Below are 72,089 nucleotides of genomic sequence, written 5' to 3'. Positions count from 1 at the left end.
TCCATCTTCCTGTGCCGAATCTTGCTGTAGGGGGTGTTCTTCGGCGCTATTCGGGGTAGTATTGTCTCCTGTGCCGGAATCACCGTTTTTGCTTTGGCGGGATTTAGAGCGGCGCCGCTGACGCCGGCGCTTTGGCTGTTTCTTGGAGGTGTCATCCTCCGCTGTTCCATTGCCATCTCCATCTTTTGGAGTATCCACCATGTATATATCATATGATGAGGTGGCCTTCTAGCGCCCTATAGGTGCTGGTTCCTGTTCGTCTCCTGCATCGACGTCCATACCGTCGATGTCTTCGGAGTCGAAGTCAAGCATGTCGGTTAAATCGTCGACAGTGGCTACAAAATGGGTGGTGGGTGGGCTTCGAATTTCCTCGTCGTCCGCATCCCATCCTTGCTGACCGTAGTCCGGCAATGCCTCTCCTAATAAAGAGAGAGACTTTAGTGAGTTCAGGATGTCGCCGAAGGGCGAGTGCTGAAAGATGTCTGCTACGGTGAACTCCATTATCGGCGCCCAATCGGATTCGATCGATAGGGGCGCGGGGGGTTCGGAGTCCAGAGAAGAATCCGGATCCTCGGAGTCAAGGGTCACGCAAAACGCGGGGCTGACGTTCGGCTCGATCTCCTTTGAGATCGTAGCCCCTGAGGTGACGTCCAGCCGCTCATCCTCGATTGGCGCAATAGGCTCCGGATTAAGGGTAGGAACCGGTGCGCGTGCAGCCTCCAGGGCACTGTTCGGCGGCAGAGCAAGATCATGCCTCTCAAAACAGTGCGGCGCTCTTGGCTGTGGCTCGAATCTGTCGAAGATCAAATCCCCGTGGATGTCTGCCGTGTAGTTTAAGCTTCCAAACCTGACCTGATCGCCAGGGGCATAGCTTTCGATCTACTCCAGGTGGCCAAGCGAGTTGGCCCGCAGTGCGAAGCCGCCGAAGACGAAGATCTGTCCGGGGAGAAAAGTCTCACTCTGGACCGCATCGTCGTTGATGATCAAAGGAGCCATCGGGCCTAAAAGTGACGACACAGAGGAACTCTCAATGAAAGCACCAATGTCGGTGTCAAAACCGGTGGATCTCGGGTAGGGGGTCCCGAACTGTGCGTCTAGGCGGATGGTAACAGGAGACAAGGGACACGATGTTTTTACCCAGGTTCGGGCCCTCTCGATGGAGGTAAAACCCTACTCCTGCTTGATTAATATTGATGATATGGGTAGTACAAGAGTAGATCTACCACGAGATCAAGGAGGCTAAACCCTAGAAGCTAGCCTATGGTATGATTGTTGTATGATGAAGTTGTCCTACGGACTAGAACCCTCCGGTTTATATAGGCACCGGATAGGGTTAGGGTTACACAGAGTCGGTTACAATGGTAGGAGATCTTGAATATCCGCATCGCCAAGCTTGCCTTCCACGCCAAGGAAAATCCCATCCGGATACGGGACGAAGTCTTCAATCTTGTATCTTCATAGTCCTGGAGTCCGGCTGAAGATATAGTCCGGCTACCCAAACACCCCCTAATCTAGGACTCCCTCAAACCCAAAGAAAGAGGTGAAGGAAAGAAGAGGAAAGAAAGGGTCAAGAAGACCATTGCCAGAGTTATTGGCAAGCCATCAATGATGAGAGATGATGAAGCAGAGGAAGAGGATGCTGCTCCAGCACCCAAAGCTCAGAAGCTTATAGGAGATGCAATCAGATCAGGGGCTGCTCCATCTAAGCCCAAGTCTGCTCCCAAAGCTCCAGCTCAAAATTCTACACCCAAGAGAAGCACCAGGAACATTCCAGCTGCAGAAAATAAGAAGGCCCCAGTGCCTGAGACTCTTGATGAAGAAGATGATAAAGCCCAAGTGCTAAGGAAGCTCAAGCCCAAGATCCCTGACCACAATGATGCACATCCTGTTGTAGAAAATATGAAGACCAGGAAGGATTCAAGACTGAGATTGTGGAGACAGTCTGATCCATATGCTGTCAGGAGGAGAACTGTTGTGGACTACAGGTTCCACACAAAGGAACACCAAGACTTTTATGAGACTGTCCTGCTTGACAAGAAGCCCATTTTCTGTGACATGAGATGGGTTGACAGGGAGTACATCAAGGAGAATGAAGATCACTATCCAGGAGTATATGACAGCTTCAAAGCATGTGGAGTTGATACATTTTTTGCCCAGAAGCTCACCAAGTGGAATGATGAGCTCATCATGCAGTTTTACTCCACAGCTCACTTCTATCCAGATGGAAGGATAGTTTGGATGTCTGAAGGTACTAGGTACCAATCCACTGTTGAAGAATGGGCCAAGCTGATCAATGCCCCCGAGGAACATGAAGATGACTTGGATGTTTATGCTGAGAAGAAGAAAGACCACAACACTATGGCACACATGTACAGAGAGATCCCAGATGATGCTTTAGAGACTCATAAGTTTGGATCTGTCCACTTCTTGTTGTCTGGTCTGCCTACCATCAACTGGATCCTAAGGCACACATTGCTACCCAAGTCAGGTGATCACAAGATGATCAGAGGACATGCTATCAATTTGCTACATTTGTTTGATGTGCCTCAAAAGTTCAAAGTCATGAGTCTGATTGTAGAGACAATCAAAAGGACATCAGCTGATCAGAAGAGAAGCTGTGGGTATGCCCCACAAATTCAGGAGATCATCAACTCCAAGATGGGCACATGCAAATATCTATTGGATAAGGAGCACCTGGCCATATACCCTGAATTTGAAGACAACACAGTTGTGATGGATGAAAATGAACCAGCATAAGTTCGAGCACAGGAGAAGAAAGCCAAAGCTAAAGCTGAGAAAGCTGCAAGAATGCCAACTATTGAAGAGGCATCTCAAGTGTTCTTGAAATCCAAGCAAGATCAACTTGGGTATCTGATACAATCCACCTTGAGGATTGAGAAGGGCTTGGCCACCCTGACTCAAAACCAGGAGAGCTTGGAGAGGATCATTGAGCATAAATTCTATTATCTTGATGTCAAAGTAACTGAGATTCAGTCAGCAGTTGAGCGACTTTAGGAGGAAGTGGAGGATAAGAAGCGCAAGTCAACTACAGATGCTTTTGCTAGAGTGCCCCGAAGCCAGAGGTCTGCTACAGTGCCAGTCACAGACACTAGAGCTACAACATCAGCTCCAGCAACTACAACTCCAGTGCCACCTCCAGCAGCCACTCCACCAGCTCCAGTTACATCAACTGATGCCTTCATCCTTGGAGTTCTCTCTACACCACCTCCCGAAGATCAAGCCTAAGAGATGTTTAGCACTCTGCATTTTTGAACTTTTTGGTGACTTGTTGCCAAAGGGGGAGAAAAATGTATAGATCATAGGCTTCGAGAGAGAGTGTTGCTTTTTATCTCTCTTGTTTTTGGTTTGGTTGAACTTCTTGATTGTGTGCTTGTCTGAGATACTTTATGTTCTTGTGAAATACTTGTTTGATCATATGCTACCCTTAATGCTTGTTGGATGATATTATCTCTTATATCCTTATATGATCATTCACTTGCTTGGTGATGAGTGCATGCTTTTAATTTCTATCATTTTGAACGCTCCACCAAGATGTATGTGACATGGAAGAGTAACCCGTGATCCTAATCGATTGTGCATTTGCATTCAAAAGCAAAATTTAAATAATGCACAAATTTAGGGGGAGCTCTTTCTTATCACATACTTCTCAAAGCGACGATGTTTTTCAATCTTATTATCATTTGTCAAGGCTTTGATCTATATGTTGTCATCAATTACCAAAAAGGGGGAGATTGAAAGTGCAACTATCCCTGGGTGGTTTTGGTAATTCCTAACAACATATAGCTCATTGAGCTAATGCTGTTTCAAGATAAATATTTCAGGAAAGATGAATGATTGGCATGGCATGGATTAGAAAAGTGGACCCCTCAAAATTCGAAGGACAAAAGGATTGGCTCAAGCTCAAAGCACAAGACTCTACATTTTTAATTTTAGTGATCCAAGATCACATTGAGTCCATAGGAAAAGCCAATACTATTAAGAGGGGGTGAGGTGCTGCTTAATGAGGTTCTTGCTCAAAATGCTTAGTGATATGCTCCAAAGCCCTCAACCACTTTCTCACATCCACATATGTCCCAAACCAAAAGGTCAAACTCGGCCCCACCGAAACTTTCTATCCGGCGCCACCGAGTTCTCTTGACATAGCCACTGCCAGAAACCCTAGTCTTTTCGGTGTCACCGATAGGGATCTCTGTCTCACCGAGATGGCATTGTAATCTCTCTATTTCCCTTCGTAACGTTTTGGTCCAACCGAGATGAGCGATCGGTCCCACCGAGATTGCAATGCAAACTCTCTGTTTCCCTTTGTAACGTTTAGGTCCAACCGAGATGAGCGAATCGGTCCCACCGAGTTCGCCTGAACAACTCTCTGGTTAGTCTATTACCAAAATCGGTCCCACCGAGTTTGCGTAATCGGTCTCACCGAGATTATGTTATGCCCTAACCCTAACGAAATCGGTCCCACCGAGTTGACATGTCGGTCCCACCCAAAACCCTAACGGTCACATTATGAACTAAATCGGTCCGACCGAGTTCTCTGAATCGGTCCCACCGAGTTTGGTAAATTGTGTGTAACGGTTAGATTTTGTGGAGGCTATATATACCCCTCCACCCACTCTTCATTCGTGGAGAGAGCCATCAGAACATGCCTACACTTCCAACATACATTTTCTGAGAGAGAACCACCTACACTTGTGTTGAGGTCAAGATATTCCATTCCTGCCACATAAATCTTGATCTCTAGCCTTCCCCAAGTTGCTTTCCACTCAAATCTTCTTTCCACCAAATCCAATCCTATGAGAGAGAGTTGAGTGTTGGGGAGACTATCATTTGAAGCACAAGATCAAGGAGTTCATCATCAACACACCATTTGTTACCTCTTGGAGAGTGGTGTCTCCTAGATTGGCTAGGTGTCACTTGGGAGCCTCCGTCAAGATTGTGGAGTTGAACCAAGGAGTTTGTAAGGGCAAGGAGATCGCCTACTTCATGAAGATCTACCCGAGTGAGGCAAGTACTTCGTGGGCGATGGCCATGGTGGGATAGACAAGGTTGCTTCTTCGTGGGTGGAGCCCTCCGTGGACTCGTGCAACCGTTACCCTTCGTGGGTTGAAGTCTCCATCAACGTGGATGTACGATAGCACCACCTATCGAAACCACACCAAAAATCTCCGTGTCTACATTGTGTTTGCTCCCTCAAAACTCCTCCCTTTACCTTCATATGCAATTGTTTTACATTCCGCTGCTATACTCTTAGAATTGCATGTGTAGGTTGATTGCTTGACTTGTGCAAAGTTGCTAAAATCTGCCAAGAACTAAAATTGGGAAAAGGCTAGATTTTTATTTGGTCAAGTAGTCTAATCACCCCCCTCTAGACATACTTTCGATCCTACAAAAACCAATACTCCCTTGCTAGCGCGCGCTTCCCGCGTGAAACGGTCAGCGTCGCCCTGGAGCGTCAATTCTGCATTAATGCCTGGCCAAAGCGGAGGCGACCTCTCACTGGCGCCGGCTTTGAAGCAGCACGACGGCCGAGAGAGCGCCGCTTCCCGATGCACGTGACTGCTCCGCATCGAGGCTAGCCATAGTTTGGATGAGTCTCCATCGTGGGGAGCCACACTAACCGCGATGATATGGATCGTTCCATCGATGAAGAACATTTGGGACTGGAACTACGAGACGGACATGTACCCAGGAGTAGACGTACGAACCTGAGTAATGTAGCGCAGTAAGTGAAGTAGAAAGGCACAAATAGTATGAACATGCGTGGCATATAGGCATTTGTCTACTACGTACCACTAAATGTTGTACGTGCAATGCACGGTGATGTTATGGAGTACGTGCCTGAGTACTCTACTACTACTATATTAATTGGAGGCACATATTGGGTTTTATATTTGTTTACGTGTATGCCCCGAGACCTTCCAACTAGACGTGTCTTTCTCTTCGGGTCGCACTTTGTATCGTTCATACCACTAGTACTACTACGTGTGGTCTCCGAACCAGATGTGGAAGAAGTGGAGATGCTCTACCACACTATTCATGTCCCACTCCTTTCGCTGACATGTGGGACATCCAGCACGTGCCGTGTTAGGCACTCCTTCGTCGTAAGAGTTGAAACACTAGCATTCATCAGAAAGAAAATAAAATCAACACTGATACTATACCATGCGATTTCCTTGCTCCTCGATATCGAAAAGAATAGTACTTCCGTTCGCCAACATGTGGGACGTTGACCACATCCTGGTCCACTTGCCATGCACGCAGAACTCCAAGGGAGAGTCACCCCGGTCGTCGCACCACAATAACAATGACTAATGATCCATCGAATCACAGGCCCAACCTTTCCCACTATGAAGTTGCTCGGACGAAGGAACCATCATGACTTCATTGAATTCCGCTTCTTGAAGAAAACTACTGTACCAGCAGTACTGCTAGCTATAGTAGTTACTCCAGCAGAGGCCTCCTTTCGTTCATAGGATAGGAATTTTATAGGAATATGAAAATCATAGGAAGTGAGATGACATGCATCTCAATTCCTATAGAGAAAGAGATGCCATTTGATGCATAGGATAGGAATTTTCTATTGAGTCTAGGCTAATGTACTGGTAAATTTCTATAAAAACTACAGTGGTAAATAGTAGTACCGGTACATGCTCGTACTCAGACACAGACACACACACTAACTACTACTAGTCCTACTACTTCTCACATGCTGGCGAGACGTCGTCGTTCCCCTTCCCGGCTTTGTCGGCGACACCCCACCGTGCTTGGATCTATGCCGACCTCTCCGCAGCAGCGCATGCGTCCTCTTCTTTCTTGCGGCGGCGAACCTCTCTTTTCTTGAGTGCTTTCTGACTTCTCCGCTCCCTCTGTGCGGCTTTGGCCGCCTCTTGCTCTACCACCCATTCGGCCTTGGAAGCTTCAAATTCCGCCCACGTAGGTGTGAGGTCATGAGCGACAATGAACTCGGCACAACAGGATGCCATCGCTTCCCTACCATTTTGTGTGCGGTCGTGGGCGGCGAGGAACTCGGCGCGGCGGGATGCCATCACTTCCTTGTCAGTTAGTGTGCAGAGCGGTGGCATGAACGCCGCTTGGTGAGAGCTCTGGGTTGGAGTGGCCGGACAACCGTATAGTGCATTGGTTTGTCAAGAGCTCAAGGACAGAAGACAAAGGAATTTTGGATTCCCCTTCAATCCTGGTCATTTATTACCGAGCAAAATGCATTGGAGGTCATCGAACTTGTGTTGATAGCTCACTTTGATCATTATATTATACGTGATGCACACATTAGCGCACATCGTCCATAGAGGCAAGTAGCATGTACGCGTGCAGACACTCACGCTCACACTGTCAAACCATGCTAATGCATGCACATCGCCCTCTCAATCAAAGTCCTGCTCATGGCGCAACGCAAACGGCGAGCCCATCACCTGCGCACCCCGGTGGTGCCTGACATTACTATTTAGACGTTTGATGCAGGCCTCCGCGAACGCCGAGCATGTATTCACCTGGCTCAACACCAACGTTCATACTCGGGACTCAGCGCCTTGCTCATGTATATCGTCCATCACAATGACAATATATAAAATAGCCTAGCTAGAGAGGGTACTATGGTACGGAGTATGTACTATCGTGAGCGACCGATCATAGTGCCACAGCACACGAGTGTGTGTCTAATCGATTCGTCCATTATTCGTAAGTTATGCATGGTTGTGTGATGTCGTGGTCACCGAAGGCTAGCTGTCGACAAGACCGGTTGCATGGACGCCTGGTTGTCAATACGTGCCGCATACACTTCAAAGGCTCGTCATGCATGAGTTAAAATTTTACCACCACGCCAGCGTATGACCGCCCTGGCCTACCGAAACCCCTTCCATCGCTAGCGCGCGCTTCCTTCTTGAAACTATCACCGTCTCTCTAGAACGTCAATGCCGCATTCACCGGACTTAACTGCAGGTGCAGTTGGTGTGTCACTGACATGCGGGCCAGATGCCCATTGGGACCGCATTTCAGTGACCCAACGCACCTGCAGTTAAGTCACTGAAGCAGCGTCCGCATTCACACCCGACGAACCTACTTCGGCGCCAACCGTCCATCCATCTGCCGCGGCTCATTGCCATTCACCCGCTATCTCTACTCCTATAAAAGACTCAGTTGGTGATGATGGTGTGTCTGCCATCCGCCATCTCTGACCATTAGATCTACATCTAATGGCTGCGAGGTAAGTTGTGGCATTTTTGCAACAATAGCCCACTTCTCTGCTCCAATTTGAAGAAAACCCCTTATTATCTTGAAAGCAACCACATCCCTCCCTCGCCTCATCAAAACAACCTGAGAAATATATTTTGAGTGAAACGTAATATATTTTTAGTGGTATATATGTATATCAAAACAAGAGTGTTTTCTTTCAAGTTTGTGAACAAGTACTATTCTACTTTGGATCCATTGCAACGCACGGGCACATTGCTAGTATTAACGTGAGCCCCAGCTCCCAGCCATAGCCAAAGACCCACACTCATTCTCCTCCGGTCCCTTCCTTCTGTTGGCACCACTCCAACCATGGCCTCCTGGCGCTCCAAAGCTCTCTTGGATGTACTATCGCAGGAGCAGAAGAAGGACATCAGCAGCTCCGCTCCGGGCGTGCTCCAAAGCTCTCTTGGACATACTGTCGCAGGAGCAGACGAAGGAGATCGCCGGCTCCCCCCCGACCGCCCTCCGCCGCCCCTACCACGAAGCCGTCGCGCGTGCGCGGGCGCAGCCAACAATGAGGAAGAGTAGTACATGGCAGGTCACCGCCGGTCTGGTCCCAGGAAGGCCACCGCTCCTCCACTCAGTCAACGCCAAGCTTGGTGGGATAAACATCGGTGGCCGATTAGCCGCTTGATGGCGACGTGGAGGCGGAAATCTTCAGAACCTTGTGCTCCGGAGGAGGAGGTTATCGAGGCGGATGAGGAGGAGGCAAAGGCAATGGCCGGCTTTCTTGGGTTCATGGCCGGACATGGTGGCCGGGCGCCAATGATCGTTTAGATTAGGTTTACAGTAGGTTTTAGTATGGTTTGTGCAAAATATGTAATGAATTTTGTCCAGTTTGTAGGAAGAGCTTCACAACAAGTCAAGTGGTGCTTACAAAGCCTCATGTAATGCCCCCACATCATCAAATGAGAAGCAAACCTTCAATGAAGAATTGAGCCTAATGGTGAAGAACTTCAACAAGTTCTACAAGAGTAGAAGCAAGGAAAGAAGTTCCAAGTCAAGGTCCTACAATGACAGAAGATCTTCTACTCATGAGCGTAACTGCTACAATTGTGGAAGACCCGGACACTATTCCAATGAGTGTATGACTCCCTACAAAAGAAGAGAAGATTCTCCCAAGAGAACAAGTAGGAGAGAAGAATCACCATCATGAGAGAGGAGGAGTAGAGATGCTCATTATGAAAGAAGACCCTCTCGGAGAAGCAAAGATTCAGAGAGGAAGGACAAGTCATCAATGAGCTACACAAAACGAAGACATCAAGCTCATGTTGGTGAATGCGTATCCGGCTCTGACTCCGACCATCACTCCGAAAGAAGTTATCACTCCGACTCCGAATATACTCAAGATGAAGGTGTTGCCAGTCTAGCACTTGTGTCAACCAACTCCTACGACATATTTGAGTCACCAAATGAAGGAATTGGAAGATGCTTCATGGCTAAAGGCCCAAAGTTATCACACCCCGAGTATGTTGATTTCAATAGTGATGAAGATGACTTGCTAGGTGATGATGATATACTTGTTCACAATTCTAGTGATGAAAACTATGATGAACTTGCTATTAAGCATGCTAATCAAGATAAAACGAATGACGATGATAAGAAGGAGATTGAGCGTCTAATTAAAGAACTAAACACTCTTAAGTTAGCTCATGAAACTACCTTGGAAAATCATCAAGAGCTTTTAAAGACTCATGAGAAGTTAGGCTTCGAAATGCTCAACCTTGAGCAAGAGCATGGGTTCTTAAAAGCGATCAATGATGATCTTCGCAAGAAGAGTTCTTCTTACATTGCCAAGCGTTTACTCTTGTCTACTTACATGCCACAAGTTAAATCTAGAAACAAGAGTAAGAAATATTCCTCTTCTAGTAGTAACAGTAATCATGCTAAACCCAATGATGTTGCTTCTAGTAGTTGTCTTGATTCCACTAATGATTCTCTTAGCCAAGTTACACTTAAGTAAGGAAATAGCTTATTGAAGGGAATTATAGAGAAAGGTGTTTACAATAGCCTTGCTGGAAGTAAGAAATTTGAGGAAATTGTACGCAAGCAAGGAAGACAACGGAAGAATCAAGGTGTTGGTTTTGAACGAAAGTTCAATGCCAATGGAGTTGAGTGGGAAGAATATCAATACCCCAAGACGAAATTTGTTCCTCAAGAAGAGAAGTATGATACTACTTCTTTCCAACGAACACAAGCTCAAGATGATCTTGCACCACAAGACCACAAGCAAAAAGGCTAGGACAAGCTTCAAGAGGAGATTGATGCATTTGAGGAAGCTCCCAAAGCCTTGGTCAAGTGGGTTCCCAAAACTACATCAAGTCCTACTTCATCAAGTACGACTACAACCTCAAGGATTCCCATCAAGATGGTGTGGATCCCGAAGAAGAAGAACTAGAGAGTTTTTGAGGGTGACTCCACCAACATACTTCACTCATATCATTTTGGCGAGGACAAGTGCAAACAACTTCCACATCTTGCACTAGTTCAAGGAGTCACAAACCCTCTTGTTGGTAAGACAAGGGACAAGGTGACCTAATGCTTTCATGGACATCATCCTATGTGAACATCACTCTATGTCTATGGATATCCTTGTTTGTTCCTTGTGGGACTAACCCGTGTAGGTATTGAAAGTGCAACTCACTCTAATGGATTGCTCCAAATGATCTACATCAACATTGAGCATCTACATCTTCAACACCTACATGAAGTCATCATCGACAAAACCCAAGGTTAGTTCATCCCTCTTAGGGGGTATATCACATATAGGGGAGCTTTACTCTAATCAATTGAGCTAAAGCAACTCTAATGGTGTGAACACAACAATGCTTTATGTAAAAGTGGCAACCCCACTTGTGCTTAAACGATGAGTATGACCTACGATCAAATGTTCTCATTTGACTCCTCAGTCAATATACTCATATATAGATGACCTAGTCATCGCAAATTGCTTGATAGATGCTAGAGTGATTGTCCATGCTTTGTCACATATTTCATTTGCCATCTTATTGTGTGAGCATGTTGGTTGCATATTTTACACATTCGAGGACATCCATTTGTTGCTTTGATCGTTTGGCTTTTTCTCTTTTGCCAAATGGATGGACAAGAATGCCTAAGAACCTCCTTTAGCTATCTATGCTTTTCTCGTCTCAAACTCTATTCATGCTACATCACAAAGTTTGATCAAGTCAGATTCGAACCACTCTGTGTGAGGAGCACTCGGAGTCCCCGATTCGTCATAGACTTAAACTTCCAAAACCTCTTTGTGCATTTCGGTATGACCGAGTCATCCACTTCGGTCACACCGAGTTCACTAAGTTGATCTAGGTTTTCAATCTCGGTGCAACCGATTTGAACTTTTTGGTCACACCGAGTTGCAGTAACCGCTCGTGATTCTGCATCTCGGTGCCACCGAGTTGTTCCACCCGGTCACACCGACAGGGTCAGGATATATATACTCACGGGTTGAACTGGAAATTTCTCCAAAAATCTCCACCCCACGCGTGTCCTGCTCTGCCTCCTCGGGTCTCCTGATCGTGTCCTCACCGCCAGCGACCTCCTGCCGCTGGTCTCCGTCGCCGTCAATGGAAATCTGCCCCACCGTTGTCGCCGTAGCGAACTCCCACCGAACTAGGGTATGGGTTCGACCTTTTGTGCTATTCTTTTACCTCTGATTCATAGCACATTGTTTTGCCATGATCCTTAACACGTATGCAAACACTCTATCCACTGAAAACATCCTTTAGGTTAAATTCGATTTGAAAATTTAGGGTTAGGTCTTTGCCGAACTCATCTCGTACCTACCGAGTTGTAGAAATCGGTCACACCGATTTGGCTTAGGCCATAGCACATGCATTTTCGGTCTGACCAAAAATTGCAAATCGGTGTGACCGAGTTCGATTCTTTGTGAAACCCTAGCAGTCTCGGTGCCACCGAACTATGACTCGGTCTAACCGAGTTCACTAGTTTAGGTTCCAAAAGCTGCTTCGGTATCACCGAGTTTACAAATCGGTAGCTCCGAAATGCTTTCTGTGGAGAACTAAAACTAAGTTTGTAGTCATCTGTTTTGCAAAATCTCTGCAATTTGTGATGCTCATCCACTCTACCTCTCTAGATCTATTCACAGGGTCTGCTGTCAGTAAGTTTGCAAAGATGTCTGATCAGGGTGACAGTCACAACAGGTCTGAGGAACATGTGCAGCTGAGTGAGGGTTCAGATCCCTCAAGCACTTCTGATGATGGCAGTAGGAGCACTCCAAGTAACTTGCCAAAGGTAGCCACCAGATATAGGAAGAAGAGAACCTCAGATTCATAGGATGAGGACTATGTGGCTACTGAGGAGGAAGTAAGCTCCAAGAAGAAGGTGCTAAAAAAGGAGTATGGCACAGCTGCTACAGTTAAGCCAGGGATGAATAAGAAGGCTCCAACAAGAAGGATTCCTATGTCTAAGGCCAAAGCCTCCACTCAAGAGACAATGGAGTTCACTCTTGAACCCAAAGAAGGTGGAGAAGGCAAGAAGAGGAAGGAGAGGGTCAAGAAGACCACTGCCAGAGTTCTAGGGAGATCATCCATGTTCAAGGAACCCACAGAAGAAGATAAAGAGGAAGAGGATGCTCCAGCACCCAAAGCTCAGAAGCTTATGGGAGATGCCATAAAGTCAGGGGCTGCAACATCAAAGCCCAAAGCTGCTCCAAAAGCTCAAGCTCAGAAGCCTCCTAAGCCCAAGAGGAACACCAGAAGTATTCCTGCTGAAGAGAACAACAAGGCTCCAGTGCCTGAAGTTGAAGAAGAGGATGATGAGTCTCTTGTTTTGAGAAAGTTTAAACCCAAGATCCCAGACCACAATGATACTCATCCAGTGGCTGAAGACATGCACATCAGAAAAGATGCTGGACTGAGATTGTGGAGACAGTCTGATCCCTATGCTGTGAGGAGAAGGATTGCAGTTGACTACAGGTTCCGCACAAAAGAACAGCAAGACTTCTACGAAACTATTTTGCTTGACAAGAAGCCCATGTTTGTGACATGAGATGGGTTGATTGGGAATTCATCAAGGAGAATGAAGATCACTTCCCAGGAGTTTATGATAGCTTCAAATCATGTGGAGTAGATGAGTTTGTTGGACAGAAGCTCACAAAATGGACTGATGAGCTAATCATGCAGTTTTACTCCACTGCTCACTTTTACCTAGATGGGAAGATTGTTTGGATGTCAGAAGGTACTAGGTACCAGTCCACTGTTGAAGAATGGGCCAAGCTGATAAATGCCCCAGAGGAACATGAGGATGACTTGGATGTGTATGCCAAGAAGAAGAAGAAATACCACAACACTATGGCAAACATGTAGAAGGAGATCCCAGATAAAGCTTTGGAGACTCACAAGCTTGGATCAGTACATTACTTGTTGTCTGGTCTGCCTACCATCAACTGGATCCTTAGGCACACATTGCTACGCAAGTCAGGAGATCACAAGATGATCATGGGGCATTCTATCAACCTGCTACAGCTTTTTGATGTCCCTCAGAAGTTCAAGGTCATGAGTCTGATTGTAGAGACAATCAAGAGGACTGCCGCTGACCAGAAGAGAAGCTGTGGGTATGCTCCACACATTCAGGAGCTCATCAACTCCAAGATGGGCACAGGAACATATTCGTTGGATAAGGAGCATCTACCCTAATATCCTGATTTTGAAGACAACACTATAGTGATGAATGAGGAGGAACCATCATCATCTCAAGCACAGGAGAAGAGAGCCAAAGCAAAGGCTGAGAAAGCTGCCAAGATGCCAAGTATTGAAGAGGCATCTCAAGTTTTCCTGAAGAGCAAGCAAGATCAACTTGCATATCTGATCCAGTATACACTGAGGATTGAGAAGGGCTTGGCCACCCTGACTCAAAACCAGGAGAGCTTGGAGAGGATCGTAAAAACCAAATTTTATGATCTTGATCTGAAGGTAACTGAGATTCAAACAGCAGTTGAGCAGCTCCAGGAGGAAGCAGAAGAGAAGAGAGGGAAGGCAACTACTGATGCATTTCAGCGAGTGCCTAGAGGAAAGAGGTCTGCTGCAGTGCATGTACCTGATACAAGAGCAACAACATCAGCACCAGCAGCCACAGCCTCAGTACCACCTACAGCAGCCACTCCACCAGCTCCAACTACATCAACAGATGCCTTCGTCCTTGGAGTTCTCTCTACACCGCATCTCGAAGACCAAGCCTGAGAGACGCATAGCACTATGCATATTTGAACTTTTTCATAACTTGTTGCCAAAGGGGGACAAATATGTATAGATCATAGACTTCGAGAGAGTGTTTTGATTCTTTGCCTTTTGGTTGAACTTTTTATTGTATGCCTATGTGAGATACTGTATGTCCTTGTGTGAGATACTTGTGTGATCATGTGATTGATCATATGCTACTTTAATGCTTGCTTGGATGATACTATCTTTTATATATCTATATGAGCATTCACTTTGCTTGGTGATGAGTGCATGCTTTTAAGTTATATCATTTTGAGCGCTCCACCAAGAATATGTGACATGTAAGAGTAACCCATGATCCTAATCGATTGTGCATTTGCATTCAAAAGCAAACTTTAAATAATGCACAAATTTAGGGGGAGCTCTTACTTATCACATACTTCTCAAGGCGACGATATATTTCAATCTTATTATCATTTGTCGAAGCTTTGATCTATATGTTGTCATCAATTACCAAAAAGGGGGAGATTGAAAGTGCAACTATCCCTGGGTGGTTTTGGTAATTCCTAACAACATATAGCTCATTAAGCTAATACTATCTCAAGATAAATATTTCAGGAAGGCTCAATGATCGGCATGGCATGGATTAGAAATGTGGACCCCTCAAAATGCTAAGGACAAAAGATTGGCTCAAGCTCTAAAGCTCAAGACTCTACATTTTTACCTTTTAGTGATCTAAGATCACATTGAGTCCATAGGAAAAGCCAATACTATTAAAAGGGGATGAGGTGTTGCTTAATGGGTTACTTGCTCAAAATGCTTAGTGATATGCTCCAAAATCCTCAACTACTTTCTCATATCCATAGATGTCCCAAACCAAAAGTCAAACTTGGCCCCACCGAAACTTTCCATCCGGCGCCACCGAGTTCTCTTGACATAGCCACTGCCACAAAACCCTAGTCACTTCGGTCCCACCGATAGGGATCTTGGTCTCACCGAGATGGGATTGCAAACTCTCTATTTCCTTTCGTAACGTTTCAGTCTAACCGAGATGAGCGATCGGTCCCACCGAGTTTGCAATGCAAACTCTCTATTTCCCCTTCGTAACGTTTCGGTCCAACCGAGATGAGCAAATCGGTCCCACCGAGTTTGCCAGACCAACTCGTTGTTTCCTTATTACCAAAATTGGTCCCACCGAGTTTGTGTAATCGGTCTCACCGACATTATGTTATGCCCTAACCCTAATGAAATCGGTCCCACCGAGTTGACGTGTCGGTCCCACCGAAAATCCTAACATTCATATTTTGAACTGAATCGGTCTGACCAAGTTTTCTGATTCGGTCCCACCGAGTTTGGTAAATTGTGTGTAACGGTTAGATTTTGTGTGGAGGCTATATATACCCCTCCACCCACTCTTCATTCGTGGAGAGAGCCATTAGAACATGCCTACACTTCCATCATACATTTTCTAAGAGAGAACCACCTACACTTGTGTTGAGGTCAAGATATTCCATTCCAACCACATAAATCTTGATCTCTAGCCTTCCCCAAGTTGCTTTCCACTCAAATCATCTTTCCACCAAATCCAATCCTATGAGAGAGACTTGAGTGTTGGGGAGACTATCATTGAAGCACAAGAGCAAGGAGTTCATCATCAACACACTGTCTATTATCTTTTGGAGAGTGGTGTCTCCTAGATTGGTTAGGTGTCACTTGGGAGCCTCCGTCAAGATTGTGGAGTTGAACCAAGGAGTTTGTACGGGCAAGGAGATCGCCTACTTCATAAAGATCTACCCTAGTGAGGCAAGTCCTTCGTGGGAGATGGCCATGGTGGGATAGACAAGGTTGCTTCTTCGTGGACCCTTCGTGGGTGGAGCCCTTCGTGGACTCGCGCAACCGTTACCCTTCGTGGGTTGAAGTCTCCATCAACGTGGATGTACGATAGCACCACCTATCGGAACCACGCCAAAAATCTCCGTGTCTACATTGCGTTTGCTCCCTCCAAACTCCTCCCTTTACCTTCATGTGCAATGTTTTACATTTCGCTGCTATACTCTTAGACTTGCATGTGTAGGTTGTTTACTTGACTAGTGCTAAGTTGCTAAAATCTGCCAAGACATAAAATTGGGAAAAGGCTAGATTTTTATTTGGTCAAGTAGTATAATCACCCTCCCCCCCTCTAGACATACTTTCGATCCTACAAACCTTCAACAAGGACCAGCCGCAATCAAATTCGATTCAACTAAAGTTGGAGGAACAGACACCCGCCAGCCACCTTTATGCAAAACTAGTGGTATGTCTGTCAGTGGAACCGGTCTCATGAACGTGGTCATGTAAGGTTGGTCTAGGTCGCTTCATCCAAAAATACCGCCGAATCAAAATAAGACATTGGTGGTAAGCCATATGACGATCACCGCCCACAACTCTTTGTGTTCTACTCGTGCATATCATCTACGCATAGACCTGGCTCGGATGCCACTGTTGGGGAACGTAGCATGTAATTTCAAAAAAAATCCTACACTCATGCAAGATCTATCTAGGAGATGCATAGAAACGAGAGGGGGGAGTGTGTCTACGTACCCTCGTAGACCTAAAGTGGAAGCGTTTGACAACGCGGTTGATGTAGTCGAACTTCTTCTCATTCCGACCGATCAAGCACTGAACGTACGACACCTCCGAGTTCTGCACACGTTCAGCTCAATGATGTCCCTCGAACTCTTGATCCAGCAAAGTGTCAAGGAAGTAGATGGTTTCTGTCAGCACGACGGTGTGGTGATGGTGATAGTGATGTGATCCGCGCAGGGCTTCGCCTAAGCACTATGAGAATATGACCGAGGGTGTAATCTATGGAGGGAGGCACCGCACACGGCTAACAGATGTTGGTGTGTGTTCTAGCGGTGCCCCCCTCATATAAATAGGTTGGAGGGGAGGGGAGGCAGCCAAGGGGGCGCCCCAAGTAGGAGGAATCCTACTTGGGTTCCTCCCAATTCGGCCTCCCCCCTTTCCTTTTTACTAGAGGGGGGAAGGAAAGAGAGGGGGAGGGAAGGAAGGGGGAGGCCGAATCCTCCCCTTTCCTTCTCCCTTCCCCTCTTTCCTTCTCCTCCTATTTCGGCCTATATGGGGGCGCATCAGCCCCTTGTGGGCTGGTCTGTCCCTCTCTTGGCCCATAAGGCCCATATCTTGTCGGGGGTGCCCAGAACCCCTTCCGGTGATCCGATATGTACCTGATACCCTCCGAAACACTTCCGATGTCTAAATACTATTGTCCTATATATCAATCTTTACCTCTCGACCATTTAGAGACTCCTCGTCATGTCCGTGATCTCATCCAGGACTCCAAACAACATTCGATCACCAAATCACATAACTCATATAATACAAAATCTTCATCGAACGTTAAGCGTGTGAACCCCTATGGGTTCGAGAACTATGTAGACATGACCGACACACCTCTCCGGTCAATAACCAACAGCGGAACCTGGATGCTCATATTGTCTCCTACATATTCTACGAAGATCTTTATCAGTCAAACCATTATGACAACATATGTTATTCCCTTTGTCATCGATATGTTACTTGCCCGAGATTCGATCGTAGATATCTTCATACCTAGTTCAACCTCGTTACCGGCAAGTCTCTTTACTCATTCTATAATACATCATCCCGCAACTAACTCATTAGTCACTTTGCTTGCAAGGCTTCTTATGATGTGTATTACCGAGAGGGCCCAGAGATACCTCTCTGATACTCGGAGTGAAAAATCCTAATCTCGATCTATGCCAACCCAACAAACACCTTCGGAGATACCTGTAGAGCATCTTTATAATCACCCAGTTATGTTGTGACGTTTGATAGCACACAATGCATTCCTACGGTATCCGGGAGTTGCATAATCTCATAGTCGAAGGAATGTGTATTTGACATGAAGAAAGCAATAGCAATAAAACTAAACGATCAATATGCTAAGCTAACGGATGGGTCATGTCCATCACATCATTCTCCTAATTATGTGATCCCGCTATCAAATGAAAACTCATGTCCATGGTTAGGAAACCTTAACCATCTTTGATCAATGAGCTAGTCAAGTAGAGGCTCACTAGGGACTCAGTGTTTTGTCTATGTATTTACACATGTATTAAGGTTTCCGGTCAGTATAATTCTAGCATGAATAATAAACATTTATCATGATATAAGGAAATATAAAATAACAACTTTATTATTGCCTCTAGGGCATATTTCCTTCACTCCTAACATATGTTTTTATGGCTATGTCAAAGAAAAACTCTTCCTTGCATTCCCAGCAAGCAAGTTTTACCTAGAGGAAATAGAACTAACTGTTGCAAAGTTGTTTTATCTAGTAGAGCAAAAACATTGAGTTGATTATCTTTGCTTCACTAACACTTGCATAATAACCATGCCACCCCTACAGCTATACTAAGTTCTCAGGTCAAGAAGCGGAGGGCTATCTAGGTGTACCGATCGCAAGTAACCAAGACCTTCTCATTATTTCGGTTTAAACTACTGAGTTCCTTATGATTCGGATTTCTCTCTATGTTGCTCGAGGATGATCAAGTTTAAACTTGAGGGAGTTGATGAGTCATTTTTTACACTCATTTACTTAAACCGAGATATTTAAATTAAAATGAGATATTGCTACTATGACTAACGAATGCAAAGGATTCCACAAGTCCTCTCTTTCATGTCTTCCACGGGAAATGGGCTAAATATGGACGAAATCAAGTGAGAACATGGAAAGAAGTGAAGGAGGAGATAGAAGAAATATGGACGAGGCGCACCAGAAGAAATAGCACAAAAGACGGTGTTTCATGAGATCGAGGCCACTCGCATGAGAGGTCGTATGGCATGGAAACCGAGGCCTCTCGTCCACCTGAACAACTTTTATAAAGGGTTCGAGGCCGAAATGTCAACAAAACGTTCGTGAGCGAAGCCAAAATAGAGTCATCTTCATATATCTCCGTCAACCCTAGCCACTTCCATTTCCATCTCCATAGCCACCATCACCACCATATTTCATCTTCCTCTAGATCAAACTTGTAATCGTGCATCGCACATGACATTCATTGTAAGACATATTACCAATCAACCAATCTCCAAGATGTGTTCTTTGTGTGATCTGATCTCCATGTGTGAGTAGTTCGATAAGGTATGGGTTGAGGCAAGGTCCTTGCAACCCTTAGTATTTATTATGGGTACCAATGGAAGTGCTTTGAATTAATGTCCCTTATGTGTGGAAAAAAATGTTCCGTAGATGTCTCTTGTCTCATTTGCGTTATTCATCCCTTCACGTACATAGGATTGTGGATAGCGATCCTCAGAGAGGCTAAGGGCAGGGAGACCATGAAGTGTTATTCTGAACACCAATGACAGAAAGGTTTAGTACGGTAACACGGATCCAATCTCTAGGGATTCATGAGGTAGTAGTCATGAAACACCCAAAGCTCCTGACTGATTATTATATTCTTAAATATCAAGGCAACCCCGCATGACGGATAGGGCGTTCGGTTGGACAACTGATTCTTGATGCAGGACTCGTGTCGGTCAAGATGTAATTTGGACACATCCCCCACTTCAGTTCCTAACAAGCACATCTCGATGGTGACTTCCAGCGCACAAATTAAGATCATATCTGGTTCCAACAAAAATGCATGGTTGTAAGCATTAAGACCTCATACCCATAGCACTTCTTATTATAAATGTTTTATTCCAGGTTGCTTGATTTTGATCCAGTCAAAAGCTGGAATTGTTCTTTAACAAAAACTTGCTAGAGACCCTAGCTTGAAGGGACCTTCCTCTTGCGAGTTTGATAACCCAGGGTCACTTCTGGGGAAATAGGTGGGGGTACTTTCTATTCCATTTTCGGATCACTAAAAGGAGGTAACAACGTCCCGTACCACACCAGCCTCAGAAAGCCGTCACCACCTCGAGATCCAGACTTCGCGTCGCCCGCACGACCATGGAGTCCGCCACCACCTTGATTCCGGGTGCTACAGGGAAGAACCCACCACCGCATTGGCAGTTTTCGTCGCCCATGCAATGGCAACCATCGTCACGACGTCAAATCCGAGCGCTAGGTCCAGAATCCCTCACATGCCGCCCCATAGTCAGGCGTGCTTGACCTCCCATCACTGTGATGAGAAGGCCACCACTAGATCCGATGCCCAAGGCCGCCACCCCGACATCCACCGTCGCATTGTCAAAAGGCCACGCCAGGCAGGGAGACACCGCCACGATGAGCAGCCTCCATGACCATGATGTAGTCAACCAACCGCAACTCGTTCCTCCCATGGGTCAGATCTAGCCACCACGAAGCCGCCTCCGCTGATCCAGAGCACGCTTCACCACACGTCGTCCGATGCGCATTTGCCACACCACTGGCGCCGCACTCTGGCCTAGTTGCCCTAGCCCGTGCCGAGTCCACCACACGAGAGGACGATAGATTCCTGCTACCGCCAGCAGTCGGACTTCGCTTAGTTGTCCCATCTAGCAATGGCGAGGGAGGAGAATGAAGCAGGGGAGACCCCGACGGCGGCTAGGTTTTCCCTCCTGTCGATCGCGGGAGCGACGGGATGGGCTGGAGGAGCAGGAGATTCCTTGCAGAAATTTATAAGACATGACATCTAATTCCGGTATTTTTTCCTATCTTGTGTTCCAAATAGGGTCGCACGCACATCAAGATTTGTAGTTTCATACATGGTTCACTGAATATGAGATCAAAAATAATTGCACGCTGACTTTGGGCTTGTGTATGATGTTAGTGGGCAATAGTATTTCTCGACCAAAATGCTTTGTACAAATTAATGTTATTAACAACTATCTACCTCTCATGAAAAGAGATTCTTTTAGGTCCAAAAAGTATATCCAAGACCTCCAAAATCTTCATTTCTAATTTTCCTTTTTCTTAAACATACATCCAAATATGCGTCGTTATGTAATAGAATAAGTCAGCAAGACGATGCAAAGTACAAGGCAAACAAAACAGAAAGCAAACAGACTAGCTAGGGAAAGAAAGAGCAACAACAGACATCAAAAGCAAAACAACAAGATCCTAACTCGTCATATCTAGTGTCATCTTTAGCATCCTACCTCTCGTGAAAAACTATAAAAGACCAAATTTGCAACGGTTTGAAATAATTGTAAAGTTTTTCCATCGCAAAGGAAAAACATCAATCTTCCAGTAACCAAAAGAAGTGTTCCTACAAAAGTCGATAATCTATAAGCCGACAAACATATCACGTTGATGGAATCACTGTGTGTATGGTGTTTTGTGTCTGACTTTCGTACAATGATTGCATGGATGGCCACAAGCCCACACACCGATCTGATGGACGGATCAGATTATTTGTCATATGGAACTCATATTTGTTGATATATATTGTATGCCTATCTTCACCAGTTCGTACTTCTGAAAGAATTGGCTGGAGCATAAATTCAATATGTTATCAAAGTCAGGAGGTCTTCGGTTCAAGATTCTATCAATGTAGTAGTAGAAAAATATTTTGCGGCCTACATTTATCCCACGCGTAAGGACTAAAAAAGACTGGACGTGAGGAGGAGTGTTGAAATATATTACCCGCTTCTTTTTTGTTGACTATATATACACAGTAGAGCAATGCCCTATTGCAACTTTTTAAATAATTAAATAAAATGTCTTATAAGGCTTGAGATAAGCCATTACAAAGTAAAGAGAATAAAAAGGGAAAAATAAAGAAGAAAATAAAAGGAAGAAAAGGAAAAAATAAAGATAGAAAGAAAGAGAAAGAAGAAACAAACAAGACTATAAAACAAAGAAAGAAATTTACAACTAGCTGTCCAGCCAAAATTATACAAAGTGGCATGCTTCCTTTTCATTTTGTGTCTCAGTCATTGCAGTTCCTGAAAATAAGTTTCTTCCATCTTTGAAAAGAGGGGATGATCTGGTGGAAGATTAGATTGTTTCTGGTAATCCAAATTGCTCACGTGGCAAGAATCAAGATCTCCATGGAGAATGGTACATTAAGCTTTGATTTCATATCCTAAAGAGTTTCCAACATGCCCATGGGAGTGTCTTTGTTGGGGAAACGTAGTCCCAGCATCTTACTACAAAAGGGCATTACCAAAAGAGGTGGAATAAAGTTTCCTCCACTTGACAGTCTCTAAGGGCACAATTCTAAGATCAAGGTAAAATGGTTTCCTTCTCACCAAGTTTCCGGTATTCACTCTATCATGTAAGACCATCCAGAAGAAAACTTCCTGTTTTGGTTGACATGAGCTATTCTAGATCCATTGGAAATGAGGTGGCACTATTTTAATTCCAATCATGATGTTATAAGCCCTTGTATAAGATAAGTTGGTAGTTCCCCAAATAAAGCTCCAAGTGTCAGTGCAATCTTTGAATTCAGAACCTTTTAGGTCATCATAGATCATCTCTAGTTGTAGGAATTGCTCATAAGCTTGTACTATAAGAGGTAAGTGAAATAAATCCTCTAAATATTCTCCATGGATAGGAGTATGGATAGTGATGAGAGAATCCCTTGCAAAAGAAAACAGGTGTGGGAAGCAATGTTGGAGGCAGCTTATGTGCCACAAATCAGTCCAAAAATAAGCAGAATTTTCATCCCCAACATTGCATCTAGCCATTGTTTCGTACATGCCAATCAAACCTAAATGGGCCTTCCACCAAAAGGAGTCAATCAATTGTTTCCCGGGTAATTTCCCATAAGAATAGTATGATTCCCACAAGAGATTGATCCATGGTATGTTGTGTCTATTGAAGAATTTATGCATGTTTTTCATCCTCAGTGCTTTGTTTTGGATGCGGATATTTTTTATGCCTAGCCCACCCTGATTCTTTGGCCTGCAAACTAGGTCTATGATCCTCTAAGTCAGACCCTCTCCAAAGACAATGTCCGAGGTATTTAATAATCTACTTTTTAATGGTTTCAGGTAAATCCAGGCAGCACATGAAGAATATGGGCAAGTATGCAAGAATTGATTTTGCCAGAAGTAATCTGCCAACTTGTGTCATAATGTAGATATTCCCATTAATTTTTTGGCAATTCTGTTAACCAGAGGGAGACATTGCTCAACAGTAGGCTTTTGTAGTCCAAGAGGAAGGCCCAAGTATTTGAAGGGAAAAGTACCTCTAGAACAGTTCAATGTCTTGGTGAGTAACTCAATTCTCTCTCCAAACAAGTTAATTGGCATTAAATTTGACTTGTTGTAGGTCACTTTAAGACCTATGGCATCGGCAGAAGTGTTGAGCAGGGCCTTGAGACACAACAGTTATTTGGTGTCGGCCTCTATTAATACCAGGGTGTCATCAGCATATTGCACAATTGGGAAGTCAGTGCATGATGTAAGATGTAGTGGGGAGCTAAATAGACCTTGCAGCATTGCTTTTTTCAAGAGGGATTGTAGTAAATCTACAACAAGCACAAAACGTAGTGGCGAAACAGGATCACCTTGTCTAACACCCTTCTTACAAATAAATTTATTTTCAAGGACACCATTAAGAAACACCTTTGATGAAGCTGAAGTCAATAACATTTTCATCCAAAGAATTCATTTTGGTCCAAAGCCCTTTGCTTGTAAGATCTGAATGATGGCCTTATGCTCAATAATGTCAAAAGCTTTTTCGGAGTCTAATTAAGAACCACCACGGCTGTTCCAGACGTGTGACATTTGTGAAGATATTCATAAGCCCAGCCAGGGCAGTCATGAATAGCTCTATCTTTGAACAAACCATACTAATTGATATGCACTAATTTCAGGATCACCTTTTGCAGCATGTTTGCAAGTAATTTGGTGGTGATTTTAGGGTAACTGCTAATCAGTGAAATTGGCCTAAAATCATTTTGCGTAATTGGGCTTGCCACCTTTGGAATGAGAGTGATGTAAGAGGAATTAATGCTTTCCAGGTTGACATTTCCATGAAAGAAGCCATGTACCGAATTTCTGATGCCAGGCCCAATGATATCCCGTCAAGCTTTAAAGAATTCACTATTGAAACCACATGGGCCAGGAGATTTATCTTTTAGCAGATCCTTTACCACATTATTGATCTCTTCATCAGTAAAAGGTTTTTCAATATCATCAAAGATTGCAGGGTCATGTTGCTCTTCATAAAGTGAAGGTAGATCAAAGTGCATGTTAGTTTCCTCAGAATTCCCTAGTCTTTTTCTGAAAGCATCCCATAGAATGGCTGCTTTGCGTGCATGTTCAGAGATATCAACTTGGTCTTCATTTTTTTAGAATGATAATGTGATTGTGCTTGTGATTAATAGTAGCTCTAGCATGGAAGAATTTAGTATTTTCGTCACCAAATTTGACACCTTTAATTTTTGCCCCTTTATTTCCAGTATATCTTCTGATTTTTGAACAATCGGAGAAGTTCCTCTTTTAGAATATTTTTACAGATCCACTCCATGATACTGAGGTCTCTAAATTCTTCAAAAAGGTCCAGCAAGAAGATGTAGCCATTCAAAGCTTCAAATTGTGCCTTAAGTGAATAGAGACTTTTTGCCCCAATTTTAAGAGCTCTTCTCAAGTTTTTAGACTTTGCATTTACTTTTTTTGCAGAATCGAAAAATCCTACTGGAACGTTCCGACCATTGGGAACCACATCTTCCAAAGAGTTGTGTTGAATCTAGTAATTTTCAAATCAAGAAATTTTGGCCCTAGGGATAGAAGTACCCACTTTTATCATACATGGAAGATGATCTTAAATAGGCCTAGCTAAGGGCAGAGCAAAGGTGTCAGGATATGAGGTCATCCAAGCGGCGGAGGTAAACAACCAATCACGTTTTCAAGTAGAGGGCTTTCTTGCATGTTGCTCCAGCTATATTTTCTACCCTTAAGAGGCGAGTCCACCAGACCCAACTTGTTGATGCTTCATTGAAAATTAACACTGCATTTACTTCTCCTCCATGTTTGTTTCTATCTGATGAATCCCTACTAAAATTGAAGTCTCTCATGACAATCCAATTAATATCAATGGCCATACGGATACCAGAAAACCTGTTAATAAACTCTCATTGTTCTAGAAAAGCACCTCACCCTCAAAGTTACTCCCATTCCAAGAAATTAAAAGACCTCCAGAGGCACCAATAGAAGGTACAAAAGAAAAATCATTAAATTTGGAATGGCAAAAGCTTCTGATCTAGGCCATGTCAAAAAAGTTATTTTTTTGTTTCCTGCAGGCGTATAATATCAACATCACTTTCTTCTATTTTTTTATGTAAGGCCAACCATTTTTTCTGGGCATTCAACCCTCTAATGTTCCAATTCAAAATGTTACATGTTCTTGAACTATTCGTGGGCACATAGCTGAGTACGGTAACTGCAAACAAGCCCCAGCACTTGTCCGATCAACCATTTAGAGAGGCAAAATAAGAAAATAAGGTGCAACAGAGTAACAAAATCATATTACATATCATTGAACAAGTCTTACACCTGATAGGCATTATCCACAAAGTGCTCTTATTACAAAAGTGATGGAAAGTCTGAAAATAACCAGCTTTAGCCCTAGCACTAACTATGCCAAGACCCCTTGAATTTTTAGTAGCCTGTCCATCATTTGGAAACCCTGGGGGAGATTCCTTCTCCTTGGACAAATGCACTTTGGCCAAGATCTCCTTATACTTCTTCTTTTTCAAGTTTCTCCTCCAGTTCTTCCTCAACAACCTTGCAAAAAGATTTTGTAAGAACATTTTTCTAGGCAATAGGAGGTATATTACCGGTTTCACTCCATCAGTTTGGACTTCGAGAAGAATTGTTTGGAGCATCAATTTGATATATAGTATCCAAAACATCGCATGAGTGTAGCGATGCTCTTGCGTCAATAGATGCATTCCTAAAGCACATATGCTCAGATAACATCAAGAAACAAGGGTGGTGGCAGGTAGAATTCTCCATGTTGTTTCAATCTTTGTTGAAAACTACATTTCCAATCACACATATTTTCTATGTTCGGAAAACAAATCATGAGTTACAAACTGGTCGATTATCAAGATGGGCATGTTGTGTCTTTCGTCTAAAAGTCAATACGCCGAGAGAAAAATGCATATCTTACTGAAATGATAAATTTATTTTGATTTATCATGAAATATTTGTACTAAATATGACCGTGAAAATTTACATCTTGAATATTAATGTGTCCTATATGATCTGCACTATCGTATTTATCTCCAACCATGCATGATGAAGAGCCCGCCTCATTGACCTCAGAAAATATTTAGCCATCTTCATTTTGCTATGCTATAGATATATTTAATAAATGTTTTGCGGCTATATTCGTCATTTTCCTATGCTAAATATATTCGCTAAGATATGCATTTCCCATCTTCATATACAATAAATTACACGTATTTTTAGTTCAGTTCTGATATTATTAATAAAAATGTCCATGTTTCAGCAAATCTGATTCATATATATTGCAACAGCAACGCCCGGATATCCTCCCTATAGTACATTTAAACTTTTGGAATAGTAATAACCGGCAGCATTTATCCTCAAAATGGTACTCCATCCATCCATCCATCGCGCAAGTTGTAAGCGTGAGAATGGAATGACGTGTGTTTGGACTTTGGAGCGTGTAGCCAGCCAGCGCAATGGTATTTAATTAGCAGCATTTAGGACGAGACAGGTTACGGATCCCACGAGATTTCCACGGAGATCCTTCCTGCAGGCGGTCCAAAAGGGCATGGTGAAATCAGTGAGCTGAAAAGCTCTGCTGCCACTGCCGGCCGCTACGGATCAACCTTTCCAGTTCTCACTGTCACGGTCCACGGCCGTAGTCCCGAGCGCGCAGGACCAGCTTCGGCTGCTTCCCCCGACCCGTTTCCTCTCCCCTTCCCTTCCACCACGCCAGCGGCAGTGCCAGTGGATCCTCTCGCTCCGCTGCAGACAGAGGTAGCTCGAGCACTTCTCCTGTTCTTCCTTCTCCCTCGGTGACGATTTCGTGCGTCTGGTGGTTGAGCAAATTCCTTCTTATTTTCTGATGAATCCCTCTCCATCTCTCTTTTGATCTGGTATATGCAACAGCAATGCATCTTCTCCTTCTTCTTCTTCTCCTCTTTGGAGGTAAAAAAAAGGGAAGGAATGTGGCTCTTCTTGGCCATTCTTCCCCAAAAAACAAGAGCTGGTGTCCCTTGATCCTTCTTCTCTTCCTGCCCAATTTTTTCACTGTTGCGTGGATGATTTTCACCCCATTCCTTCGGTGATTTGTTTTTCTTGCTCGAAATCCCAGGACGAGGCAAACTTACCCCCAAGGGAAATAATTGCCCGATTATTTCTTTATTTTTCCTTCTTGGTCTCGTCTGTCGCCTCGTTCCCCTGATTTCCGCCGTGATTTGGTGTGCGCAAGCCCACCCACTCCACCAAATCCCCATTTACCACCATTTTTTTAAACTGATTTCTTGCATTGACTTGTCTGCAGGTGACAGGGGATATAATGTGCGGCCCGGCGGTCTGCTTCTAGGACCAATTTGGGAGAAATAGGAAGCCAAACATGTTTGCTTTCTCGCGCCGGCGAATGAAGCTTGGAAGGTACACCTCCCATTTTGGCAATTATTAAGCTCCTGGACCTTATTCGATTCAGTACCAATTGCCCATTTTGGTTGATTTAATAAACACTGGGTTTGCATATGGTACTGGAGTGATGGTTTCTGGTGAGAAGCTTCTTCTTTCTTTCTTTTAATGGACTGTACCATGTTCAGACAAGCAGTGCTGATATAATTTTGTGAAATGTAAATCCAATGGTAACTTTATTGTGCAAACGATGAGAAAATGGTGAAAATCTAATGATTCTTTTGGTGAAATATAATCTAATGACTAAATTTGGTGAAATGTACTCCCTCCGTCCCAAAATATAAGAGCGTTTTTCATACTAGTGTAGTATGAAAAACATTCTTATATTTTGGGACAGAGGGGGTACCTTTTAATCCAAAAACTCCGGATCCCGAGAAGTTTTGAAGATGGTGCTTACTTCGAATGAAATCCTCACTTGACTAAGCATAAGTGAAAACGTGGTTGAAGGGAGTGAGCAATTCCCTTTCATGGTGGTCGAGTCATGATTAGAAATATTGTGAAAGAAAGTGAAATGTCCTATCTCGTACTTAATGATAAAATTTGGTGACATGTGATCTAATGACAAATTTTGGTGAAATTTAATTTCATGATAAAACTTGGAGGATTGCAAATTTAAATTTAAGAAGCCACATATATTTGTAATGTGCGGTTAGCCTATGCACACTGTCTAGTAGTTCCTGAACTTACTGAAATCAAATTTCACATTTGAGGTCTGAATATTCTTGCTATAATTAATCGTATTTAGCTTCTTGTTATTCTTTTGCTCTTTTATCTTTCATGGCTGTACCTTCTTCAAGAATAACTAGAGATGATTCTCTCGCAAAGGAAAGCCGAGAGTGATGATCTCAAGACTTATGCAGGTCCAAGGGCCACAAGAGTGATCCTTTGCACGGCTCTAGGAGCCCTGGGGGGCACGTCAGCCTGTCAAATGTGAGCGCCTCTGTGACTAAAGTACTTATATCTATTGTTAGTTTTGTTATATTTGTGGCACATTTGGATGATAAGCACATTGGTTTGTTTCAGGGCGGTGACCCGATCACAGCATCGGTGAGTGGCCGTGCAGATGACCTTGCTTATCGCTGCTCTTCTGATTCATTTGATCTCGATGCCCGTGCATTGGATAGCTCGGAGAATTGGGCGGTGTTGCCCACAGAGGGCGACAAACCTGCTCCTCGTTTCTCTGTAAGCAACAACCTAAACTATGAACTCTTAACTGTGATCAAGTTCACAGCCCTCATCAGAATGTCGATATGTGTGTGCAACAGCACGCGGCAGCCATTGTAGGCAGCAAGATGGTAGTTTTTGGTGGTGATTCTGGTCACCAGTTGTTGGATGATACAAAGGTAATTGTGGTTTTATGTGTTGTTATGGACTCCCTACTAGGAAATACTCCCTTTGTTCACAAATATAAGATGTTTTAGATATTTCAATATGGACTACATACGGACTGAAATGAGTGAACAAACACACTAAAAGGTGTCTATATACATCTGATTCACACAAAAATTAGAACATCTTATATTTGTAAACGGAGGGAGTATCATGTTATTCGGCAATTGACATTATGATCATACCTTTATGTTCATCAGATATTGAATCTGGAGAAGCTTACATGGGATTCTACCACCCCGAAAGTTCTTCCATCGCCAATTCGATCTACTTCCAAGTTGCCAGCCTGCAAAGGTCATTGTATGGTATACCTCTTGTAGCTCACTATTGTTGCAATTCTCACTATCTAATTCTTAATACAAATTAGCTTTATCAAGTTAATTGGCTACTAGTCATCTTATAATTATTTTTCCGTTGGGCCACTTTTTGCAATGGACCTGACAACTGAAATACACGAATGTGGCTTGATAGAGAAATAGCTAAGCTTGATCCTTTCGATGTACAGGTTTCGTGGGGGAATAGCGTTATTCTTGTTGGAGGCAAAAGTGAGCCTGCTACTGATCGTTTATCAGGTTCTCACACTTCCACAGCCCTTGGATTTATATGATGGTAACCTCCTCTGCCCGATAGATTACACAACCTGTGTTTGCTGCAGTTTGGGCTTTCAATACTGAAACGGAGATTTGGTCACTGATGGAAGCCAAGGGTGATATCCCTGTAAGTTATTAAGTATTGAGTGCTATGCTGCGGTTAAATATCCATTTGACCTGACAGAGTTTGTTTGTGGTTCGGATTTTAGGCAGCTCGAAGTGGCCACACAGTGACCAGGGCAGGCGCTACGTTGATACTTTTTGGTGGTGAGGACGCGAAAGGAAAGAAGCGACATGATCTTCACATGTTCGATCTCAAGTCATCGACATGGCTTCCTTTGAACTATAAGTAAGTCATCCTTCTGAATTCCGAAGAATCCTGTGCAGTAGAATTTCTTATTCAAATTTGCTTCATGGTTACATTTTTAGGATGTAAGTTAGTTATAATCATTGATAATCTTTCACTGCCTAATACTCTTCATCAAGAAGCATTCTAGTTTTAGAATTTTTATTTGAATTTAACATGCATTCTTGTATGCTGCTTGTTGCAGAGGCTCCGGACCTTCTCCTAGATCCAATCATGTTGCTGCATTGTATGATGATAGGATCCTTTTAATATTTGGAGGCCACTCGAAATCCAAGACCTTGAATGATCTATTTTCTTTAGATTTTGAGACAGTAAGTTTCGTGAGGTTACTTGATTACATCACCAATTATGTCACTCGGTATGATGCATGTTAATGGTTCTTTAAGTATCTATCTTCTTGTCAGATGGTATGGTCAAGGGTGAAGACAAATGGTCCTCACCCATCGCCTCGAGCAGGTTGTAGTGGAGCTCTATGTGGAACTAAGTGGTACATTACTGGTGGTGGAAGCAAGAAGAAACGTATGTTTCAAGCTTTCACTTTATGCCTAACATTTGAAAGATGAGTAGATAGATTCTGGTTCATATGTGCACGGCGTGCATTTTTAGAAGAATGCCGTGTCCATGTCATGTGGGAACTTCTAACAAGAAATCAAATTCTCAGGACAAGCGGAAACCTGGGTTTTTGATGTTCTAGAATCGAAGTGGACTGTTCGTGCAGTACCGCCTAGTTCCTCAATTACTACAAAGAAAGTAAGCCACTAGATATATGCTTGCCTCTCTTATGATGGTACTAAAATGCAACTCCGATTGTGTTCTAAGGAAGCAATACTAAAGTACAGAAATGATATTCATGTTTGTGTTCTGGACTTGTCGCTCACAATAGTTGAAATATTTATGTCTAGAGCAAAACTTCTTGCAGAAACAAAACCATGTACAAAGTGCAGTTCTAGTGTATAATACTTCCACAGGCCAACTAGTTATCATATTATCTCATTTTATCACATGAACCGATTTTTGCTTGGTTCATGCAGGGTTTCAGCATGGTTCCTTTGTACCACAGGGACAAGATCGTTCTTGTTGCTTTTGGAGGAAACAAAAAAGATCCATCCGACAAGGTGAAACTTTTACCATCGAGCATTTTCTTGTGTCACTTTGACGAGTTGCATTCTCATTTTGAACAAATATGATGGCAGTGTGTACTTCTCCTCGTGTTCTAAAGGCTTTCAACGAGCAACTTTTTTTTCAACGAGCAACTTTATCAGCGTTGTAGTGCTCACATTTTCTTCATAACATATTTTTTTCTCTCTCAAATCCCTTGAGTATATTTGGCACTTGCTTTCTAATTCTTGAAGTTTGTGTAATTGTCTCATCAACATGTCAATTGCCTGCACCTGAATATACTGAAACATTTGAATGTAAGAGTTTTGATGTCAAATTGAGATGCATCACTGAACATCTCTGTGGTTATCTGTAGGTTGAAGTACTGGTGGTACTGCAAAACGACCATTCTTATAGCTGGCGGTCTGCCCCAGATGTAGACCCATTGCTGTATGAATATTCTCCAAGCACCAAAGAGCTCGCCGGGCATCTCAACAAATGTGCTCCCTTGTACTCTAATAGTTCTGTTGCAAGGCACAGTCTCGCCTCTACAGTCGAGCGTGCGTCTAGAGAGGAGCATGGAGCTCTGGGCACTTCGCTCCACAGGAAGTATGGTCAGGTAGAAGACTGCAGCAGCTTAGCCCAAAAGCTTGAGAAACTGATCGATGATGACAAATACGATGATGTCGATGACTGTTCTTCATGTCCAGCAAGCACCGTAAGTGACGCGCATCCAAGTCAATAGACAAGCACATACTTTGTTGCCATGTATATAGCTTGTTGTTTCTTGCAGCCGAAAGATCACCGGAGCAAGAGGACAGGGGCCGATACTCGGACTGACATGGCCAGAACTGTAGCCGTCAAGGAAGAAAATACTGACAACCAAGGACCAAGTGGAAGGAGGATAGCCAGGAGCTCTTCAGACATCAGCCATCTGTACAACAACAAAATAACAGATTTGATCAGAAGGAACGCGGCGCTTGAGGACCAGCTTGCAGCCGCACTGGCAAGCAAAGAGCAGGCAGAGAAGAACCTGTCCTTGGTCATGAGTAGTAGGGAGCAGCTGGAGAAGAGGCTGGCCAGTAGGGGGAAAGATGCTGAGCTGCTCAAGGAGAAGATAGCAGGCTTGGAGTTGGCACAGGAGGAGTCTAACAGCCTGTCTAATGCCGTGCACGCCGACAATGTGCGCCTCGAGCGGGAAGTGGCGTTCCTCAAGGCCATCGCGGATGAGACCCGAAAGGCAAGGACGATCCCCTAGCGCATGATGATTTTGGCTGCCTTTATTTTTTTCTGTTCTGAGTTTGTTTTGCTGCTCCTGCAGGAGATGCATTCCACCCGCAGAGTTTTGGCGGGAGAGCAGTCGCGGACGTTCCAGCTACAGGTATTTGAGACCTTGAACGGACGTCTTATATTATGGGACGGGAGTACTTAGAATAGAATGCCGGTGCTTCTTAGGCCAGCATAGGTTTTCAGGATGCATCAGACTCTTATTCGTCATAATAATGTGTAAAGTCTCCCAAAATCGTCTGACACTTCATACACTTTGACATAAATGAACTCTGTTCCTGAACACTCATGATCTTACTGTTTCTGATTGATCAGGTCGAGGTGTTCCATCTGAAGCAGCGGCTGCAGACGGCGGAAGGAAGATCCGTAACGCCAAGGAAGCCTCATAATCCTTAGTATTCAAAACAAGAAGCGGGGCGAGTTCATGATCATGTACTTATGCTAAATCTATGGGCTGTGGTTTGTAAATTGGCTTGTACATCCATTTTATAGTTGAGCCTATATGTAACAATAGGTTCTGTGTGTGAATCATTGTGCTTCGTGGATTGATGTTTGAAAGATTTACTGTAGATAGTCGACTGAGAGCAACTTCTTTATGATTGTCAACTTAATAACTGAAGTAATTTACAAATGCTGTTGCATTTCTTGCTTTCTCAGTGAGCTGATTTTCTTTCCTTGTCTGTGTAGATGACTTATTATTAATTTGATTAACTCAAGTCAGGTCTTCATTTGAAAAGGCTACAAGTTACTTGAAATGATATAATTTAAATCAAATAACCAAATTAAACTAGAAGGTGAGTCAGCAGTTTAGTCTTAGCATCCATAAATAACTTAGAAATGAAATGGCCACCTTTGTCTACACATCACCAACATTCCACTGTACAATTGTTATCACAAGCCCACATCACCATGATTCAATAAATGATGCTAGGTTACACCATAGATGAAAGTGAAGCAAAAACACATTACTTTTCATCGTCGTCTTCATCGTCGTCATCATCATCATCGTCATCTGGCAAGGCAGCATCATCGCCGATACCTTGCAGCAGGGTGTCCACGTCCTCACCGAGCTCTGCCAGCCTTGCACTCAGCTTCTCAACTTTACTTTGCTCCTGTCCCAGGCAGACGAGTAGATCGTTCAGTTCCACCTCACTTTCCTTCTCTGCCTCTTCCTTGGCTTGCGCTTTTATTGCTTCTATGTCCGGATAGGGAGCACTGCCTCCCTGCCTCAAGGTTTTCACCTCAGCATCAAGGCGGTAGTTGGACTGCTCAAGACTGTTGTAAGCATCTGCCAAGCTCTTGAGATCAGATTCAAGTTTTACTGCAAGATTTCGTTGGTTGCTAGCTTCGGCTTCGATCTGAGCTTTTTCAGTTCTGAGCACCTCTATTCGCCGTGCTGTGCCCTCCAGTTCTTGTCTCAGGGCTTCAATTTGGACCCTTTCTCGGCCACTGCTCGGTTTCTCAGAAGAATCTGAAGTGCTGCCACCACCAGTTCTCACTAGATCTTCTGCTAAGATTGCATTTCGGCCTAGCAAGTCCTGAAAAATGAAATCAAATAATATATTGTTACGTATTTCTGTACCAGGTAGAGTACGGTGTCCTTGAAGCTACTAGCAACCACAACCTGCCAGTAACCAGTTTACTTGATTCGACCAGTTGCTTCGAAACTGATCAACTTATGAACTAGGATTTATGACCTTTTGTACCAAGATAAAAATTATCAACTGGGTTACTTGCATATTCTTGAATATATAAGCATGTTACATGAAATATTTTATGCTTGTGAAAGAAGGGAAGCATTCATCTCCCTCCGTTTCTTTTTAATCTGCATATAAAATTTGATCAAAGTCAAACTTTGTAAAGTTTTACTAAGTTTATATGAAAAAATACCAACATTCGCAATATGAAACAATATTTTTAGATGCATTATGAAATTAATTTTCATACCGTATAACTTTAGTATTGTAGATGTTAATAATTTTTTATATAAATTTCATCAAACTTTACTTAGTTTGACTTCAAACAAATCTTATATGCGGAGTAAAAAGAAACGGAGGGAGTATTTCTCAGTGATATTGAGTTTTGCAGGAAACCAGCTTTTTCTTCAGCTATTGCTCAGCAATACTGAGTCAGGCAGCCGATTGATCACCATACTGGCCTATTTTGTTATTGAGAACTGAACAAGCTATAATTACAGAGCTAGCCCAACATTCATTAAGCACAGTTTGCCACAGCTTGCCTAAGAAAGCTAGGCCATGTTTCATTCACTGCCCAATCTATGGTTTGCCACACTTTATTAGCCGCATGGCCCATTGGCCATTCGTCATAGAGTAACATCTTTCAGCTAAGCTTGAGCATGTGGCTCCATTTTTCTTGGCTACAAGTTAGCCAAAAAAGTTTGCCATGCTTAGGTATTCTTAGGTTTCAACCAATCAGGACTCTATGGCTTAAATTCTATTCACCACATCATAATATAGAAGCGAAAAACTGATTCAAGAACAATTACTTGTTGCTAAGATCATGCCAACAGAACCTCAGTATTTACACGTGGAAGGATATTTCTTTTTCATACACAACTTGGCGCTCATGTAAACTATTATCAGAAATTGTGCAAAAACCTTTTTTTGTGAGAATGGCAGGATTAGTTTGGGTAGATGAATTCTTTGCTTGGAATTAATGTAATGAATAGGAAACTAACCTGCATCTCGTTGCACTGTCTCTCTACAAATGACTTCAACCGCTTGATATACTCTCCGTCAACCTCCCCGTTCTTCTGCTCCAACTCAACAGGTAGAACTGCAGTTGCAGTTTTTGTTCGACTGAAGAGATCCATTATACATTCTCTAATATCAGTCTCAAGCTTACTGAGTAAACTAACGAATTGTGAATCAAAAATTTCCGAAAGGACTGGATGTTGATCGCCTTTATTTGTGTCCTCCTCTTCAATCTCTTGGAAATCAGACATACTGTTTGCACTTGACCGTGAAAGCTGCTTGTGGTTCTGCTGCCCTGATGGTAGGTGAAGAAAGCTTTTCCGCAGCTCATCGAACCTCAAAAAGTATGTAGTAAGGCCAATCTTTTGGCTTATAGCATCTGCAACAGCAAAGGCATCTCGGCCCTTCTCACGGCTTGCATTATTGAGGACACAAGCACCTAAAACAACAGCAGCTAATCCACGGACGCAACCGGTGAAACGTTTATTCGCAGCAAGCTCGATTATGTAGTTTAGGTGTACCGCTGATTCCAAAAGGCAATTTACAGCATTTGCACAGTCCGCAAGCCATGTGATGAGTAGCCGGAGAATAACAGGCTGAATATATGATCCTTCTGATTGACTGCTTTGGTCATTCTCTCCTGCTAAAGCTGCAAAGGATAAACACGTAACAATCCGATGCAAGAGAGGCTCGGTGCGTCCCAAGGATGGCGTAGGTGTTTCAAGCTGAATTTGCAATACCTGAAAAGTTAAGTTGTTAGAAAGCCACCCATTGAAGCTGCATTGGTTTATGTTAGTTGTGAACTTGTAATTCAACAGTTAATCAATGCAAGAAAATCATATTAATAATAGACTCAACCATTTGTTAGATAATCTCATCAATATGTTCAATTCAGACAAGTGGAATTACACAAAAATTAATTCTCAGCCAGTGGGTAGTTGGTTCTCCAGCCTACTTTGTACACGTAAAATTCAGACAATGAAAAGTTGCAAGGGAACATACGCGATCTTTGCATTGCAAGTTGTCCTTGATTATGTGAGTAAGAACACTAGATGCTCTGCAACATGCCTGCAAATTTTAGGATCAATCGTCAGATTTTTAAATCAGATAAGAGAGAGGAAAACTGCAGGTATTGATTACATGACATCTCGAACAATCAACTTTCTCATTCTAAACTAGACAATAAGACTTCCTTAGAACACTACTAAATGAGGACTTCAATTCAGATTACATCGTATATATGTATACAATAGAAAAACAACTCGAACAATGATCACAGCATCCAGCCTCTTGGTCATAAAATAAACTGAAGAGGCATATATCAAATTTGAAGAGGAGAATGGTGGCAGAATGACAGCAAGGTCAAACAGCAAAGAAAGAATGTATGGCACTGTTTATATGTCCAAAAGAACTAGCAGCAGAGGGCATTGATTTATAATCATTTGGACCAAATTTAAAGAGATCTACTATCTGGTGTGTTGAATAGTGCGTTTGTATTAGAAGACATTACCTCCATATCTCCATTAACATCACTTGACACCAGAGCTTGCAGAAGTGCACTGCCATTACAATGGTAACATAAGTGAAGGTGCAATTTTATGAGTGATAGAATTCAGACTACAGAAAGCATCATGAAGTGTGGCAGAAACAGCAGCAACCATAGTGACATGTTATGGAGATGACAGAAATGGCCATCTCTAGTACAGTAGGTATAGGTGATCTCAGCAGTAAATTACGACATAATTAGAGCCAAAAGATAATGCTCCCATTGTACTAAATGCAACAGAAGGACCATAGACTAACCTTCCAAATGGCATGTCACTAGAAGCACCATGGGTAGCAGTTCCTTGGTTTGGATGTGGAGCAATAGTTGATGCTAATAATGCCTGGCCATTGGGATTTGTCTGTTCCATAAAGAGAAAACTCCTACTTATTATGTGCTTACACATACTGATATGCCAAAGGAGACCAAAAATTTAGCAGAAAGAATAGCCAATATTCTACTTAAGTTATAACTGAAAATCTGACCAAAATGATGAAAAATACTAATTGCCTCATTTAATGTCTCCTTATCTCCTTACTAACATGTTCATGATTATTTGAACCAGCAAAAATATCAGGAAAAAGATCACCTCGCAGAAACACTTGAAGACATAATCAGCAGCAACAAATTCCTGTGCTACGGAGGTTCGCAGGATTATAGCTAAGATCGCATTCAGTGCAGGCTGAACATGAGGTTCTTCCCCGACTTGCTTGCTTGCAAGAGAATCGAGATTTTGAGGATTTCTTAGTACCAAGCTGCCAATACACCGCAATGCCTGGAAAAAATGAACAGTGTACAAACATCCAACAACACAACTTAGTAAAACTATCATACATATAGTTGCATGGTACCTCAACTGTTATAAGGGACTCACCGTACAGCGAAGAGCTACAGGGGCCCACTGACTCTCAACGCCCAATAATAGAAGATGGTCAAGAATGTTTCTCTGTCATTTATTAGTAAAGCCCATATGATGAAACTTACTTCAATGTTATAAGGTAGACAACTAGAAAAGATATAAAGGGAGAAAAGGGTACCTGAGCTAGTGCAGTTTGATTGGTGATCTTGCTAGTATCTTTACCTGTTTCACCCGGTGGGCCCCCCATCAAAAGCAGTTCGACAGTATGTAAGGCACCGAGAAGATTTACCGTCTAAAGAGACAAGAGTTTTAACTTCAGCGAAGTATTGTTAATACAAGCTTTTTGGGCCAAACAGAACTACTTGTCAGTTTGAGTAATCTATCTGTGAGGCTATATAGGTGATTTTATAATGGTGTACCTTTTGTTGGGTAAAATTGAATGCACTGCCTCTCCTAATCTTTAGTATTGATATCAATGGGTCAAAGCCCATTGTCTCTTTCAAAAGCATCTGATATTAGCACAAAGTAATGTCAATGAAAATATGACCATCTAACACTTCAAAACAATTGTTTGATAGAAACATACCTGATTGGACGCATTGTTCCGTATTAAATTATTTAAAAGTTCAAGGCAATCCTGCTCCACAAAAAAGAACAGATTAGCAACAACAAAGTTTTATACAAATTGAAAAACAGCTTTCAAATGGAAACTGAACAACCAGAACTTTTAGACAATTCGGGTACACAATGGATCAGATCAGATCATATAATATGGTTCCTGGATAATCACCTGAACAACGACGCCTCCATCAGAAAATCCCTCCTCCCCAATAATGCTAAACAACTTCTCAAATGCACCCTCAAATACAACAATTTTTTGAATTTCCTGAAAGGGTGAATTACCAGTCATTTAGTATTACACATATAGGTTCGAATTGATATCTGGAACATAATAAATCAACCAAGAATATGAGAGAGTAACCTCTGCGTCTCTGGTCAGATAAGTAAGAAGTAATAGTGCTTCATTCCTTATGACCTTCAACATGCATCAAAGATACCCATATGAGCTATATAACCAGGCAAGTAAAGAAACAAAGCAATAAAAATATGTTATAAATTGATGATGCTGGATTGCTGGGAACTCAACAATAACTTAGCATGACTTGTGGATTGCACCCATCAGAAAGTAATTTCAGCATTAACTGCATTTTTTAGCTTTTTCAAATAATTAACCCATGCTGCAGCCTAAGATAGAGGAGGTGCTACTGGAGTAAATAACATCTAATAATATAATTTATTTGTGACAGCACGTATATCAACTCCTTCAGAAGAACAGATAAGGGTCCAAATCAACATGATTGTACATCTCTACTTCATGTTGTAAATCAAAGTCATGCTGCTAACTGATTTCACACATTGTAACCATAAACCGTTTCCACATGCATTAGACTACTACTGCGTGGATAACTTAGGATAAGCAAAACTGATATTAGCACAATAGATATGTCTGGATAGCATGTGTGCTTCTTTAGAGGAAGAGGAGAAAAGAGGTTGGTGCTAAACCTCGCGGTCCATAAGCATGTCCATTAAAACTGTTATGCCACGGGGAATTAATAGAATTGCCTCCTGTAATCTGAAACACCAAAAGGATAAAAAGGAGTTAAAAAGGTTTAAAGTGTAGTGGATGCATCCCAACAGAAAAAGACTTACTGGGCACCTTTTCAACGAGTTTGTAAGTAACGCTGTTAAAAGCTGGATTGTGTAATATCGCACATAGAAATCCTCCTCTGTCTTTGAACCAAACAGGAGGGAGAAATAAATCATGACAGATGAAGCAGGTAAAGCGAGTTACATGCAGTAAAAGCAAAGAATGTAAACTCACCAGTAAGCTCAAGAGAAGAGAAATATTGTCTGTTTCTCGAGAAAGCAAATCAGAGTTCATTGATGCCGGTTGGACCTCAGTTTTCAGTCCCTGTGACGTCTCAATAGGAGTCAGCGCGCTCACAAGGGTTTCTAGGGCACCTCTGACGAGCTCAACATCCTCACGGTCTTCTTTCAAAACGTTGAGAAGGACAGGGAAGCCTATTTTGCAAATTAGCAAGAATGTATCACACATCAGTCGCTCATAGAGATGAATGTACAAATACCAAGGACCCAAGTGAAATGATATACCCATAGCTCCAAAAGACATCTGAGCCGAACGGCTCTCCGCCACGAGGGACTGTAGCTCAGTCATGGCAGACCTCCTATCATCAGGCATCGTGCCGTTGCTTATGCGGTCAAGGAATCTCTCGACGTAGCTGTACAACATAATGCAGTTAGAGGGTCACTCGCTAAAAGTGGCATATGTCAATCAGGTGCTATGTTTTTCAGGCAACAATAGGCCTAAAAGTATGATTACACGACTGAACACAAATTTCATGCCGAATTGCCTACCTATCTTCCTTGGACTCGGACGCCTCGTTGCCGAAAACGAATCCCCCAATCCCCTGTGAGACAACACCAACAGAACATGGAGTTAATAAACATCAAACTTGCTCCACCAACCTGTGATGAAATCATGGCATCACATTGGCCCAACTGCTACTAGAGCACGAGCTCCAACGGAATGAAGCATTCCATGCTAAAAAACGGAAAAAAAAATGCATAACACCCTATGAGACTAGAACTCGTTCATACGACCGGCGAAACGCCTCGTCGGGCTCCGACCTAGGGTGCGTCGGTGACAGGGAGGAGCAGGAGCGGTCGGGGACGGGTTCGATTAAGGTCGTGGGGGGAGGGGGTGTGCACCTGCATGATATTTTTTCCTGCGCTTCCGGCGAAGCCCCGAAGGTTGATCGACCGGGAGTCCATGGATCGCGAGCGCCTGTGTGGAGTAGCGAGGGACAGTTAGCCGGATCGGGAGGGAAGGCGGTTCTAACCTGGGAACCGAGAAAGATCGCCGCGGCGGCGGCGGCGGCGGAGGTGAGGTGGGGGGGGGGGGTGGGGGGTGGACGGGGAAGCAACCGGGGAGGGGTGGGGAGGCAGGCTGGATGGAGTCGGGGTCACGGGGGATTTTGGTTTGCTTGCTGAGGTGACGTGGCATACCTCCTCCACTGTTTGCACCGAAGCAAGAGCAACCGTGGAAATGCTCTCGCTCACAAGGGTTTCTAGGGCACCTCTCACAAGCTCTAACACAAGCTCTAAGGGTGTGTTTGGTTGCTGTGACCAGATAGAACGTCATGGGTCCGATCCATTCCCGCAGCTCATTCCCGCGTATGGTTAGTCGAACAAATCAGAACCCACCCGTCTCAGGAAATGGAATATTCGCTCATTATCCGGAATCGAGGCATACCTCGAAATCGACCGGACGACACGGAACCTCGTTCCCCTCGGCCCACGCCCGTACCCTATCCTCTCGCAACTCCTTGCACTAGCGTCGCCACCATCCCACATCTCCCTCTCTCTCGATCTGCCTTCTCCATTCCTCCCCGGCGCTGACTTCACGTTCCTCCCGTCGTCTCCTCTGTGATGGCGCGCATCTGCACCTTGGCGGCGACTTAGCAGCAGCGAGCCAGCGACGAAGCAGCGGGGCGGTTACCACTCAGGAGGCGGCGGCGAGAGAGCAGGGAGCGACCGAAGGTGCTGCGGCAAGGTCTGGATCAGCGGCGGCCATGTACGGTTTCCACACAACGGTTTCCACTACCCGTTTGTATATCTTTGTATATGTTCATGTTTGGGCAGATTTTATTTCCTGTACGCTCCTCAATTTGTTTCATATATATATATATATGTGCTTCTGTGTACTACCCAGATCCATGGTTATCCAATTTTTACTTCAATATGTGCTGCTGTGTACAACCTAGATCCATGGTTACAAGTCATTGCTAGTCATATTTTTGATAGTATGCATCATTTGTACATGGTCACGAAGACCACGTTCATGTGAAATCTGGTGGAAGCCGCTGCTTTTGTTGCACTAGTCGCAACGTCAGTCATTGTTCGGCTATAATAAGGAAGGGAAGACCTCATTCATGTGAAATCTGGTGGGTTCAAACTTGTGGCTGAAGCTCTTGTGAAATTTGAAAGAATTTGATGGCTGAAGCTTGTGGCTGAATCTGACGGGATGTAGTCTCCAATTTAAAAGAATTTGATGAAGAGCTCATGTATGATTTGTATGTGAACTCATGTATGGCTGATTGTTTTTGGATGATTTGTATGTGAACTCATGTATGGCTGATTGTTTTTGGATGTGATGGATGAATTTGCTACCTTCTGTTAAGTTTGTGCCTGGTTTATGTCATATATGTGTGATTTTTGTCGATATGTACGTTGTCGTGCTATTTTTCTTCAAAATACAAATGAAATGCTGCCAAAATTTTGAATTTTAGGTGGTTCAATTTTTCATACCGTCTCTCTAACCAAACACCGGAACGGAACCAACCCGTTCCGCTTTTTTGTTGGTACCAAACACGGGAATAGAACGAACCCGTTCCTATGGAATGGAACCATTCCATTCCGTTCCACTTGGTTCCTCAACCAAACACACCCTAACATCCTCTCGGGTCTTCGGCTTCGGTGGCGAGTTCGATGAGCTTGATATTTTAGTATTTTGAATTAATTTTCGATTCGAGGAAATTGGATTTGAGGTTTTTCACGATGAGCTATATACCTTATGAGACAAGCAGACCCTTCCGAGGACCAATCATGGGTCCCAGCTGATAGTCTTCGGACACACCGCTCCTTAGGGTCCCACTATTCATATGTCTAATCAAAAGACAAAAGAGTCATGATGGCCCCGAATTCTAGTTTAGTGGCACCATCAACGCCTGTCTCGATCTATGTACGCACGTAAGGCACGACACCTGGGAAACACGCGGATTTACCGCTGCAAGACTCAGCGTCCTATTACCCCGCGACCAAGTTTTTTTCCATATAAAGTAAAGGAAATGTGTCAAAGATTTCACATCCTTTCCACTCGTTCCATTGCCTTCACGCGGATCTCGTCTCCTTTCTCACCTCCATTGCTGCTTCGAAAGCTCAACATAATGGGGAACATCCCTAGCTCGTCAATTCGCCCCGCCGGTCCCCTTGAAGCAGAGTGGAAAAGTTGCTTGGTTGCTCAAGGGCAATTGAATCGTCTTGCTACCCAGGGATACCTACCTGGCCTAGAATTTGCGTGGATTCGTCCTGGCTTGGTTGCTTTGGACGGCGACCTGCTCAATGATAATTTCCCGGCGCTGCAGGTTGACGAGCGGGTAAGCTTCGTCCAGGGGCTAGGCTTTCCAATCCACCCCTTCCTCCAGGTCCAGGGTCTCCTGAAGTTTTATGGGATCCAACTCCATCACCTCACGCCCCACTCAATCCTTCACATAGTCGGCTACGTCGCTTTATGTGAAGCCTTCCTTAGTTGTGAAACCCACTTTGACCTGTGGTGCAAGTACTTCTACTTGGTCCCGCGTATTCGGGACAACATCATCTTTGAGGTAGGGGGCGCCGAGGTGTGCCGAATTGCTGGGGTTGGGTATCTTCCAAGCACCCCTAAGGAGGACAGCGAGACCTGGAAACACGAATGGTTCTACATCTTTGACGTTCCAAGTCACTTGCCTCGGCCATCACAAGCTCACCATTGTCAACGTGATGGCAGTGGCTCTTGCCCGAGGAGTCCAGCCTCTCCAGCAACACTTTCACCCATGTGGTAATATAATGGGGCCAACCACTCGACCTGCGCCATCAGGGAAGGGTTCACAAATCATCAAGAGATCGGAGCTGCGCTGGAGGCGATGTTTAAGGGCGAAGGGGGCGATCTTGCCAAAGATCCTATGTTCGACGGTTTTGCCAGCTATAAGCCGGTTGAAGCAGTAAGTTTTATTTACTTGCATCATATTTATTGAAGATGGTATTTATCTTCTTGATCGGACGTTTAACATATTCGAGCAAAATTGGAGGCGATGGATCAAGACTGTGAATTCCCCCGCTCCTCAACCTAAGCTCCATGTTCGTGATGATGACCTCGACTTGACCAAGGATCCTCATACCGACCTCATCTTCAAAGATGGGGTCTTCTATTAAGAAGGCATCGACGGCACTAAAGTGCCTATTATGTTTGACCGTGTGGGGATGTTATCTCCCGTTGTCAATGCAGCCGCCGATCATCGCCCCGCAAAGCAAAAGCGGTCCCTCTCCCACGCTGCTCCTGCCGCGAGCACCTTTGCCCCTTCCAACAAAGGTTGTCAGTCTAAGCGCTCGAGAAGAGCTCCCGCCGAAGAAGGGGATGAACTGAGGATTAGCCCTAGGCCTATCATCAAACTGGTTGCCCCGAGGAGCTTGTAGTGCAAGAGACACCCTCCTTTACTTTCTAAGCGCATACCTACAATTTTTTGTAAGTGATGGCTCTATAATTTATGCATTTTTAGAGCTCATTTGTTGTTGTTGGGGAACATAGTAATTTCAAAAAAAATCCTACGCACACGCAAGATCATGGTGATGCATAGCAACGAGAGGGGAGAGTGTTGTCTACGTACCCTCGTAGACCGAAAGCGAAAGCGTTAGCACAACGCGGTTGATGTAGTCGTACGTCTTCACGATCCGACCGATCAAGTACCGAACGCACGGCACCTCCGAGTTCAGCACACGTTCAGCCCGATGACGTCCCTCGAACTCCGATCCAGCCGAGTGTTGAGGGAGAGTTTCATTAGCACGACGGCGTGGTGACGATGTTGATGTTCTACCAACGCAGGGCTTCGCCTAAGCACTGCTATAGTATTGTCGAGGTGGACTATGGTGGAGGGGGGCACCGCACACGGCTAAAAGATCAACTTGATCATTTGTTGTGTCTATGGGGTGCCCCCCTCCTCCGTATATAAAGGGGGAAGGAGGAGGGGGGCGGCCAAGAGGAGGAGGCGCGCCCAAGGGGGGGCAATCCTACTCCAAGTAGGTTTTGCCCCCCCCTTCCTATTCCAACTAGGAGAAGGGGGGAGGAGGAGGTGGAGAGAAGAGGAGAAGGGGGGTCGCGCCCCCTCCCCTTTCCCAATTCGGATTGGGGCAAGGGGGGCCGCGCGCCACCTCCTGCTGCCTCTCCTCTTCCACCACTTTGGGCCCATGAGGCCCAATAACCCCCGGGGGGGTTCCGGTAACCCCTCGGTACTCCGGTATATATCCGATAACCCCCGGAACCATTCCGGTGTCCGAATATAGTCGTCCAATATATCAATCTTCATGTCTCGACCATTTCGAGACTCCTCGTCATGTCCGTGATCACATCCGGGACTCCGAACAACCTTCGGTACATCAAAACTCATAAACTCATAATATAGCCATCATCGAAACGTTAAGCGTGCGGACCCTACGGGTTCGAGAACTATGTAGACATGACCGAGACACGTCTCCGGTCAATAACCAATAGCGGAACCTGGATGCTCATATTGGCTCCTACATATTCTACGAAGATCTTTATCGGTCAAACCGCATAACAACATACGTTGTTCCCTTTGTCATCGGTATGTAACTTGCCCGAGATTCGATCGTCGGTATCTCAATACCTAGTTCAATCTCGTTACCGGCAAGTCTCTTTACTCGTTCCGTAACACATCATCCCGCAACTAACTCATTAGTTGCAATGCTTGCAAGGCTTATAGTGATGTGCATTACCGAGTGGGCCCAGAGATACCTCTCCGACAATCAGAGTGACAAATCCTAATCTCGAAATACGCCAACCCAACAAGTACCTTCGGAGACACCTGTAGAGCACCTTTATAATCACCCAGTTACGTTGTGACGTTTGGTAGCACACACAGTGTTCCTCTGGTAAATGGGAGTTGCATAATCTCATAGTCATGAAGAAAGCAATAGCAAGAAACTAAACGATCAAGTGCTATGCTAATGGAATGGGTCAAGTCAATCACATCATTCTCTAATGATGTGACCCCGTTAATCAAATGACAACTCATGTCTATGGCTAGGAAACTTAACCATCTTTGATTCAACGAGCTAGTCAAGTAGAGGCATACTAGTGACATACTGTTTGTCTATGTATTCACACATGTATTATGTTTCCGGTTAATACAATTCTAGCATGAATAATAAACATTTATCATGATATAAGGAAATAAATAATAACTTTATTATTGCCTCTAGGGCATATTTCCTTCAGTCTCCCACTTGCACTAGAGTCAATAATCTAGTTCACATCGCCATGTGATTTAACATCAATAGTTCACATCACCATGTGATTAACACCCATAGTTCACATCATCATGTGACCAACACCCAAAGGGTTTACTAGAGTCAATAATCTAGTTCACATCGCTATGTGATTAATACGCAAAGAGTACTAAGGTGTGATCATGTTTTGCTTGTGAGGGAAGTTTAGTCAACGGGTCTGCCACATTCAGATCCGTATGTATTTTGCAAATTTCTATGTCAACAATGCTCTGCACGGAGCTACTCTAGCTAATTGCTCCAACTTTCAATATGTATCCAGATTGAGACTTTGAGTCATCTGGATCAGTGTCAAAACTTGCATCGACGTAACCCTTTACGACGAACCTTTTGTCACCTCCATAATCGAGAAACATATCCTTATTCCACTAAGGATAATTTTGACCAATGTCTAGTGATCTACTCCTAGATCACTATTGTACTCCCTTGCTAAACTCAAGGCAGGGTATACAATAGGTCTGGTACATAGCATGGCATACTTTATAGAACCTATGGCTGAGGCATAGGGAATGACTTTCATTCTCTCTCCATCTTCTGCCGTGGTCGGGTTTTGAGTCTTACTCAACTTCACACCTTGTAACACAGGCAAGAACTCCTTCTTTGACTGTTCCATTTTGAACTACTTCAAAATCTTGTCAAGGTATGTACTCATTGAAAAACTTATCAAGCGTCTTGATCTATCTCTATAGATCTTGATGCTCAATATGTAAGCAGCTTCACCGAGGTCTTCCTTTGAAAAACTCCTTTCAAACATTCCTTTATGCTTTGTAGAATAATTCTACATTATCTCCGATCAACAATATGTCATTCACATATACTTATCAGAAATGCTGTAGTGCTCCCACTCACTTTCTTGTAAATACAGGCTTCACCGCAAGTCTGTATAAAACTATATGCTTTGATCAACTTATCAAAGCATATATTCCAACTCTGAGATGCTTGCACCAGTCCATAGATGGATCGCTGGAGCTTGCATGTTTTGTTAGTACCTTTAGGATTGACAAAACCTTATGGTTGCATCATATACAACTCTTCTTTAATAAATCCATTAAAGAATGCAATTTTGTTTATCCATTTGCCAGATTTCATAAAATGCGGCAATTGCTAACATGATTCGGACAGACTTAAGCATAGATACGAGTGAGAAAGTCTCATCGTAGTTGTAAGGGCATATTTATCCCTAAGGTGTTTTGGTGATTGATGACAACGTGTTTGCGGACTAATCGTGTGCCTTGAGTATCCCAGACATTTCATCGCTAGGCACAAGACGGTTGGGTGCCCCTCGAAGACTGTTGAAGACGGCGTCTTTTCTATGTTTCTTTTTGGTGGATTTGAGTCGTAGGGAAGCCGTACTATTAAGAGGGGGTCCGCGTCGGAAAGGTTTGGGTGGAATCATCACGTACACGTCTCTTTCTAGTCCCCTCCTTTCCCTTGGAGCATCCTCCGCTTTCTCGCCTCCTTGTTTCTGGTTGCTGTGTTGGCTCACGGTAGTACTGCTCCCAGGTGAGCGGTAGTACCGTAGGCACCAGCGGTAGTACCGTGCTGCGGCGTGGTAGTACCGCAGGTGCCCACGGTAGTACCGCTCCCCTGGAGCTGCACTACCGTTGCCCACCAGGCTAGTACCGCTCCCTCGCGGTAGTAGGGGCGGATGTAATTTTTTACATCTGCGCCTACCACGGTAGTACCGCTTTCCTTCCACGGTAGTACCGTGCTATGTTGTCAGGCAGTAGTACCGCCCCTCTGCAGTAGTACTGTGTCGGGTTTTTGCTTCTTCCATTTCTTTGCGGAAGTAGGCACGGATGTTTCCTTCCCCCTGGCTAGGGGATTCCTGCCTTGCGGTAGTACCGCAAGGCGGCGCGGTAGTACCGCGCTCGCGGAAGTACCGCCCTCAGCTCTTGTGCTTCAGTTCTGACCTTGTTGTTGCTGGTGTTGCGGCAGTACCGCGGGCCTGTACGGTTGTACCTCATGACCGTGCGGTAGGACCGCTTGGCAGCAAGCGGTAGTACCGCGCGGCCCTGCGGTAGTACCGATGGCCTGGAGCGGTAGTCCCGCTAGCCGCGGGCTGGTAGGTGGATAACGGTTGGATCTTTGTCCCCCACTATATAAGGGGTCCCATTCTTCCCAGTTGACTTATCTCTTCCAACCCTAAGCTCCATTGTTGCTCTAAGCTCCATTTTCGCCCGATCTCACTCCCTAGCCAATCAAACTTGTTGGTTTGCTCGGGAGTGGTTGAGAAGGCCTCGATCCACATTCCACCAAGAGAAATTTGATTTCCGCCCACTAATCCCTTGCGGATCTTGTTACTCTTGGGTGTTTGAGCATCCTAGACGGTTGAGGTCACCGCGGAGCCATAGTCCATTGTGGTGAAGCTTCGTGGTGTCGTTGGGAGCCTCCAATTGAGTTGTGGAGATTGCACCAACCTTGTTTGTAAAGGTCCGGTCGCCGCCTCCAAGGGCACCAATAGTGGAATCACGACATCTCGCATTGTGTGAGGGCGTGAGGAGAATACGGTGGCCCTAGTGGCTTCTTGGGGAGCATTGTGCCTCCACACCGCTCCAACGGAGACGTACTTCCCCTCAAAGGGAAGGAACTTCGGTAACACATCCTCGTCTCCATCGTCTCCACTCTTGGTTATCTCGTGCCTTTACTTGTGCAAGCTTATTTGTGTCATATCTCTTGCTTGCTTGTGTTCCTATCCTTATTGCATCATATAGGTTGCTCACCTAGTTGCATATCTAGACAACCTACTTTGATGCAAAGTTTAAATTGTTAAAGAAAAATTGTTAGTTACCTATTCACCCCCCTCTAGTCAACCATATCGATCGTTTCAATTAGTATCAGAGCGTCGTCTCTTTATTAAGGACTTTACCGTCCGAAGAGTATGGTTGATACCATAGATGGTGTGGAGGAACACTCCGGTGTGAATCCGATCTCGTCTACGGGGCGATGGGGAAACCTCGGTCTCTCGTGAGGAGCTCAATGTGGCCTTGGAGACATTGAAAACCTCCATGAAGACCGAGGTTGAAAGCATGTTTACTAAATTCCTTGAAGGGCTTAAACTATCCACCGCACCGTTGAAAGTGGGTAATCCCACCGACAAGGTGACGAATGCTACCTCCGATAAGGGGGAAGCTAGTAGTGAAAAGGCTCCTTCTTCTAGTGGTAAGAATGGCACCGGTATCTTTGCTCATGTGGAACCACCACTTGTTTATGGTGGACAGGTTCCTTCCACTCATTTGAATCATCCCGGTCCTCCCCCTAAGATTGTGAAAAATGAGGAGTTTGATTCTTGGGTTTACCGCTTTAAACGTCATTTAAATAATGTGAACACTAATCTTTAGAGAATCATTGAAGAAGGTTTCTATCCGCATGATCCAAGCAACTTCACTCCTCGAGAAACCGCGGATAATCAATTCAATGAGAATGCTCTCTTCATCATTCAAGATGCAATCCCACCCGAAGACCTACCTCATCTTTGGCCCTTCGCCTTGGCCAAATACGCATGGCTTTGTGTTGTCTCTCTCTACCGGGGAAGCGCAAGCATTCAACGCTCCAACTATGAAGTGGTGCAAGATGAGGCCGATGAGTTTGCAATGAAAGAAGATGAAGAACCTCGTGAGCTTTATCGGGGAGTAACCAAACTCGCGGTCTCACTCCGAGATCACGGGAGCAAGGACACGGATGACAATTGGATCAAGCGCAAATTCCTCAAGGCAATGATGCCCTACCACAAGGCCATGTCCTCCATCATTCGTCAAAGACCAGACTTCCACACTTTGACCTCAAGTGAAGTGCTGGATGAGTTTGTGGCCATGAACATTTTGGACAAGACCGCCGACAATGCGGTGCTTCATTCTCAAAGGGCAAAGAAGCCCAACCTTGCATTGAAGGCCAAGCTCTTCGTTGAAGAAGAAGAAGAGGAAGAAGAGGAGAGCAACCCCGAAGATACAAAGTATGCATATCATGAACACATGGCACGCGCTTCAAGGCAATTTTGGAGCAAGAAAAACTCGAGGCCAAACTTTAACAAAAACAACTCAAGTGGCACGAAGAGCAAGAAGCGTGTAAGGACTTGCTACAATTGTGGCAATGTGAGTCATTTTGTTGCGGAGTGCCCGTATGAGAAGAGGGAAGACAATGGTGGCAAGCTCATCCGAAAGGACAAGGCCAAGTCGTTCCCCAACAAGAGCAACTTCACCAAGAAGACTCCTCCCAAGGCATTGGTGGTACAAGAAGAGTACAATGAGGATGATGACGATGATGAAGATGGTGAGTTGGCTGCCATGGCCTCAGTTGCCATTGCGACGACTCCACGGGTGTCTCTCTTCGACTCACCCAATGAGAGCATCACCGCCAAGTGCCTCATGGCTAAAGCCACCAACAAGGTAACCCCCAACATCAAAACTACCATCATTAATCATCCTTCTTCGATGGATAGCATTAATGAACATGAGGGAGCTAATGTGGAGGCAAATGAGTTTGAAGCCTTTATGGGAAAACTTAAGGGTAAATCCAAGAAGCACTTTGTTGCTCTCTTGGAACAACTTGGTGAAGCCAATGACATGATCGAGGCTCACGAAGATACCATCACTAAGATGGAAGGGCATAGTCGTGACTATGCCGATGAGATTTCGGATCTTTCCAATGCTCTTGAGGAAGAGCGTGGTCTTCGTTTGGCTCTTGAGGAGTCACACAACGTTGATCATGCTAAGTTAAAGAAAGATTATGATCATGTTCTCATTGTTTCTCATGTGCTAAACTCCGAGAAGGCCGAACTTGAGGTTGATCTTGCTAGACTCAAAGAGGATTTTGATCTACTTGACAAGGCTCACAAGGTCTTGAAGGGTGCTCATGCTAGCCTCAAAGAGTCTCATGATCAACGTCAAGTAAAGCTAACAAGGAAAAAGCCACTTTTCCTCGTATGATGTTAATTGATAATGCAAATGCTACTAACCCGTGTTGTGAGCATGTGCATCTTGTTGAGGAGAACGCTAAGCTAAAGGGGCAACTTGAGAGAGGTCTTGCGACTTGCATACAAGGCAAGAAGAACCTCAACTACCTCTTGATCAACCAAAAGGGAGTTGTGGCCAAGGAAGGGGTTGGGTACGTGCCCGAGTCCAAGAACAAGAAGAAGAATGACAAGACCAAACGACCTCCTCCTCTCATGCAAACCTTTGTGAAGGAGGGAGAGAGTGATTCCAAGGAGAATAAGAACAATGCGAAGGGTGGCGCTGTCAAAAAGGGCAATGCTACTCCTCTCATCAAAGTCGGCGACTTTAATCCTTCTTATATGTTATGTCGTGCTAGTGATGGGCATGTCTTTGCCAAATTCGTTGGTTCTCCTCATGAATACATTGAATGGTCTATTTGGGTTCCAAAGACCCTTATTACTAACATCAAAGGACCCATCACAAAATGGGTACCTAAAACCAAGCATTGATCTCTTGTAGGTGTTTGCTTCCGGTGGGGGATCATGGTTGCTCGATAGCGGAGCTACAAATCATATGGCCGGAAGCAAGGACTTGGTGGTGGACGTGCACAAGATTCCATCTATGCCCACCAATGTCGAGTGGGGTGATGCCTCATCTTCTAAGGTATTGGGACTTGGCAAGGTGGTCATCTCTCATGATCTCACGATCGAGAAGGTCATGCTTGTTGAGTCCCTTGCATACAATTTACTTTCCGTTCGTCAACTTGCAATCATGGGCTTTGCCACTTTCTTTGATATCGATACCGTGGCCCTCTTGTGGAGCAAGACTCTTAAAGTAGCCTTTGTTGGGCATGTCGAGAACGGTCTATATGTGACTAACTTTTCGGAGCGACCCACTAAGACCGCGACATGCCTAATGGCTAAAGTTGATGTGGGATGGCTTTGGCATCGCCGTCTAGCCCATGTCAATATGAGATCTTTGCAAAGTCTTCTCAAGGGGGACCATGTCCGTGGACTAAGGAATGTTAGTTTTGCCAAAGATCGTGCTTGCAGTGCTTGTATCGAAGGAAAGCTACATGAGAAGGCTCACCCTCCCACGACTATCATTTACTCAAAGAGGCCTTTGGAGCTCCTTCACTTGGATATCTTTGGGCCTCCATCCTTCGATAGTCTTGGGGGTAGGAAGTATTGCTTGGTGATTGTGGATGACTACTCAAGATATACTTGGGTGTTTTTCTTCAAAAGGAAGAGCGAGACCCAACAAACCGTCATTGACTTTGCAAATGAAGCACAACGTCAACACAATGCAAAGATCTTGACAATAAGAAGTGACAACGACACCGAGTTCAAGAACTACACCTTGGATGAGTTTCTTAGTGATGAGGGGATCAAGCATCAATATTCCGCACCTTACACCCCTCAACAAAACGGTGTTGCGGAGAGGAAGAACCGGACGTTGATGGATGCGGCAAGGACCATGATGACGGAGTTCAAGTCTCCGTACAACTTTTGGGCCGAAGCCATCAACACCGCGTGTCATGCATCCAATCGGCTCTACCTCCGCAAGGGCTTGAACAATACTCCATATGATATACTCACCGGTAACAAGCCCATCCTCAAGTACTTTCGGGTGTTCGGGTGTAAGTGTTTCATTCTCAAGAAAGGCGTTCGGTTGTCTAAATTTGAGGCTAGAGCTTATGAGGGCATATTTGTTGGTTATGCTACAAACTCTCATGCTTACCGTGTCCTCAATAAATCCACGGGACTTATTGAGGAGACGTGTAACGTGGAGTTTGATGAGAATAACGGCTCCCAAGTGGAGCAAAGTGGCACTTGTGATGTAGGTGATGAAATTCCTCCTCAAGCCATAAGAAGAATGGGTGTTGGCTTTATCCTACCCATTGAGGAACCCCTTGTGGCCGAAGGAGAAGGAAAATGCTCCACTCAAGTGGAGCCATCACCAACCCAAGGCCCACACGCTTCCGAAGAACAACATGAAGGCCCTCATCCTCAAGAACATGACCAAGGGCAAGATCATGCTCAAGACGGTGTTCACACATCAAGTGATGCCCAAGGTCAAGTTCTCTCCTCCGAGCAAGTTCAAGAACAAGAACAAGCTCAAGACGACGCTCAAGATGATCAAGTGACCACTCCTCGTCTCACCCCCGAGGAGGAATTGGAGCGTCGTGCCGCCAAGGTTGCTTCCAAGATCTCCACCAAGGATCATCTCATGACGAATGTGTTTGGAAGCTTAAGAAAGGGGGGTAAGCACTCGTAGACAATTAGCAAACTATTGTGAGCATCACACGTTTGTCTCTTGTGTCGAACCCCACAAGGTCTATGAGGTGCTCGAAGATCCGGATTGGCTCAATGCCATGCATGAAGAACTCAACAACTTCGAGCGCAACAAAGTGTGGAGATTGGTGTCAAGACCGACGGGGAACCACAATGTCATTGGAACCAAGTGGATATTTAAGAACAAGCAAGATGCCCATGGGATTATCATTTGCAACAAGGCTCGTTTGGTAGCACAAGGCTACTCCCAAGTCGAGGGTATCGACTACGGTGAAACTTTTGCTCCCGTTGCTCGTCTTGAATCCATTTGCATGTTGATTGCATATGCTTCTCATCATAACTTTAAGTTACAACAAATGGATGTGAAGAGTGCTTTTCTTAATGGTCCCATTAATGAATTGGTTTATGTCAAGCAACCCCCCGGGTTCGAGGATCCCTACTTTCCCGATCATGTGTATCAACTCGATAAGGCACTCTATGGCCTTAAACAATCCCCACGTGCGTGGTATGACCACCTTACCGAGTTGTTACAAGACCGTGGTTTTGAAGTTGGGCTAATCGACCCCACTCTTTTTACTAAGAAGGTCAAAGGGGAGTTATTTGTGTGCCAATTATATGTTGATGCTATTATGTTTGGTTCCCCTAACAAAGCTTTCAATGAGGAATTTGCCGCTCTCATGACCTCAAAGTTCGAGATGTCTTCCATGGGAGAGTTGAAGTTCTTTCTAGGGTTCGAAGTGAAGCAAAGAAGAGAAGGAACCTTCATCAATCAATCCAAATACACTCAAGACATGCTCAAGAGATTCAAGCTAAGTGATGTCAAGCCGGCTTCCACTCCAATGCCCACCAAGTGCCAACTTGACATAGATCCCAATGGTAAAACGGTGGATCAAAAGGTATATCGTTCCATGATAGGCTCCTTGCTCTACCTTTGTGAATCTAGACCAAATATCATGTTGAGTGTGGGAATTTGTGCACGGTTTCAAGCCGCACCTAAGGAAAGTCACTATGTGGCGGTCAAACGAATCTTTCGATATTTGGCTCATACCCCAAACTTTGGCTTATGGTACCCAAGAGGAGCAAACTTCAAGCTTGTAGGGTATTCGGATTCCGATTGGGCGGGAGACAAAGTGGATAGGAAGTCCACTTCCGGAGGGTGCCAATTCCTTGGTTGCTCTTTGGTAAGTTGGTCTTCCAAAAAGCAAAGTTGTGTGTCTCTCTCGTCCACCGAAGCGGAGTATGTGGCGGCCGGTAGTTGTTGTGCACAATTCTTATGGATGAGGCAAACTTTAAAGGATTACGGTGTCATTTGTGACAAAGTGCCTCTTTGGTGTGACAATAAAAGTGCCATCAAGATCTCTCTCAACCCGGTGCAGCACTTCAAGACGAAGCATATTGAGATCCGGTATCACTTCATCCGGGATCACATTAGGCGAGGAGAGATCGAGCTCAACTATGTCAACACTCATGATAACCTTGCAGATATTTTCACAAAGCCCTTGGATGAAGCAATATTTCGTGAGTTAAGGCATGAGCTAAATATCATTTATTCGAGCAATGTTGCTTGAACCCTTGCACATCCCACCATACTCAACTTGTTGTCTTGTTTAGATGTAGGCATGGACATAGGGGGAGTGTTGTTCTCTCAATGAACTCTCCCTCCCCCCATTATGCATAAATTGATCAAGTCTTTCACATTAGCCATGTTTGATGGTACTTGTGCTTCAGAGACGAGTTTTGGTCATGGGCCCAAGGATAATTCTTTGCGGTGCCATACCAATTGACTCAAACATAGGTGGCTACGGCCACCACCCTCTCTTTGGGGAGGTGGTGTCTCGTGGTTGTTTCGTTTGGTCGTTTTCCTTTCTGCCTTTTGTGTGTAGCGTGGTCTTGTGGTGTCGTGTTGCCTCGGAGTGTTCGTGCAAAGACCTCTTTTTTTGTGCTTGAAACGTGCATCTTCTTGAGCCCATGGTACTATCGCGGCTTGCCGCGGTACTACCGCTTTGAGAGGGCACGGTACTACCGCGCCAGAGCACGGTACTACCGCGCCAGAGCACGGTACTACCGCTCAGGTGCGCTACTTCCGCCGAGCGGTACTACCGCGATGAGGCACGGTACTACCGCGCCATCGAGTGAGTGTGGGGGTTATGACTCGGGCAGGGGAGTTCCAACTCCCCATACCCATTCACTTGTCTCTCTCCCCACGTCTCTCTCTCTCTCTCCCTCTCTCTCTCTCTCTTTTGCTCAAAAACGATGCCGGAGGTCCTCACCGGATCTCCGTCTCCGGCCACTCCCCTCGGATTCCGACCGGTGGGATCGTTCCCCACCACTTCCTCTTGCCATGGACCAAGGTTTTTCCCCAAATCCCTCTTTTTCTTAGTTGTTCTCTCGCTTCTAGGTTTTTGGGGAGATGCTTGTTGTTCTTGAGATTTTAGGCCAAATCTGTGCAAGAGTAGGATGTAGGAGAGTCGTGTTGCGTAGGAATCATACTTGATATGTTGTCCTATGGTAGATTTGTCCAACCGTAGTACCGTCACGGTTTCGCGGGCTTTTCTCAGATTTGAACTTGTTCGGATCTGATGCGGTGCAGTACTACCGTGTCTCATGTGTGGTACTACCGCTCGTGCGGTACTACCGCCCATCAGGTGCGGTACTACCGCGCTAGCTCGTGCGGTACTACCGCCCATCAGACGCGGTACTACCGCGCTAGCTGTGGCACTAAGATCCTACTACCGCTCCCAGACCCGGTACTACCGTGGCCTTAAACGGTACTACCGCGACTAAGAGCGGTACTACAATCTTAGTACCGCAGCACTTGGCAGTACTATCGTAGGGGTCAAATCTCTCTCATGGCAATTATCTTGTGTGCTTCCTGCATGTTTCTTTTGCTTTATTGTGGTCTTTGCATTGATCCTTCTTGCTTGTCGTGTGTGTTTTGCACTTTGTGTCTTAGGTGGTGGCTCTCGCCGTTCCAATCCCAGTCGTGACACTGGCTCCAAGCGTCTGCGCAATCCCCAAGATGAAGCACCAGAGGGCTCTAATGCCCCCAAGCACAATGTCAAGACCACTGCCAGCAAGCAAAAGGAACCTGCTAAGGGCATGGACAAGATTTCAGTCAATGAGTATGTCGAACGCCGGAAGATCAATCCCTATGTGAATCCTTGGGCTGTCCTTAGAGGCACCGAGTTGTTCTGGACCAAGCAACAGGCTCTCATCTATCTGGATATGATCAAGAACAAGCAGAATACCTTCGTGGATGTCAAGTGGATAGACATGAATCACATCCGGAAGGACAAGTTTCGTGACTATTTTGGAGAGGCTCTGGACTTGGTGGAGCAGTTTGCTATTGAGCCTGTGATCTCCTTTCACCTAGACTATGACCCTGAGCTTATCTGTCAGTTCTTTGCCTCAGTTTACTTTCATCCCGGGATGAGCGGAGGATGACCTGGATGACCAACGACCATCAGTTGTCTGCTACATGGAAGGAGTGTTGGGGTTGCAGAAAACAAAAAAATTTCTCTATGTTTCACCAAGATCTATCTATGGAGTCATCTAGCAACGATAGGGGAGTGCATCTACATACCCTTGTAGATCGCAAGCGGAAGCGTTCAAGAGAACGGGGATGATGGAGTCGTACTCGCCGTGATCCAAATCACCAATGACCAAGTGCCGAACGGACGGCACCTCCGCGTTCAACACACGTACGGAGCGGATGGCGTCTCCTCCTTCTTGATCCAGCAAGGGGGAAGGAGAGGTTGATGAAGATCCAGCAGCACGACGGCGTGGTGGTGGAAGCAACGGTGATCTCAGCAGGGCTTCGCCAAGCGCAGGGGACGGAGGAGTGTCACGGGAGGGAGAGGGAGAGGCCAGGGGCTTGGGTGCGCAGCCCTCCCTTCCCCCCACTATATATAGGGTGCCTAGGGGGGGCGCCGGCCCTAGGAGATCCAATCTCCTAGGGGGGGCGGCGGCCAAGGGGGTGCCTTGCCCCCCAAGGCAAGGGTGGCGCCCCCACCCCTAGGGTTTCTAACCCTAGGCGCAGGGGGAGGCCTAAGGGGGGGCGCACCAGCCCACTAGGGGCTGGTTCCCCTCCCACTTCAGCCCATGGGCCCCTCTGGGATAGGTGGCCCCACCCGGTGGACCCCCGGGACCCTTCCGGTGGCCCCGGTACAATACCGGTGACCCCCGAAACCTTCCCGATGGCCGAAACTGGACTTCCTATATATAATTCTTTACCTCCGGACCATTCCGGAACTCCTCATGACGTCCGGGATCTCATACGAGACTCCGAACAACTTTCGGGTTACCGTATGCTAATATCTCTACAACCCTAGCGTCACCGAACCTTAAGTGTGTAGACCCTACGGGTTCGGGAGACATGCAGACATGACCGAGAAACCTCTCCGGTCAATAACCAACAGCGGGATCTGGATACCCATGTTGGCTCCCACATGCTCCTCGATGATCTCATCAGATGAACCACGATGCCGAGGATTCAAGCAACCCCGTATACAATTTCCTTTGTCAATCGGTATGTTACTTGCCCGAGATTCGATCGTCAGTATCCCAATACCTCATTCAGTCTCGTTACCGGCAAGTCACTTTACTCGTACCGTAATGCATGATCCCGTGATCAACCACTTGATCACATTGAGCTCATTATGATGATGCATTACCGAGTGGGCCCAGAGATACCTCTCCGTCATACGGAGTGAGAAATCCCAGTCTCGATTCGTGTCAACCCAACAGACACTTTCGCAGATACCCGTAGTATACCTTTATAGTCACCCAGTTACGTTGTGACGTTTGGTACACCCAAAGCACTCCTACGGTATCCGGGAGTTACATGATCTCATGGTCTAAGGAAAAGATACTTGACATTGGAAAAAACTCTAGCAAACAAACTATACGATCTTGTGCTATGTTTAGGATTGGGTCTTGTCCATCACATCATTCTCCTAATGATGTGATCTCGTTATCAATGACATCCAATGTCCATAGTCAGGAAACCATGACTATCTGTTGATCAACGAGCTAGTCAACTAGAGGCTTACTAGGGACATGTTGGTGTCTATGTATTCACACATGTATTACGATTTCCGGATAACACAATTATAGCATGAATAAAAGACAATCATCATGAACAAGGAAATATAATAATAATCCTTTTATTATTGCCTCTAGGGCATATTTCCAACAGTCTCCCACTTGCACTAGAGTCAATAATCTAGTTACATTGTGATGAATCGAACACCCATAGAGTTCTGGTGTTGATCATGTTTTTCCCTAGGGAGAGGTTTAGTCAACGGATCTGCGACATTCAGATCCGTATGTACTTTACAATATCTATGTCTCCATCTTGAACATTTTCACGAATGGAGTTGAAGCGACGCTTGATGTGCCTGGTCTTCTTGTGAAACCTGGGCTCCTTGGCAAGTGCAATAGCTCCAGTGTTGTCACAGAAGAGTTTGATCGGCCCCGACGCATTGGGTATGACTCCTAGGTCGGTGATGAACTCCTTCACCCAAATTGCTTCATGCGCTGCCTCCGAGGTTGCCATGTACTCCGCTTCACATGTAGATCCCGCCACGACGCTCTGCTTGCAGCTGCACCAGCTTACTGCTCCACCATTCAACATATACACGTATCCGGTTTGTGACTTAGAGTCATCCAGATCTGTGTCAAAGCTAGCGTCGACGTAACCCTTTACGACAAGCTCTTCGTCACCTCCATAAACGAGAAACATGTCCTTTGTCCTTTTCAGGTACTTCAGGATATTCTTGACCGCTGTCCAGTGTTCCTTGCCGGGATTACTTTGGTACCTTCCTACCAAACTTACGGCAAGGTTTACATCAGGTCTGGTACACAGCATGGCATACATAATAGACCCTATGGCCGAGGCATAGGGGATGACACTCATCTCTTCTATATCTTCTGCCGTGGTCGGACATTGAGCTGAGCTCAATTTCACACCTTGCAACACAGGCAAGAACCCCTTCTTAGACTGATCCATATTGAACTTCTTCAATATCTTATCAAGGTATGTGCTTTGTGAAAGACCTATGAGGCGTCTTGATCTATCTCTATAGATCTTGATGCCTAATATATAAGCAGCTTCTCCAAGGTCCTTCATTGAAAAACTCTTATTCAAGTAGGCCTTAATGCAGTCCAAAAGTTCTATATCATTTCCCATCAAAAGTATGTCATCTACATATAATATGAGAAATGCTACAGAGCTCCCACTCACTTTCTTGTAAACGCAGGCTTCTCCATAAGTCTGCATAAACCCAAACGCTTTGATCATCTCATCAAAGCGAATGTTCCAACTCCGAGATGCTTGCACCAGCCCATAAATCGAGCGTTGGAGCTTGCACACCTTGTCAGCATTCTTAGGATCGACAAAACCTTCTGGCTGCATCATATACAATTCTTCCTTAAGGAAACCATTAAGGAATGCCGTTTTGACGTCCATTTGCCATATCTCATAATCATAGAATGCGGCAATTGCTAACATGATTCGGACGGACTTAAGCTTCGCTACGGGTGAGAAAGTCCCATCGTAGTCAACCCCTTGAACTTGTCGATAACCCTTAGCGACAAGCCTAGCTTTATAGATGGTCACATTACCATCCGCGTCTGTCTTCTTCTTAAAGATCCATTTATTTTCTATGGCTCGCCGATCATCGGGCAAGTCAGTCAAAGTCCACACTTTGTTTTCATACATGGATCCTATCTCGGATTTCATGGCTTCCAGCCATTTGTCGGAATCCGGGCCCGCCATCGCTTCTTCATAGTTCGAAGGTTCACCATTGTCTAACAACATGATTTCCAAGACAGGGTTGCCGTACCACTCGGGCGCGGAACATGTCCTTGTGGACCTACGAAGTTCAGTAGCAACTTGATCTGAATTTTCATGATCATCATCATTAACTTCCTCTCTAGTCGGTGCAGGCACCTCAGGAACATTTTCCTGAGTTGCGCCACTTTCCGGTTCAAGAGGTAATACTTCATCAAGTTCTACTTTCCTCCCACTTACTTCTTTCGAGAGGAACTCTTTCTCTAGAAAGGATCCATTCTTGGCAACAAAGATCTTGCCTTCGGATCTGAGGTAGAAGGTATACCCAATAGTTTCTTTAGGGTATCCTATGAAGACGCATTTTTCCGACTTGGGTTCGAGCTTTTCAAGTTGAAGTTTCTTGACATAAGCATCGCATCCCCAAACTTTTAGAAACGACAGCTTAGGTTTCTTCCCAAACCATAATTCATACGTTGTCGTCTCAACGGATTTCGACGGAGCCCTATTTAAAGTGAATGCGGCAGTCTCTAAAGCATAGCCCCAAAATGATAGCGGTAAATCGGTAAGAGACATCATAGATCGCACCATATCTAATAGAGTGCGATTACGACGTTCGGACACACCATTACGCTGAGGTGTTCCAGGAGGCGTGAGTTGTGAAACTATTCCACATTTTCTTAAGTCTGTGCCAAATTCGTGACTCAAGTATTCTCCCCCACGATCTGATCGCAAGAACTTGATTTTCCTGTCACGTTGATTCTCAACCTCACTCTGAAATTCCTTGAACTTTTCAAAGGTCTCAGACTTGTGTTTCATTAAATAGATATACCCATATCTACTCAAGTCATCAGTGAGGGTGAGAACATAACGATAGCCACCGCGAGCCTCAACACTCATTGGACCGCACACATCAGTATGTATGATTTCCAATAAGTTGGTTGCTCGCTCCATTGTTCCTGAGAATGGAGTCTTGGTCATTTTACCCATGAGGCATGGTTCGCACGTGTCAAATGATTCGTAATCAAGAGACTCTAAAAGTCCATCTGCATGGAGCTTCTTCATGCGTTTGACACCTATGTGACCAAGGCGGCAGTGCCACAAGTATGTGGGACTATCATTATCAACCTTACATCTTTTGGTATTCACACTATGAATATGTGTAGCATTACGCTCGAGATTCATTAAGAATAAACCATTCACCATCGGAGCATGACCATAAAACATATCTCTCATATAAATAGAACAACCATTATTCTCGGATTTAAATGAGTAGCCATCTCGAATTAAACGAGATCCTGATACAATGTTCATGCTCAAAGCTGGCACTAAATAACAATTATTGAGGTTTAAAACTAATCCCATAGGTAAATGTAGAGGTAGCGTGCCGACGGCGATCACATCGACCTTGGAACCATTCCCGACGCGCATCGTCACCTCATCCTTCGCCAGTCTCCGCTTATTCCGCAGCTCCTGCTTTGAGTTACAAATGTGAGCAACTGCACCGGTATCAAATACCCAGGAGCTACTACGAGTACTGGTAAGGTACACATCAATTACATGTATATCACATATACCTTTCGTGATGCCGGCCTTCTTGTCCGCTAAGTATTTGGGGCAGTTTCGCTTCCAGTGACCACTTCCCTTGCAATAAAAGCACTCAGTCTCGGGCTTGGGTCCCTTCTTTGGCTTCTTCCCGACAGCTTGCTTACCGGGCGCGGCAACTCCCTTGCCGTCCTTCTTGAAGTTCTTCTTACCCTTGCCTTTCTTGAACTTAGTGGTTTTATTCACCATCAACACTTGATGTTCCTTTTTGACTTCTACCTCTGCTGATTTCAGCATAGCAAATACTTCAGGAATGGTCTTTTCCATCCCCTGCATATTGAAGTTCATCACAAAGCTCTTGTAGCTCGGTGGAAGCAACTGAAGGATTCTGTCAATGACCGCGTCATCCGGGAGATTAACTCCCAGCCGAGTCAAGCGGTTATGTAACCCAAACATAGTGAGTATGTGCTCACTGACAGAACTATTTTCCTCCATCTTACAGCTGAAGAACTTGTCGGAGACTTCATATCTCTCGACCCGGGCATGAGCTTGAAAAACCATTTTCAGCTCTTCGAACATCTCATATGCTCCGTGTCTCTCAAAACGCTTTTGGAGCCCCGGTTCTAAGCTGTAAAGCATGCCGCACTGAACGAGGGAGTAATCATCAGCACGTGTCTGCCAAGCGTTCATAACGTCTTGTTCTGCAGGGAGAGCAGGTGCTTCACCTAGCGGTGCTTGTAGGACATAATCTTTCTTGGCAGCTATGAGGATGATCCTCAGGTTTTGGACCCAGTCCGTATAGTTGCTGCCATCGTCTTTCAGCTTGGTTTTCTCTAGGAACGCGTTGAAGTTGAGGACAACGTTGGCCATTTGATCTACAAGACATGTTGTAAAGATTTTAGACTAAGTTCATGATAATTAAGTTCATCTAATCAAATTATTCAATGAACTCCCACCCAGATAGACATCCCTCCAGTCATCTAAGTATAACATGATCCGAGTCAACTAGGCCGTGTCCGATCATCACGTGAGACGGACTAGTCAACATCGGTGAACATCTTCATGTTGATCGTATCTTCTATACGACTCATGCTCGACCTTTCGGTCTTCTGTGTTCCAAGGCCATGTCTGTACATGCTAGGCTCGTCAAGTCAACCTAAGTGTTTGCATGTGTAAATCTGTCTTACACCTGTTGTATGTGAACGTTGGAATCTATCACACCCGATCATCACGTGGTGCTTCGAAACAACGAACTGTCGCAACGGTGCACAGTTAGGGGAAACACTTTCTTGAAATTATTATTAGGGATCATCTTATTTACTACCGTCGTTCTAAGTAAACAAGATGCAGAAACATGATAAACATCACATGCAATCAAATAATAGTGACATGATATGGCCAGTATCATATAGCTTCCTTTGATCTCCATCTTGGGGCTCCATGATCATCTTGTCACCGGCATGACACCATGATCTCCATCATCGTGTCTCCATGAAGTTGCTCGCCAATTATTACTTCTACTACTATGGCTAACACGTTTTTCAATAAAGTAAAGTAATTTACATGGCGTTTCTCAATGACACGCAGGTCATACAAAAAATAAAGACAACTCCTATGGCTCCTGCCAGTTGTCATACTCATCAACATGCAAGTCATGATTCCTATTACAAGAACATGATCTCATACATCACATATATATCATTCATCATTCATCACAGCTTTGGCCATATCACATCACAAAACACTTGCTGCAAAAACAAGTTAGACGTCCTCTAATTGTTGTTGCAAGTTTTTTACGTGGCTGCAATAGGGTTCTAGCAAGAACGTTTTCTTACCTACGCCAAAACCACAACGTGAATTGCCAATTTCTATTTACCCTTCATAAGGACCCTGTTCATCGAATCCGATCCGACTAAAGTGGGAGAGACAGACACCCGCCAGCCACCTTATGCAACTAGTGCATGTTAGTCGGTGGAGCCGGTCTCATGTAAGCGTACGTGTAAGGTTGGTCCGGGCCGCTTCATCCCACGATGCCGCCGAATCAAGATAAGACTAGTAACGACAAGCAAATTGGCAATATCGATGCCCACAACTACTTTGTGTTCTACTCGTGCATAGTAACTACTCATAGACCTAGCTCATGATGCCACTGTTGGGGAACGTTGCAGAAAACAAAAAAAATTCTCTACGTTTCACCAAGATCTATCTATGGAGTCATCTAGCAACAATAGCGGAGTGCATCTACATACCCTTGTAGATCGCGAGCAGAAGCGTTCAAGAGAACGGGGATGATGGAGTCGTACTCGCCGTGATCCAAATCACCGATGACCAAGTGCCGAACGGACGACACCTCCGCGTTCAACACACGTACGGAGCGGATGACGTCTCCTCCTTCTTGATCCAGCAAGAGGGAAGGAGAGGTTGATGAAGATCCAGCAGCACGACGGCGTGGTGGTGGAAGCAACGGTGATCTCAGCAGGGCTTTGCCAAGCGCAGGGAGACGGAGGAGTGTCACGGGAGGGAGAGGGAGAGGCCAGGGGCTTGGGTGCGCAGCCCTCCCTTCCCCCCACTATATATAGGGTGCCTAGGGGGGGGCGCCGGCCCTAGGAGATCCAATCTCCTAGGGGGGCAGCGGCCAAGGGGGTGCCTTGCCCCCCAAGGCAAGGGTGGCGCCCCCACCCCTAGGGTTTCTAACCCTAGGCGCAGGGGGAGGCCCAGGGGGGGGGGCGCACCAGCCCACTAGGGGCTGGTTCCCCTCCCACTTCAGCCCATGGGGCCCTCCGGGATAGGTGGCCCCACCCGGTGGACCCCCGGGACCCTTCCCGTGGCCCCGGTACAATACCGGTGACCCCCGAAACCTTCCCGATGGCCGAAACTGGACTTCCTATATATAATTCTTTACCTCTGGACCATTCCGGAACTCCTCATTACGTTCGGGATATCATCCGGGACTCCGAACAACTTTCGGGTTACTGTATGCTAATATCTCTACAACCCTAGCGTCACCGAACCTTAAGTGTGTAGACCCTACGGGTTCGGGAGACATGCAGACATGACCGAGAAACCTCTCCGGTCAATAACCAACAGCGGTATCTGGATACCCATGTTGGCTCCCACATGCTCCTCGATGATCTCATCGGATGAACCACGATGTCGAGGATTCAAGCAACCCCGTATACAATTCCCTTTGTCAATCGGTATGTTACTTGCCCGAGATTCGATCGTCGGTATCCCAATACCTCGTTCAGTCTCGTTACCGGCAAGTCACTTTACTCATACCGTAATGCATGATCCCATGATCAACCACTTGATCACATTGAGCTCATTATGATGATGCATTACCGAGTGGGCCCAGAGATACCTCTCCGTCATACGGAGTGACAAATCCCAGTCTCGATTCGTGTCAACCCAACAGACACTTTCGGAGATACCCGTAGTATACCTTTATAGTCACCCAATTACGTTGTGGCGTTTGGTACACCCAAAGCACTCCTACGGTATCCGGGAGTTACATGATCTCATGGTCTAAGGAAAAGATACTTGACATTGGAAAAAACTCTAGCAAACGAACTATACGATCTTGTGCTATGTTTAGGATTGGGTCTTGTCCATCACATCATTCTCCTATCTCCTAGTGATGTGATCTCGTTATCAATGACATCCAATGTCCATAGTCAGGAAACCATGACTATCTGTTGATCAACAAGCTAGTCAACTAGATACTTACTAGGAACATGTTGGTGTCTATGTATTCACACATGTATTACGATTTCCGAATAACACAATTATAGCATGAATAAAAGACAATCATCATGAACAAGGAAATATAATAATAATCCTTTTATTATTGCCTCTAGGGCATATTTCCAACAAGGAGTTCATGGATCTGCTTCACATTCCTGATGACAGGCTTCACACAGCCGTTGGTGTTCGCTCCCACGCCAACTCTGAGTCTGCTAACAAGAACCTGCTTCAGCCATTCCTTGTTGAGAAGGTGCTCCCCAATGGCAAGTCGACTTGGGTGCTGAACTCCTTTCTGGATATTATGCATCGCATCTTCTGCAACACTCTGTTCCCACGCATTGGCGACAAGGACAAGGTTCATTCTTATCTAGTGGACATGTTGCTCCTGTGTGCAGAGGCACGTTCATCTCAGACTCAGCCACTTGATGTCTCACACATCATGTGGTGTGAGCTTCGGTTTGTGGTGTTCACTCACAAGGTACCTATCTATGGACCGTACCTGTTGCTGTTGCTCTCCACAGCTTGGGAGAAGATGTACCCTGGTGATGAGTTCCTTGCTCCAGACTGGATTCGGCATGAGTCCATCAGTCTCCGCATCAAGCCCAACTGGGCCAACACTACTACCCGTGCTGAGGCTTCTACTGCTAGGAGGGCTGTTGGTGAGGAGGAGGCTGGTGCAGAGAATGTTGCTGAGGACCGTGCTGCTAGGTCTACCACACCTTCCTCTGAGCCGTCGTGGGCCAAGAAGTTAAAGGACAAGATGAAGACTCTCTTCTGCATGCAGGCAAAGGGACAATACAGGACTCACGTGGCAGACAAGGAGAGTCGCCGCTGTGATAAGAAGGTTATGAAGCTCTTTGGAGGGGATGTCTCTGGCGGTTCTGAGGATGTCATCACACCAGAGGCTGCCTGGATGGCGAAGCAGGGGTACAAGTGGACCAGTTCAGAGGAGGACATCGAGGAGTCCATCCCCGCCGCTGAGTCTGACGAGGAGCAGTGGGATGACTTCTCTGCCTGAGCCACCCCGTGTGTGTAGGTGTCCTCTCTGCCTTTTTGGCGTCTCGATGCCAAAGGGGGAGAGAATGTAGGGATTTGCGTTGTGTCGTGCTTGGTGTGTTTGCTTTGTCATTTGAACCTCGTTTGCCTCGTTTGCTTTTGTTTGGTTTGTGCCTTCGAGACTTATCCTACATATGGTGTAAGACATATGCACTCTATCTATCTTAGTTAACTTATGTTTGTGCTATCCTGTCTAGTGTTAGCCTTCCTATTACTAGATATGCCTTGTCTCTATAATATAGGGGGAGCTTTGATCCTAGTATGTGTGCCATGCAGTCCAAAGCACCCATCTAGTTGGCACACATCTAGGGCGAGCCCGTCTATATTCTAGAGAGGAGGGGTTTGCGGTTGCTTAATATTATTTTCCTTGTGCAAATCCCGTTTTGTCATCAATCCACCAAAAAGGGGGAGATTGTAAGGGCATATTTATCCCTAAGGTGTTTTGGTGATTGATGACAACGCGTTTGCAGACTAATCGTGTGCCTTGAGTATCCCAAACATTTTATCGCTAGGCACAAGACGGTTGGGTGCCCCTCGAAGACTGTTGAAGACGGCATCTTTTCTACGTTTCTTTTTGGTGGATTTGAGTCGTAGGAAAGCCGTAATATTAAGAGGGGGTCCGCGTAGGAAAGGTTTGGGTGGAATCATCACGTACACGTCTCTTTCTAGTCCCCTCCTTTCCCTTGGAGCATCCTCCGCTTTCTCGCCTCCTTGTTTCTGGCTACTGTGTTGGCTCACGGTAGTACTGCTCCCAGGTGAGCGGTAGTACCGTAGGCACCAGCGGTAGTACCGTGCTGCGCCGCGGTAGTACCGCTCCCCTGGAGCTGCACTACCGTTTCCCACTAGGCTAGTACCGCTCCCTCGCGGTAGTAGGGGCGGATGTAATTGTTTACATCCGCGCCTACCATGGTAGTACCGCTTTCCTTCCGCGATAGTACCGTGCTATGTTGTCAAGCAGTAGTACCGCCCCTCCGCAGTAGTACTGTGTCGGGTTTTTGCTTCTTCCGTTTCTTTGCGGAAGTAGGCACGGATGTTTCCTTCCCTCTGGCTAGGGGATTCCTGCCTTGTGGTAGTACCGCAAGGCGGCGTGGTAGTACCGCGCTCGCAGAAGTACAACCCTCAGCTCTTGTGCTTCAGTTCTGACCTTGCTGTTGCTGGTGTTGCGGCAGTACCGCGGGCCTATACGGTTGTACCGCATGACCGTGCGGTAGTACCGCTTGGCAGCAAGCGGTAGTACCGCGTGGCCCTGCGGTAGTACCGTTAGCCTGGAGCGGTAGTACCGCTAGCCGCAGGCTGGTAGGTGGATAACGGTTGGATCTTTGTCCCCCACTATATAAGGGGTCCCCTTCTTCCCAGTTGACTTATCTCTTCCAACCCTAAGCTCCATTGTTGCTCTAAGCTCCATTTTCGCCCGATCTCACTCCCTAGCCAATCAAACTTGTTGATTTGCTCGGGAGTGGTTGAGAAGGCCTCGATCCACACTTCCACCAAGAGAAATTTGATTTTCCCCCACTAATCCCTTGCGGATCTTGTTACTCTTGGGTGTTTGAGCATCCTAGATGGTTGAGGTCACCCGGAGCCATAGTCCATTGTGGTGAAGCTTCGTGGTGTCGTTGGGAGCCTCCAATTGAGTTGTGGAGATTGCCCCAACCTTGTTTGTAAAGGTCCGGTCGCCGCCTCCAAGGGCACCAATAGTGGAATCACAGCATCTCGCATTGTGTGAGGGCGTGAGGAGAATACGGTGGCCCTAGTGGCTTCTTGGGGAGCATTGTGCCTCCACACCGCTCCAACGAAGACGTACTTCCCCTCAGAGGGAAGGAACTTCGGTAACACATCTTCGTATCCATCGTCTCCACTCTTGGTTATCTCGTGCCTTTACTTGTGCAAGCTTATTTGTGTCATATCTCTTGCTTGCTTGTGTTCCTATCCTTGTTGCATCATATAGATTGCTCACCTAGTTGCATATCTAGACAACCTACTTTGATGCAAAGTTTAAATTGTTAAAGAAAAATTGTTAGTTGCCTATTCACCCCCCTCTAGTCAACCATATCGATCCTTTCAGTAGTTAACACCTTGAACTTGTCGAAAACCTTTTTGCGACAATTCTAGCTTTGTAGATAGTAACACTACTATTATTGTTCGTCTTCCTCTTGAAGATCCATTTAATCTCAATGGCTTGCCGATCATTGGGCAAGTCAATCAAAGTCCATACTTTTTTCTGATACATGGATCTCATCTCAGATTTCATGGCCTCAAGCCATTTCGCAGAATCTGGGCTCATCATCGCTTCCTCATAGTTCGTAGGTTCGTCATGGTCAAGTAACATGACCTCCAGAACAGGATTACCGTACCACTCTGGTGCGGATCTTACTCTGGTTTACCTACGAGGTTTTGGTAGTAACTTGATCTGAAGTTACATGATCTTCATCATTAGCTTCCTCACTAATTGGTGTAGTAGTCACAGGAACAGATTTCTGTGATGAACTACTTTCCAATAAGGGAGCAGGTATAGTTACCTCATCAAGTTCTACTTTCCTCCCACTCACTTCTTTCGGGAGAAACTCCTTCTCTAGAAAGGATCCATTCTCAGCAATGAATATCTTGCCTTCGGATCTATGATAGAAGGTGTACCCAACATTTTCTTTTGGGTATCCTATGAAGATGCACTTCTCCGATTTGGGTTTGAGCTTATCAGGTTGAAACTTTTTCACATAAGCATTGCAACCTCAAACTTTAAGAAACGATAGCTTAGGTTTCTTGCCAAACCATAGTTCATACGGTGTCGTCTCAATGGATTTAGATGGTGCCCTATTTAACGTGAATGTAGCTGTCTCTAATGCATAACCCCAAAATGATAGTGGTAAATCGGTAAGAGACATCATAGATCGCACCATATCTAATAAAGTACAGTTACGATGTTCGGACACACCATTACACTATGGTGTTCTAGGTGGCGTGAGTAGTGAAACTATTTCACATTGTTTTAACTGAAGGCCAAACTCGTAACTCAAATATTTTACTTCTGCAATCATATCGTAGAAACTTTTTTTTTGTTATGATGATTCTCCACTTCACTCTGAAATTCTTTGAACTTTTCAAATATTTCAGACTTGTGTTTCATCAAGTAGATATACTCATATCTGCTCACATCTGTGAAGATCCGAAAATAATGATACCTGTCGCGAGCCTCAATATTCATCGGACCATATACATCAGTATGTATGATTTCCAACAAATTTGTTGCTCGCTCCATTGTTCCGGAGAACGAAGTCTTAGTCATCTTGCCCATGAGGCATGGTTCGCAAGCATCAAGTGATTCATAAGCAAGTGATTCCAAAATTCCATCAGCATGGAGTTTCTTCATGCGCTTTACACCAATATGACCTAAATGGCAGTGCCACAAATAAGTTGCACTATCATTATTAACTTTGCATCTTTTGGCTTCAATATTATGAATATGTGTATCACTACGATCGAGATCCAACAAACCATTTTATTGGGTGTATGACCATAGAAGGTTTTATTCATGTAAACAGAACAACAATTATTCTCTAATTTAAATGAATAATCGTATTGCAACAAACATGATCAAATCATATTCATGCTCAACGCAAACACCAAATAACACTTATTTACTTTCAACACTAATCCCGAAAGTATAGGGAGTGTGCGATGATGATCATATTAATCTTGGAACTACTTCCAACACACATCGTCACCTCGCCTTTTACCAGTTTCTATTTATTCTGCAACTCCCGTTTCAAGTTACTACTCTTAGCAACTGAACCAGTATCAAATACCGAGGGGTTGCTACGAACACTAGTAATATACACATCAATAATTTATATATCAAATATACCTTTGTTCACTTTGACATCCTTCTTATCCGCCAAATACTTGGGGCAGTTCCGCTTCCAGTGACCAGTTCCTTTGCAGTAGAAGCACTTAGTCTCAGGCTTAGGTCCAGACTTGGGTTTTTTTCACTTGAACAGCAACTTGCTTGCCGTTCTTCTTGAAGTTCCCCTTTCTTCCCTTTGCCCTTTTCTTAAAACTAGTGGTCTTGTTAACCATCAACACTTGATGCTTTTCTTGATTTCTACCTTCGTCGATTTCAGCATCACGAAGAGCTTGGGAATCGTTTCCGTTATCCCTTGCATATTATAGTTCATCACGAAGTTCTAGCAACTTGGTGATAGTGACTAGAGAACTCTGTCAATCACTATCTTATGTGGAAGATTAACTCCCACTTGATTCAAGTGATTGTAGTACTCAAACATTCTGAGCACATGCTCACTAGCTGAGCAATTCTCCTCCATCTTGTAGGCAAAGTACTGTCAGAGGTCTCATACCTCTCGACACGAGCATGAGTATGAAATACCAATTTCAACTCTTAGAACATCTTATATGCTCTGTGGCGATCAAAACAATTTTGAAGTCCCGGTACTAAGCCGTAAAGCATGGTGCACTAAACTATCAAGTAGTCATCATACCGAGCTTTTGTCAAACGTTCATAACGTCTGCATCTGCTCCTGCAATAGGTCTGTCACCTAGCGGTGCATCAAGGACATAATATGTAACATCCCAAAATTCTAAATTTTGGAATGTTATAAGAAATAGATAGATAGATTGATTGTTTGACTGTTATTGATTGAGTGAAATTTGAAACTTTTTGAAAGTTAAATGAGAGGGAATAAAAGGACTTTCCCAAACTTTCACCTTTTGCATTTTTGCTCTCCATGAATTCAAATTCTTTTCATCACAAAACCCTGGAGAGAAGATAACATGACTTCTTCCATTTATCTAAATGACAAGGGGTGTTGAAAATATTTGAATTTCATTGAAAATAATTCCAAATTCTGAAACTTTATGCAACTCAATGATTTTCACGAGAGAAGATCAAATGACTTCTTCAAATTATATGAAATATGAGTTGGGAGTTTCAAAGAAACTCAAATTTAAAGTCCATTGAAATTATTTTCAATTTGGAGTTATTTGGGTTTTATTCAAATTATTTTTATCCAAAATAAAAGTATACGGAAAATAGGGTAACATGATTCCCTACAATACAAAATTGGAGAGAAATAAATTTGAAATCATTTTGGTATTTTTAAAATGATGTTTATTGGATTTTATTAGACCAGTATCACTCTTTGAATTATCTGAATTTGTGTGAATTTTATTTAATGCTAGGAAAATGTTCATGTTGTAGAAAATCTTTTTCTGAAAATTTTGATATATTATATGCCTATATAATATATATTTTTATGTTTTTTTACTACTTTTGTTTGTCAAAAACTTATGTTTTAAAAAAACTCCTTTTCTCCCACCGACTGGGCCGGCCCAGCTCCCAGGCCAGGCCACGGCCCAGAGCCCCGCCGCGCCCGAAGTCGCTCCGCTCCGCTCACCCGCTCACGCCTGCGATCGGCCGCCGCCTCGCTCAACCACCGACAGGTGGGACCCACCTGTCGGGTTCGTCCCCGACCTCTCACCGGGGTCCCGCACGCGCACGCTCCGCCGGCCGACGCCGTCCTCAACCCGGACGCCTCCCTCGCCTTGCCCCTCGCCCAAGGCGACCCGCCTATATAAACCTCGACCCCGGCCCCTTTTTCGCCTCAAACCGCAGCCGCC

General features: G+C 44.8%; 2 protein-coding genes across 4 annotated transcripts; one reads left to right on the top strand and one right to left on the bottom strand.

Annotated features, from left to right (window-relative positions):
* Nucleotides 1-27,114: 27,114 nt before the first annotated feature.
* On the top strand, nucleotides 27,115-33,442 carry LOC125508191 (acyl-CoA-binding domain-containing protein 6-like). Of its 2 annotated transcripts, none has more exons than XM_048672797.1 (17): nucleotides 27,115-27,377; nucleotides 27,904-28,013; nucleotides 28,916-28,985; nucleotides 29,079-29,237; nucleotides 29,321-29,398; nucleotides 29,645-29,749; nucleotides 29,950-30,016; nucleotides 30,100-30,161; nucleotides 30,244-30,383; nucleotides 30,586-30,712; nucleotides 30,806-30,920; nucleotides 31,063-31,151; nucleotides 31,433-31,516; nucleotides 31,876-32,217; nucleotides 32,293-32,739; nucleotides 32,821-32,880; nucleotides 33,102-33,442. In XM_048672797.1, the coding sequence occupies exons 2-17, from the start codon at nucleotides 27,976-27,978 to the stop codon at nucleotides 33,180-33,182; spliced, it is 2,064 nt and encodes a 687-aa protein (XP_048528754.1). In that variant the 5' UTR covers nucleotides 27,115-27,377; nucleotides 27,904-27,975; the 3' UTR covers nucleotides 33,183-33,442. The 2 variants fall into 2 exon arrangements, with proteins under 2 accessions (XP_048528754.1, XP_048528755.1); XM_048672798.1 differs by lacking the exon at nucleotides 27,115-27,377 and adding an exon at nucleotides 27,478-27,496.
* A 150-nt stretch (nucleotides 33,443-33,592) lies between these two features.
* On the bottom strand, nucleotides 33,593-40,893 carry LOC125508189 (golgin candidate 6). Of its 2 annotated transcripts, XM_048672795.1 has the most exons (19): nucleotides 40,824-40,871; nucleotides 40,693-40,768; nucleotides 40,339-40,391; nucleotides 40,075-40,202; nucleotides 39,785-39,984; nucleotides 39,620-39,693; nucleotides 39,466-39,535; nucleotides 38,885-38,938; nucleotides 38,693-38,788; nucleotides 38,489-38,539; nucleotides 38,322-38,411; nucleotides 38,081-38,194; nucleotides 37,918-37,989; nucleotides 37,633-37,818; nucleotides 37,304-37,404; nucleotides 37,011-37,059; nucleotides 36,503-36,568; nucleotides 35,485-36,240; nucleotides 33,593-34,324 (listed from the first exon to the last, which is right to left on the bottom strand). In XM_048672795.1, exons 2-19 carry the CDS (start codon nucleotides 40,753-40,755, stop codon nucleotides 33,752-33,754), a joined length of 2,796 nt encoding a protein of 931 aa, XP_048528752.1. In that variant the 5' UTR covers nucleotides 40,756-40,768; nucleotides 40,824-40,871; the 3' UTR covers nucleotides 33,593-33,751. The 2 variants fall into 2 exon arrangements, with proteins under 2 accessions (XP_048528752.1, XP_048528753.1); XM_048672796.1 differs by lacking the exon at nucleotides 33,593-34,324 and adding an exon at nucleotides 34,361-34,611 and having other exon boundaries at nucleotides 40,693-40,893.
* Between the last annotated feature and the right edge of the window lie 31,196 nt (nucleotides 40,894-72,089).

This window comes from Triticum urartu, chromosome 5, assembly GCF_003073215.2.
Source record: "Triticum urartu cultivar G1812 chromosome 5, Tu2.1, whole genome shotgun sequence".
NCBI lineage: Eukaryota > Viridiplantae > Streptophyta > Magnoliopsida > Poales > Poaceae > Triticum > Triticum urartu.
The sequence above is the reverse complement of the archived record's forward strand: the minus strand, read 5'-3'. Positions and strand labels throughout refer to the sequence as shown.

Coding starts and splice junctions, on each gene's coding strand:
- LOC125508189 (XM_048672795.1), bottom strand. CDS start 40,755: ATGGACTCCCGGTCGATCAACCTTCGGGGCTTCGCCGGAAGCGCAGGA. Junction 38,540..38,692: donor ATGGAGGCGTCGTTGTTCAG/GTGATTATCCAG, acceptor TTTGTGGAGCAG/GATTGCCTTGAACTTTTAAA. Junction 37,990..38,080: donor ATCAAACTGCACTAGCTCAG/GTACCCTTTTCT, acceptor AATAAATGACAG/AGAAACATTCTTGACCATCT.
- LOC125508191 (XM_048672797.1), top strand. CDS start 27,976: ATGTTTGCTTTCTCGCGCCGGCGAATGAAGCTTGGAAG. Junction 31,152..31,432: donor CCTCAATTACTACAAAGAAA/GTAAGCCACTAG, acceptor TGGTTCATGCAG/GGTTTCAGCATGGTTCCTTT. Junction 32,881..33,101: donor CGCGGACGTTCCAGCTACAG/GTATTTGAGACC, acceptor CTGATTGATCAG/GTCGAGGTGTTCCATCTGAA.